General features: G+C 44.3%; 4 protein-coding genes across 4 annotated transcripts in view; 3 read left to right on the top strand and 1 right to left on the bottom strand.

The window, feature by feature from the left end:
- Positions 1-460, top strand: part of LOC106900957 (BPI fold-containing family C protein-like) — a 26087-nt gene extending 25627 nt beyond the window's left edge. Inside the window, 1 exon segment of the mRNA XM_014963277.1 lies at positions 383-460. Coding sequence (XP_014818763.1) covers positions 383-460 — 78 coding nt within the window.
- A 7184-nt stretch (positions 461-7644) lies between these two features.
- Positions 7645-18238, top strand: BPIFC (BPI fold containing family C). The gene is made up of 14 exons (XM_014963546.1): positions 7645-7750; positions 8138-8249; positions 8372-8500; positions 9579-9734; positions 10599-10662; positions 11519-11579; positions 12516-12607; positions 12722-12895; positions 13607-13660; positions 14186-14356; positions 14916-14983; positions 16462-16504; positions 17342-17405; positions 18150-18238. Exons 1-14 carry the CDS (start codon positions 7645-7647, stop codon positions 18236-18238), a joined length of 1383 nt encoding a protein of 460 aa, XP_014819032.1.
- A 4100-nt stretch (positions 18239-22338) lies between these two features.
- RTCB (RNA 2',3'-cyclic phosphate and 5'-OH ligase) lies at positions 22339-36194 on the top strand. The gene is made up of 12 exons (XM_014964285.1): positions 22339-22498; positions 22626-22704; positions 23404-23471; positions 25199-25298; positions 26575-26731; positions 27344-27500; positions 31112-31271; positions 31598-31773; positions 32372-32560; positions 33047-33157; positions 33861-33980; positions 35095-36194. Exons 1-12 carry the CDS (start codon positions 22406-22408, stop codon positions 35200-35202), a joined length of 1518 nt encoding a protein of 505 aa, XP_014819771.1. The 5' UTR covers positions 22339-22405; the 3' UTR covers positions 35203-36194.
- Positions 36195-57742: 21548 nt separating this feature from the next.
- On the bottom strand, positions 57743-58907 carry ASCL4 (achaete-scute family bHLH transcription factor 4). Its single transcript, XM_014963541.1, has one exon. It carries the CDS (start codon positions 58307-58309, stop codon positions 57743-57745), a length of 567 nt encoding a protein of 188 aa, XP_014819027.1. The 5' UTR covers positions 58310-58907.
- Positions 58908-65758: the final 6851 nt, after the last annotated feature.

Below are 65758 nucleotides of genomic sequence, written 5' to 3'. Positions count from 1 at the left end.
CACCCACCCCTAGCAGTTGTAAGTTATAAAGGGTCCATAGCCCTTTGGGGTTTGCCAGCACGGGGACAACACAAGGACAGTTCTGCTATCCCCAGCTGGGCTTAAGAGCGTTGAATGCTTGAGTCCTCACTGCTCTGATCGTTCTCTAGGAAGGCTGATAAGCAACCTGAGTGTCACGGTGTTACTCAGCCTTTTGGAGGGTGATATTAACTTACATCAGAGCCCATTCCTATCCTAAAGTTAATTAAAGTTCAGGAGGCATAAAACCACTCTTGTCTGCTGCCCTGCTGAGAGGCTTACCATAGGATCTCCTCCCAGAGTACTGACCCTGAATATATCTGTCCAAAATGTAAAGTAATTTTACATGTTCTTCTTTCCTCAGGGTCATCTGGTCATTTCCACTGATGTTCACTACGAACATGAGGAAGGGGGAGATGAGGACCTTGACAGTCACTCCTAATGACCTTTTACTTTTAAACAATAATAAAAGAAAAATGTAGTCTTCCTTCTGTTGGCTGTAGGGAGTAGATGCTATAACATTAGAAGCATGGCTTTTTGTCATTATTTTTAATGTTTTAGTAAAACCTCTTAATCACTTTTCACAAGCTGAATCTGTTTGGTTTTAGTTCAGTCAATGTAGCTGACTGTTACTGATGCTCTAGAAAACTTATTGCAGCCTGATAAGGAGTGACAGGTTCTTTTCAGTAGAGTTATAGACACTGTATTTTATTAATTTCAGGAACCAATTCTTGCATTATCCAAATTATCTCTATTAGTGTTAGCAAAACAATGTATGGAGTAAGACCTTATTCTTCATAAGAATTTCGCTTGTCCCTTTGTAACTGGACACCAAGAGTGGGAACAGGTTTATAAAATCCAACCAATTATCACGGAATTATAGAATCATATCATCTAGTCTGGACCCTGGCTAAAACAGGACTAATTAGATCAGATTGCTGAGTGTCTACTCAAGTCTTGAACCCCCCCAAGGACGGAGATTCCACAACCTCGCTGAGCAACCTGTTCCACTATTTAACTACCTTCAGAGTAATTTTTTTTTTCCTAATAGCTGATCAATATTTCCCATGTTCCAACTTGTTCTATTGCCTCTTGTCCTATCACCACACACTTCCAAGAAGAGTCTGGCTCCATTTTCTCTATATTCTCTGGTCAAAAAGTTGTCAACTTTTTGATCTTTTGACCTTTTGTAGACTAAAAGGTCTTTCAAGCCTCTCTTGTGCAAGCTGAATAGGCCTGATCTCTCAGACTCTCTTTGTAGGTCATGTTCTCCAGCTCCCTTGATGGCACCCGCTAGACTTGATCCAGGATGTCAATATCTTTCTTGTACTGGGGAGCTCAATCTGGACACACTACAAGAAAAGTGGACACTACAAGTGTCAAATAGAGGGGAAGGATCACTTACTTGGACCTGCAGACTTATGCAGACTTATGTTAAACTTCTTGTCCACTAGGACTCCCAGATCCTTCTCTGCAGAGCAGCTTTCTAAACAGCCAACAGCCTAAACTGCTGCGGGGAGTTATTCTCTCCCAGATGCAAGACTTCACACTCGCTCTTGTTAACTTTATGTGGTTACTGTCCTCTCACTTCTCCAGCTTGTCCAGGTTTCTCTGAATAGAAGGCCTGCCCTCCAGCACCTTGACTACTCCCCCCAATTTGGTGATGTTCACAAACTTGCTGAGAGTACACCCTGTCCCATCATCCAGGTGGAATTAAACAGTATTGGTCATGCTACTGATTCCTGTGGAACCTCCACTAGTTACTGATCAACAGCAGGACTTTTCTGATCACAGCTTCTGGCAGTCCAGCCAATTTCCTATCTACCTTTTCCAGCCCATATGTCATCAACTTGGTGATGAGACTAAGGGAGTCTGTGTCAAAAGCCTTGCTGAAATCAAGGTATAGAACATCCACTGCCCTCCCTTTGTCCACAGTACCAGTCAGCTCATCACAGAAAGCTATGTGGTTGGTCAGGAATGGTCTGCCCTTGGAAAATCCATGCTGCTTCTCCCAGTCACCTTATCTTTTATGCGCTTTGGAAATGGCTTCTAAGACATTTTGCTCCATAACCTTCTCAGGGACTGAGGTGAGACTGACTTCTCTAAATCATCCTCCTTGACCTTCTTGAAGACAGCTGTGATGTCTGCATTATTCCAGTCATGAGGAACCTCTCTCAAGTGCCATGACTCTTTGAAGGTGATAGACAGCAGCTTCACAGTTGGGTCAGCCAGGCAGAACCTTCAGCATCCTGCCTGGTCCCATGTTTTTGAGTATGTCCAAGTTGCTCTGTCATCCTCTGCTGTGGGTGCTGCCTCACTCCCACAGACTCAGCTAGGAGCTCAGCGACCTGGGAGGCCAGAGGACAAGGCTTGCTAGTAAAAATTGCCTTTTCTATGTCTCTTGCCACTAGTCCCCTGGCCTACTGAGCAATAAGCCCACATTCTCTTTAGCCTTCCTTGTGCTATCGATGTAGTAACAGAAACCTTTCCTGTTGTCTTTCACCTCCAAAACTAATTTCAGCTCCAACTGAACTTTGGCTTTCCTGACTTCATTCCTACATGTGCAAGCAGTAACTTTGTGTCCCTTCCAAGTAGTTGGTCGCAGTTTCCATCTTCTGTATGCTTCCTTTCTGTGTTTGAGTTCACTCAGGAGCTCCACGTTCATCCAGGCTGGCCTTCTGCCACAGTTGCACAACAGTCTGAACATTGTAATGGACTGTTCTTATGCTCTAAGGCAGTTGCCCTTGAAGATTAGCCAGCTCTTCTGGGCCTCTGCTCTCCAGGGCAATTTCCCACAGATCCTGCCAAGCAGGTCCCTGAAATCTGCTCATCTGAAGTCTATGGCTGTAATTCTGTTTTTTGTCTTTCTCACTCCCCACAGGATCTGAAACTGCACAGTCTCATGCTCACTGCAGCCAAAGCTACCCTTGGCCTTTACATCATCCAGCAGTTCTTCCTTGTTTGTGAGTAGCTGCAGCTCTTCAGGGGTATCAGTCTCCAAATAATTCTGTACCTCTCAGATTTGTAAAATGGAGCTGGAAACTTTATTTTGTACTATGTCAGTGTCATCAGAGACATTCAACCAGGAGATACTAAAAGTGTATGGGAAGGAAAACTAGTCTGCGATTGTCACACTACAGAAATTTCAGTTCCAGCTTGGGACAGAAATGTAGCTTGTGTTTGATTTTTAGCTGAATCAGTTTTTTTTTTATCTAGCTGGCTGCTACAATTTTTTACTGAAAAAAATCATCCTGAAACCAAACAGCAGTAAATCACAGAAGGGCTTCCAAGTCATTGTATTCTGTGGTACGTGAAGAGCGACTAGAAAAAGAATGGAAGAGGAGGAAGTCAAAAGAAATGGAGATTTTTAAATAGTTTGTTGACCCTCATTGGTAACACTTCAGGTGCTTTCTTCTGCCTATTTGAGGGAGAATTCATGAGATGAGAAAAAAAAGAGCTAAAGCTCTGGTGCCTATCTCTTCTCTCTTCCCATGGGACACATGCTCCAGGACTGACCAGCGAGTGCCGTGGCTCAATGGGCCTTTTCAAACCAGAGCCAGGGCTTAGCATGACACTGCCCCTTAAGCTCTAGTCTTCTGGCTGTTGCTCACAAACAAAGCAATTGTTTCTCCTAGGACTAAAGAGGGTGCTGTATATGCCAACAGTTCCCCTGTTTCATCCTATACTTTACCCACCGGTCAGTATACCATTTTTGATCTGGTATATTTTCCCCATTGACAGAACAGTGGAAATGATGCACATCCCTCAGTGTGCCACAGACTAGAGCGTGTGTTGAAAGGGGAGAACTGGGGGAGGCAGGGAAAGGGAACAACGAGAGCCAGAGGCGACAACTGGAATCATGCAAAATGGTCTGCAGAGATGCAGCAATAAGTGTTCACTGATTGCCATACTGATAAGCTCATTTGGTTTCTTGTATATTGGGTAAAAAGGATTGCAATCTATATCCCCTAGAGCATATAGACTGAAGCACATGCTTGGTGGCTCAACAGAGAATACTGAAACAAAACATTCCTTTTAGGGGCTCCTTGTAACACCTTGAAAGGTGAAAAGCTTGGGCGTAGAAACTATTTATAGCATATTTGAATGTGCTATCTGAATGTGTCTGCAAGCAGATATTTGGCTTTAACTGCTATATTCGTAGAAAGAAATGATGAAACTGTTCTGGAAGCCTTAGTCTGTCTTTGTTAACTTTTGCTGAAAGTTTTATCTAAACTGGGTGGTACTCCATTAGAAGAACCATAAAATGTTAACAGGATATGATGAGGGTAAGCTGAGAAGGTTTTCAGACAATTCAGTTGTTTGTAAATCTTGGAGATCTATATGGCTGGAAATAGTGGAGCTTTTCCCTTGCTTTGAAGGAGCTGCAGAAGTTGTGCAAAAAATTTACAGGAGAGTTTTGTGTAAGTGAGGTGTGATTTTCATTCATCCTCAGTTACCAGAGATATAAATAATTAAATTATTATGCATGTGACTCCCTTTGGTGAATGTTAAATCTATATCAAGCATGAGTATTTGTTGACTGACGAATGTTTCTACCTTTTTCTATTCATGGATTGCACAATGAAGTGACTCAGATTGTCCAGCTCTGAAGTGCTGGAAGCATTGAAGTGCTCCATGCCTGAGGGAATTTGCTTGCCATACATGCAAGCTAATTGATTAAATCACCTCTTTGACAAGCCATGTAGTACTGGTTAACTAAAGTACCGGTTAACTGGATAAGCAAGCAGAAGAAATGGAAAATATTGACTGCAATGACTTGATATTATTTATTTGCAATATATATATGCACACTATAGTGCATATATATACAATAATATAAATACTATATAATTTATAGTTTTCTGTATCCTGAGCAATTTCAGAAAAGATGGGCCTAGACAGTTGTTTTCCATCTGCTCTTCCTAGCAGTGGCACATTCATTCATTTCTTTCACAATACAGACCTGGCTATGAGCATCGATCCCGTGGAACTGCTGGAATAGAGTCTCCACAGGGGTCTCCTCTCAGGTCCATCTGAAAAGTCAGTGCCAAAACAGTATGCCACAAAGGCAGCGTGTCACCCTGAGCTCAGCACCCCGGCGCCTGAGCACCCCCACCCAACAGTTTACACTGCCCTTTGCATAGCCCCTAAATGAAATTAGAGTGATAGATTTAACCTGGGACACCCAAAATAGTTTGGGACATGATTACTAGAGAGGCCACTCCCTGTGTGATACCACTGAAGATGCCAGCAATTGGCTCTCTTCAAGCTCACAGCTCTTTCCTTTAAAAGACGTGGCTGCAGAGGGTTTTCTCTGCAGCATCCTCAGCCCTGTGGTCTGGTACAGCAAGGGTCTTCTCTTCGGCTCCAGAGGAGAGGTACGGTAACAAATGCATTGTAATTACTCTTTGCTGTAGAATGGCTTTGCTGGGAAGGGATAGATGTAGCTAAATCTGGTTAAATTTTGAGATTTTTAAGTTATGAGAACTATGCTTATGTCAAAAACACATTTCCTTCTAGTAGTTTGCTTTTGTTCCGCATGTGAAGCGTGTTTCTTTCGCCTCTCAATTTCCATCAGTTAAACCTGAAAAGAAAATATTAGATGTACTTAAAGGCAAAAGTGTTCTGTGGAATTACTTGACACTGTCTGTTACACAAAAATTAAGTGAATGTTATCTCATAATTTTGCAGTTTGTTTAAATTGTGGTCATGACATAATATTTTAGAGGTTTGAGATACTACTACCTCTGATGATGAAATGGCTAGTGAAAGAGGCAGCAACATCAAAATAAGTTTTCAGGTATTAGGGGAGAGGCAGTTGTCTGCTTATAGATGGTTTCATCCCAGCTCTGCAACAGCTCTGTGGTAACTAAAGAATTTTTTTACATAAACTTAATTGTAGAAAAGACACTCTCATGTATGTTCAGCTGTCCATAACACAGTGTAGGAGTAGGGAATAAGGAAAATCAACATAATGTGACCTGTTTGCTATTCTTGCTGTGAACCTCAGACACAGAGGGCTGTTCCCAGCTCTGGGGAACAAAAAAAAAAACAAAACTGGTACCTGATTTTGTCCAGTCTGGTTTTAAAATTATCCATCAGGGTAGCTTCTCCCACTCTCCTTGGGACACCCTGTTGGCAGCAACAGCTTCTGACTTTCACGCTTCATGCAGCCTGTGGTTCATACAGCATAGCTCCATCTCAATATAAACCCCGTCACAGAAGCCCCTGGGATGGGACTTTGCTTGACTCATTCACTACCCCTATGGTAAATCCTGTAGAGCCACCAAGGACTGCTGTGTGACGTGCATGAGAAAGTAGGGAGAGCCAAGTGATCATTCACTGCATAGCGGGTCAGTGGTGCCACCATACCTTTTCTTTATTGTGGGTTTCTGCGTGGGTTTGGGGGCTGTTTTTGTGGGGAATGTGGAGGGGAACATGCATGTTGTTGGTTTTTTTATGCTGTGAAGGAGAGTTGCAGGTCTCACTCACAGTATTACAGAAAAGCTGCCATTAGCAGAACTTATTGTCAGAAAGTAAATTGTCTCTGGTTATTGCCAAGTTATTTATTGGCATCATCCAGAAGATGAGTGTCTTTCAGAAGGCATATGTGTCTTTAAGAGTAGGTTCTCTATGTGAAGAATGACCAGGAGGTGCAGGGCTCCACCATTAATTGAATGATGACTCCACAACCATACAGTAACTGGTCACCATTGGCACATAATAAATTCAGCTTACCTACTTTAACCAACCTCAGCAATTTTTGTTGCGCCCAAACAAAGGAAAAAAGACATTAGCAATAATATGTAAATTATTAGTAAAGGCACTTATGTTGCCTTGATTAATTTGTTCTTATAAAATACTTTGAACACTGAAATCCCTATCTGTGAATGGAGAACCAGGCTATCATTCTCCACTGGCAAAAAATGTGATTTAATGAGAATGAAAAAAGCAAAAATAAACATGCATTTGACCATAAAGTTTGCAAGGAAAGAACTTAATGCATTTATCAACACGCAGACTAGGGGATATGAAAGTGTTGTCAGCTGGCACAAAATTATTTTCTTTTGTTGACTGTTGGGAGGGAACATAAAGGACTTCTCATAGTTGTGGCTAAGAACTTAATAAGTGGTTTCTAAAGTGGGGGTGTCTATGTCTATAACTGAATGAGCGGATCAGGTTTTCCAAAGTGCTAAGACCCAGTAAGGTCAGTTGAATCACCAGGATGCACTGAGAGTTCCATACATTTTGGGAAAAATAAGGTATTTATTTCACTAACTAGAGGGGAGAAAAAAAAAATAATTACAGCCTAAAAATTCAATGCTGCTTTCCTTTCGACAGGGTTTGTCCAGAAGGAGGTATCCCAAGTGCTTTCTCCACTCCCTATGACAGTGAATAGGCTGCCTTTTCTACCCTGAGGAACTCTATTTCTTTAACAGTCTGTGCAGAAGAGTTCCTCTCTTCTGCAGTTGCTGGGCTTTCCACTTTATCCATTCTGGAGGGAAATCTGGTGACAGAACAGCTCCCTCCAGGAGGGAGAAGGAAGTACATCCACCATGTGACATAGCACGGACTTCATTTATTATTATAAATATTTATTAACAGGTCCTGTAAAAAAGAGGGAAGATGGTGAAGATCTGCTGTTCTCTCCTCCTCTTAAGTTTGCTCAGTGGGCAACTCAGCGCCAACCCTGGACTCAAAGTGAGGATCACTCAGAAGGGGTTGGAATATGGTATGTATGATGTTTCCAGGAGCTGGTGTTGGTATTGCATTGAATCCTGGTATGACAGACGTCTTGGGAAGTAAGGGCAGTGGAAGGAAATGACCTGATCACAGGGTCTAAAGAAAAGTTAAGTTTAAGAGTATAATATAGCAGATAGATTAAGCTGCTTGACAGCATTGTACACCATAACAAGGTTCATTTGATTTCAGATACTGAATTTGCAAGTTTAACTCTTGCCATGAGTAGGAATGAGATCTGAAATAGGACTGCTGGGTCTCAAATGAGACACCCTCTTCCTTCTGACTCTGTGTCCGTCCCACCTCCTAAGCCAGAAGCATATAAATAAACTCCCAAGCAGTATCAAAGGCAACTGAACTGATCCCTGTTTTCCTGTAGCCAAGGAGGTTGGGCTGGAAATCCTGAAGCAGAATATGGAGAAGGAGCGTTTCCCTGATTTGAGTGGCTATGAGAAATATGGGCTTGGTAATGCCAAATACAATATCTCAAAGTAAGTATTCTCTCTAAGGGCAATTTGTATTTTAAATTTGAATCTTGTTTTGTGTTCACCTGACTCATGAAGTATAAACTTCTCCTTTTCTTTTTCTTCCCCTTATCTCTTTCATGCTCTAGCATACACGTCACTGCTGTTGAATTCCCCAGTGCTTCCATATCCCTCATACCTGGGACTGGGATAAAACTGGTGATTGGAAATGCTTCTCTAACAGTCAATATGAACTGGAACATAAGGACCTGGATGTTGTATGTACAGCCTCATGTGTCTTGGGATTTTTCTTGATGGAGAATATAAAGACAAAAATATAAAGTTTAGTTTTTCTTGTGACCCCTTCATGGCAAAGGTGGTGTCTAACGGCTAGTAACCCAGGAGTACAGACTGGCCTTTCTCAACATGTCTGGTGGTGGGAGACAGCCCCTGCCCATTCAGCCATGAGCACTGATAAAGAGCCCATGGCTGAGAAGCTCCTCTGTGAATAGTAAAGGGTTGATGCTGTAGCTGAACACTGCCATTGTCCAGCCTGCCAGCTAATGACACATTTAGAAAAACTGTAGTGTGGTGGATGACAGTTCAGCATAATAAACCCTCCCACTGCAGCTACACTGTTAGAAAACCTGTACTATGCCTCCAAGAGATATAGAGCAGAAGCTGAAGGAAAATGGACAAGCAGAAGGCAGTATCCTTAGAGCAGTCTCTGCACCTTCCTAGTCCCAGGCTGTTTCAGAGGAAAGAAATCCCTCCTCTTCCCCACATGACCTATATTGCTAAACTGACTGAATTACAGCAGTCTCAGGTCTGTACTTCTGGGCTTCTGCTGTCAGGGACAGGGGGGCTGGCTGCTGGCAAGGGGAGGGGACCCGGCTGCAAGGGGAGCTGAGGGCGATGGCAGGGCAGGAGGGGCAGTGCCCTCACTGGCGAGTGAGTACCCAAGACAGGCAAGCAGAGCAGGTGAGTGACAGTGACCAGGAACAGCCACCAGTCCAGATTGCTTTGCCTCAGACCTGCTTCTTCACTATGGACTCGCCTGATATATTCCAGTTTCCTCTGCAGGTCTGGTAACTGGAACAAAATACTTTACAGTAGTCAATTACCTACTTTCCTAAATCCATCACTTTGCAAAACTCCTAGCTGGAAGTCTGTGCAGAATACTTGATTCTTTGCAGACATATTAGAATCTGTTTTCATTATGAGCAATGAAATAAAAACGATTCAGATAAATAGCTTCATCTTCAGTGAATGAAAAAGCGTCCATTTAAGAATTGAGTCTTGAGCATTCATTAAAAATAGTTTTCTCAGTTAATTCTTTATTTTTACTTTATGCAGCAAAGACAGCGGAAGAAGCACCGTGTATATTTCAAAGGTGTTTGTTACTGCAATCTTTTCAACACCCCTGGATAATGCAGGCCATACATCAATATCACTTACCAGCTGCCGGACAACTTCTGGTGATATTGACATCAAGTTGAATGGGAAAAGTGGGTAAGTGGAAGAGATCTGTATACACTCTGGGAGAAGATAACTGTCATTGAATGGCACAAAGACAACTTCACAAAACAGGGCAGCTATTCTGGCATCTACGGGCACCACAAATGAGAATCAGTGTCCTAGACTAGTGTAAAAACAGCCAAATTTGACCATTGTTTTTGTATTTGTGCACACGGTCCCTTGAGTAGAGGATAAATCAGCAGTTCTGGTCAGATCAAACAACTCTTTGTGCTTCTTAAGCCCTCACTTCTTTCCAAATACTGCTCTAATCTTCAAGTCTAGGTAGAAGCTACACGCTGGTACTATGCTTTAAGTAGCCCTAGTCACAGTGCTATGTAAACTGAACAGAACCAGGCTGCTGTCTGTTGTGCCTGTGGTTACGACCCTGTGCAATATTATTTCATTGTTCTCATGTGCTCCTCTCACTCTCTGAATGCAACTCTTGTCGTCTGGTTTTAGGTTTGGTTTTATGTTTGTTTGCTTGTTTTCGGAACACAACTTCCACTTGTTTTGGAAGTTCCTAGTGCAGAGACTATTTATTTATTCTGTGTTTATACATACGTGATGGTGGTAACATGAAGACTTCCTTATACATAAAGATGAATCTACCCAGACTACTTGCTGAGATGCCTATCTCAATAAAGATGAATCTACCCAGACTACTTGCTGAGATGCCTAGTGGTGCAATTATCTCCTTTTAAATGGTGGCTCTCTGATAGTTCTGACATTTCAGAAACTCCCTTGTGTGCTAGAATATCACACTCAGAGGCCGTTATATTTATTTTCTCTGGAGATATCTTATTTCCTGTTACTGACTGTAGTATTTCACCCACAAATTGCTTTCTTCCTTTCCTCTAGTTTCCTGCGTAACTTCTTTATCAAGTATCTGAAGAAACCCATTCACAGGAGCTTGGTCACTAACGTAAGTCTTTCAAATTGTGTAGGGGAGGGGTTTAAGGAATATGACTTTCACATGTCAGTGCTGTGAACTTGGCAAAGGAAGAATTAGAAAAACAGTATAGTCCTGGTCTGATCAGCACAGTCACCATTTTGTCAGCCAGAAATGCTTCCAGATAATTAGAAAAACAGTATAGTCCTGGTCTGATCAGCACAGTCACCATTTTGTCAGCCAGAAATGCTTGCAGATAAAGTGCCAACTTCATGGCCAAGATTTTGCCTAGTCCACAGCTAGGTTCAAGCAAGGCAGCAGTAGGGCTAGAAAATGTAGTTATTTTCTCATGTAGAATAAGTCTCTGCCTACAGGCATCTTGGGATTTGGGCAATTTTTATACTCAGCAGACAAATCATAGAGAAGTTGTAGTACATCACCTGATAGTATGACATACTTAAACTTCATCATATCAAAGAGGTGTGTAGTTCTAATGACAACCTTCCCAGGGCCTCTGAGAGGAGATGGAGATTGAGATGGCTGTGATTCAGCCCACAGATCTCTCACATGGATCTCTCCTGTGAGACCAAAGTGAGATCTGTCTCCTCCTTGTGCAATTTAAGGCTGTGGTTTTGTCACCCCCATCAGGCTGCCTTTGGCAACTTCTCACTTTGTTGCCTAAAGCAGCTCTGACATAGGACATGCTTACCAACTGGACCAAGTTGGAACCTTGGGGAACCAGTTAGTTGAAGAAAAACTAATTTAGGTGTTTTGACAAACAAATTCTGCAATGTGTGTCACATAGGCAGACATATTTGCTAGCACCAAGGTGAGAGGTACTTACAGGTCCATGCTAATCAAGACATAACTTGAATGTGCTTTTATACAGTCATGTCCCAACATCAGATCTGGGATCCACTTGCTAGATGAAGACCTCCGATCACTGAATGGTGAGTCACTAGTGATATCTCTTCCTTCTGTCTTCTCCCTCCTGTTCAGTGAAATTCTGCAACTTCCTTAACAGCAGCTGGTCAGCAAAGCCTCCAGGAATAGTATCAGACCCTCTGATCCACCTGCTCCCTTGCTTACAGAACCATGGTTAAATAGAGAGTTGTACCTGGACAAGAAAATTATATTTCTGAGAAGAAAAGGACTTTGGAGCTATTTTCAACTTGCAAATGTGGCAGTGTGCACTTCTGTTGTCAGAAATGCCACTAAAGACACAAATGCCTCTAAAGGCCACAGCACTGACGCTAAGGCAATTTTCCCTTCCCTCTCATGCTCTGAGCCCTCCTGCACAAATAGCACTTTACAAGCTGAAGCCTGCTCTCCTAGCCTGCCTGGAAATTTAACTTTTACTTGCCTATTTATCAGACTTGCCAAAGGCAAAATGAAAAAGCTCCTTTGTATAAAAGCTTCTCATTTTAATGATTTTGGGTTAGATGTGTGGGCATTAAAGACACCAAAAGTGTTGGGCAGATACTGTGTGCACAAGTATGCAAGCAGATCAGGCACCCACCATTCTGGGAAAATATTTGCAAGTTAGAGGCACTCTGGATGCTCTCAGAACTGCTTGACAAGAAATCCCAATGCCTCCTTATGCCCTGAAGCACTGGTATGGCCACTTCCTTTTTTTAAGTTAGACCAAACTTCCACTATGAGAAAACATTAGACAAAGTAAAGAAGGTGATTTAAAGAAGATTCCAATAGAAACATCAAGCTTTATATCAGAATGCATGGTAAGGAGGTCCCTGGTTGTGTTTTCCCTACTCTTTGGGACAACTTGTGTTCCTTCAGGAACTAACTTAGAATTTTATGTATACATAAAATTCTTTCTGTGCTTTTTGTAATATTGGGTATTTTGCCTTATCTGCCACCCTTTACAGTCCCAATGCCGATTGATGATTTGGCCGAAGTAGACTATTCCTTAAATAGTTTGCCAGCAGTATTCCGACAGTTCATTGACCTGGACTTAAAGGTAATTGCCTGTAGTTCAATTTGCCAAGACTGGTGTGGGGTTTTTTTTGCCAAGACTGGTGTGGTCATATTTTGATTACAATTTATTTTTTTTTTCTCTGCCAATACCTTTCAGGGGATAGTCCATCCAGCTGGAAATTTTACTGGCTCTCCCTGTGTGGCAACTCCCTTTGCTATCCCAGACCAAAGTGACTCCATGCTCCACCTTGCCTTCTCTGAGCATTTCTTTCAGAGCTCCTCATTTGCTTACTACACTGCAGGGGCCTTCAACCTCACCATTGCAGAGGAGGTGAGTAGGACACAGAGGAATGGGGTCAGAGTTGCTCAGGTCATCCAAGATGGGCCTTTGACCCACCAGTAGTCAGTATGTGGCCATATAAAGCTGCTAATTGGCCTGCAAAGTCCTGAGACAGTAGATCATAAATAGCAGGGTATATTATGCTCTTTTATTTATACTCTATAAAGGTGCCTCAGGCCACAGCTGGAGTGCCAAGTTCCACTGAGCAAGGTACTAAACACTGCAAATTTGCTACAAAAACAGAAGGGTTTTGTAAACCTGAGGCATAGACTTTTCTGATGCAGACAAAGGATCTACTCTGGGGAATTTAGCAGCCTCAGTGGCTGTTTTCTGAGGAGTCTTCACGGACTGATAGTACTACAGGGGCCATGGAAGAAAAGCATATGTCAAAGCACAGTAGCTGTGGATTGGAAGCTAGCAGACTTGGCTAGCCTGTCTCCAGGAGGTTCAGTAAGTCCCAAAATCTATTAATTGCAGCCCAAACTACAGTGATATTAAGCATTTGCTTTCCCAGGAAGTATTTTGGTATATATTATTGGCAATCAGCTTTAAGTATACTTAGTCCCTTAAGAATATTTCTGAGAACAAAAGATACAGAATCAAAAAATCATTAAAATGATAGTAATAATGAATTTTATCAAAGCCAACCATGAAGGTCAAATCTGGTAAACTCCTTTTATCTCTTTTTGTTTTTTCCTCCAGACTTGCAGCTATTTTAATATAAGCACAGAGATATTTGGCAGTATCATCCCTGAGGTAAGTATCATTACTTCTACAAACTCTTAGGAAACCACCCAGTGTGGGTGTCAGACTGTGGGTGTGAGCTTGGTGAACCTACTCACCTTTCAGACAGTGGCCAGGCTGAGGCTCCTCTGAGGACAATCCAAGACAGGAACCTGTCTCATGAGATGGTTAATCTCAAAGTGAATGACTCCTGAGCTCTATTATTACGTGACTTAAACATGACATTCATGTTCTATTCCTTTACTGTGTTCACAAGCTAGTATTTAATTTCTCTTAAAGTGATATAGAAGAAATCGTATTCCTAGAGTGGAAAGAACTTTCCACTGCATTCCTGATGTGGCCAAGACTGTTTATCACCACAGAAAACTTCTACCTCCTGCTTGCTTGAAAGAGTCTCATGTTAACGGCTGTCCTTAACCTCCTCTTAAAGAACTACTTCAAAATGCTTTGAGAAAATGCAGTATTCTGATCTGTTCTACAAGAAAAACATTTTTCTGTCTCTTTTTTTTTTGTTGTTGTTGTCTTGGAACCTTACAGGTAGCCAAATATTCAGTTACACCCTACCCAGTGATGTTGAAGCTAATGGCTACTGAAATACCTGTCATCAGCTTAGAGCAGGATTCCTTCACAGTAGAGATTCAGGGCTCCATGGAGGTGTTTGCTGTTCTGCCAGACTCAACCACCCAGTTGTTGTTCACAATGAATGTAGTAAGTACAATAAACAACGTGACACTTAACTCAGGGTTAAATACGTTTGTTCCTTCCTTCTATTAAAACTGTACAAAAAAATAAAAAAAAATAATACCAGGTTTCTAGTACTTAACCATGCAAATTCCCCTTAGTCACAGGTGGTGCTTATGTGGCCCCACTTAACCTATAGGATATTTCTATGGCAAAGACCCTTTTCCTATAGATGGACAAAAGTCCAAACATATAGCAGCTCGGATTAACCAAAGTTTTGTTCCCTGGAATGACAGTTTTGCAGGTATATGTCATGTGTCTTAGGAAGTTGTTCATTTAACTGAAAATGTCCATGATTAGTGAAATCTCATTACCCACATTTCAACTCCTGCGAGTGCCATTCAGACAAGCAGACTGTTACTGTGTGCAGCCTTGCACGGGCCATGGGCTTAGGGAGAAAGCTGCATCTACATGAAACAGCTTCCCTAAGTAACTGGGAAGATGGTATTTTATGTATTTGTGACTAATTCAGAGCAAGGCTCCTGCGTTTTTATATCTGGTAACCCGTGGTTTCTTTCTTCTGCAGGCAGCCAACACCAGCATTGCTCTGAATATATTTGACCAGAAATTGGTGGGCTCACTATGTTTAAACAGGTAATTCACTCTGGGATGGAAAGGGTTTTCCAGCTGTTTGGAAGCATTAGCAATCCCAGCATTAGCAGTTTAGGCACATGATCAGATAACCATAATTTAATGAATGTGTTTCCCTGGTGAGTTCATTGGCATTAGATTCTCTGATTCTCTATGAGGCTGTACAAATACAAGCTTAGAGGAGTCAGGAAGCTTCTCTGGGACAACCACCACAGTCCCCAGGGGACTGTCCACCAGCTGTGGATTGCTGGAGGGCAGGAGTCTCATTGGAATTCTCTGCTGCACCTGACATCTACTCTCCCCTCTGAGCCAGCTAAATGAAGTGTGCAGGGCAATTACGATGACTGTGAATCATATGAGAACTCCCCTCATCACTTTCCAGCTGGCAAGATGCAACTACTTTCTAGCCCACCTGTGACACTAAAAAAGTGCAAAAGAGTCCGGGACACAGTAAAAAATCTGGACCCCTACAGTTCCTCTACGCCGATATTCTTATAGCAGAGATTCTTCGCCTAAGGCACTGCAACTCCCACTGGTCAGAAAGCTGATTTGGAAAGAAAAATCCAGTGTGCTGAGAGTTGGGATGCTGGTTCTGTGGAAACTCAGAAATCATGTTTTGAATACATTTGGATACTTGAATATGTACTAAATAAGTACTTGAACTTGGAAACAAAAACATTAGCAACACAGCCACCAGCAGCAGTACCATACCATGAACAGAATTTTTCTTCCCACCCCTGTAAGGCTCACATCAAAGCATCATGCAGATGTACCAAAATCCTTGCAAAATATCTGAGAGCCTGCAAGTCCCTGATGCTTAGCCCTGATAAAGTCAATTGTCAGTAGGATTTCCAAAATACAGCACAGAGGGAGAAGCGCACTCACACTGCTGGCTACAGGCCTTCTAGCTTACTCTTTTGCAATGCTCTAAGCAAGCCACATCTTTCTCTCTACAAGGCAGTATGCATTGTGTAAAATATAATGCTTCCAAAGTCTCTTTACAGATATTTCTTGAGGCCTGGAGCCCTACAGCAGTGACTGCACGTGACTAGAATAGAATCACAGAATTATACGGGGTTGGAAGGGGCCTCTGGAGATCATCTAGCCCACCCCCCCTGCCAACGCAGGTCCCCCCAGAGCAGGTTGCACAGGAACATGTCCTGGCGGGTTTTGAATGTCTCCAGAGACAGAGACTCCACCACCTCTCTGGGCAGCCTGTCCCAGGGCTCTGCCACCCTCAAAGTGAAAAAGTGCCTCCTCGTGCTTAGATGGAACTTCTTATGTTCAAGTTCTTATGCCCATTTCTTCCTGTCCTGTCACTGGGCACCACTGAAAAAAGACTGGTCCCATCCTCTTGACACCCACCCCTTAATTATTTATAGGTGTTGATCAGATCCCCCTTCAGCCTTCTCTTCTCCAGACTAAAAAGACCCACGTTTATTCTTTCTAGTGACTCATCTTGTTTCATTTCTTTCCCTCAGGCTCCAGTTCTCCCTAGCACACTCCAACGTTGGCTTTTTTGAGGTAAGTGGTTACTTTAAGCACATAGGAAATGCAAACCAGGAATATCAGTGTTATCAAGGCTAAAGAGTAAGCTGCTAAATTTTATTTGTATTTCTAAATCATTTGGCTTTGTTCCTGGATGGCTCTTTTCCTGTCTTCTGGCAGCCACCTCTTTGCCGCGGACTTAAAAGTATGTTATTTGGGGCAAGTTAGTGCTCTGAAAATGAAATATTGTGTAGATTCCCTGAGTGGTGTATTACATTTTGTCAGCAGCAGAGAGATCTCTCAAATCGTAGTGGTGAAACACCCAGCGCTCAAGGGAAGCGTGGCCGCACCAGAGGGAGCAGCGCTGCCTGAGCAATCACACACACAGCTGAGGCAGAGACAGGCCGTGTGGTGTGCTGGTGCTCATCACAGATGCTCAGAATTACAGCAGGGATTTGGAGCCAAACCACTAGTCTCAGATGCCTGAAACAGCGCAGTTGTGGCCTTGCAGGGGAAAACCCTGCCTCCACAGAGAGTCATTTAATTCTGAGTACAATCAATCAGTTCTGAGGAGCTGAGGAGAAAGGATTAAGACTGTTCTGGTGATAAATTACCTCAGAAATAAAGGAAACAGACTGCTTTAAATGAAAATGTTGTCCAAGGGAGATGAAAGCCATTTGCATTTTGCATCTCACTTCCTTTACATTGCTCCAAAGACTTAGGCTCCAAAGGTCATTTTAGGTTACGATTCTTTTGGGCCAAATGAGAGCTGAAAATTGAACAGGAGGCTACTAATTCCATCCAGGATTAGGGCACCACAGTTCTACCACTATCAGGAAGTGATGGCTAACTCAGTTTTCTTGTCTGTGGCAGATCTCACTTCTGGAGAACATCCTGTCTTACATTTTACAGACTGAAGTCATTCCATCAGCTAATGGTAAGGCTGTATTTCTAAGCAAAAAGCTTCCAGCAGAGTGGGTGATGCTATGAACCTCTGCTGAGTTTCTGCTTAAGTTTCCAGCTCCCATTAAGTGGAAAATGACCATCAGCCAGTAAGCAGTGGAAGGGGGAGATGGATTTGTGAGGGTACGAGTATCGCCTCTCATTAGCACTGTTCTGCAAAAAGGACTTGGAAACTCATAATTCACCTGCCCTCGCCTCACTCGAGGTGGCCCTGATGCATCCGGGAGATGCACACCTGCCTGAGGCCACTGTGTATGAATTGTATTCCTCTCTATTAGACCAGCACAGGCCTTTTAGCTCTCATAAACTTTATTTAAGGCCCTGGAGGGAGACGTAGATTTGTGCCAGCCCTCTGCACCGGGATGAACTTCACCTTCCTTAATGAATGGAGACAAATGAGGGTGGATTCTAATCATGCTAGAGCTGTATTAACAATAACCTGGGTCACTAGGGACAAATCACCGAGTACATAATGTGTTGAACATGAAATGCCTTGGTTTGGCTGCAACACGACACCAAGAGAAAAGCATCTGTAATTCTTTTTCCTCATTGGTAAATGAGCATCATATCTACCTGCTGAGGTTAATTGTTGCAATTGACCTAGAAATCTCTGGACAAACAGTTTTTGAAGGGCAGGTATTTATTATCTTTCCAGTGCATGCCAAAATCATTGTGTTTTGTCTCTTTTTTTTTTATTTTTTTTTTATTTTTTTTTAAGCTAAACTGTCAAAAGGATTCCCTCTTCCCAATCTGGCCAATGTTACCTTGACGAGACCTCACATTACACTTGTACAGGTAAGACTTTGACACTCCCATAAAAAGGTTATTCGCTCTGGGTTTAAACTGAGATCTGTAATTAGTGGTAAAATCCTATTAGAAACAAATTTATCTTTCTTTGAGAGGAAAAGCTAGAACTGCATTGAACACCTAACCACGAAGTGATCAAATGCACAGCTTGCTCAGCCTTTCAAGTTGCTATTGAGTGTGAAAACAGGTTTTCCTTTAACAATTCATTCAAGTTTGGCCAATCAAATCAAATCAGAGTTACCACTATCCATACACTCTTGCTGAATTAAACAGGAATAGTTGAAATATGAGAGTGAGGTGAATTCAGTTTTGTGCACCTAGCATGATTGCATTTTGTTAACAACTGATGATAATGGCTGAGGCCATTAGTGAGCTAAAGTAGTCAGTGAGCTCTCGGAAAATATTCTTTGCCCTCTGGTTGTTCTCCAAATCACACCGTGTTCTGTGCCTCTCACAACACGCTCTAGCCCTTAGTTTGAACACACAGAATTTTGCTACGGAATCAATCAGTACAAAGGCAGGGCTGACAAGTGAACTCCCAGAAAATGGGTAAGCCACTTAGATTTCTCCACTTATTTTCTCAGTGATTTTCAGCCCTGCAGAGACAGTCTCGAATCCTTGTTTGTAATTAAGCACCAAGCACAACTCAGGAAAGAAACACAAAGGGTGTTTTTTTTTTTAATCTTTCTTTGCATTCCACATACCAGGCAGCAGCCAGCTATGCAGTCCCTGCAAAATATAATTGCTTGGAAACTGCTTTCAGTGGCACTAGTTGCCAACGACTTTATAGGCTAATTATGAATGAAGAGCCCATTCCCTCACCTCACTTTCTCTAATCTCTCATCAGGAAACAGGAATGAGAGGGGACACAGGAGAATTGCTATACCCTATTTATATTCTCCACTTCCAGTCCCAGTCCATTGGCTATTCTTCCTATTTTGATAGATAAACATATTAGATTGTGATGGGCTGCTCTCTGCAGGTTCCTTGCTCTGTGTGCTCTGACAATGGGGAAAGCCCTAAGGGTAAATTTAGATTAGATGGCTAATTCTTAAATGGCTTAAATTAGGTAAAAATAACCCCACCTTGTGATGATTGCCTAATGGCCTCAAGGCTCCGATGAACTTTCCTGTGTTGGCTGTGTGACCTTAGATGGTGCAAAGAGAGAGCACCCAGGGAAAGGTGGGGCTTTTTTGCAAAGAATTTTCTGACCTTTAGCACCAGGATTGAGTTGAAATAAAATAAAAAATACCAGCAACAACAAAACCACAAGAGAAAAAAAACAACAAACAAAAACCAAACAAGAAAAAAAACCAACCTTTATTTTGTAATTCATATCATTTCAATGACTGTACTTCTCCCCACAGGGATACATGCTGATTTCTACTGATGTCCACTACAAACACTGAAGGAGAAGAGAGACCATTTGTTTACCATGAACTGCAAACCAATAATGTGACTCTGAAGGCTAAACACTGTCCAGCTCTGCTGAAATGTCAAGAGCCCAAGTTACACAAGGGCCATGTTGTCCTGGCTGGGAGTGAAGGGGAAAGGGGGGAGGTAAAGAAAGCTGGTGGAACGGTTAGGCTGTACTATGGATGAGAATCATATGACACATGCTTAACATTATTTATTCTGGAGTTAACTGGTGCAAAAATGTTTTTTAAGATTAATGCCTCTCTTGAAATACAGTCTTGTCTATACACTCCCAGAAAGGTGCTGCAGTCTCTCAAAAGAAGGAAAAGTACACTGTCAAAATGCTGCTTGGGCAGGCATACCTGCTACTTTTTCTACTGCAATGATCTTTAACTTCATTCTGAACATGAGACATTAAGAATGAAGTGAGCCCTCTACAGAACCACATCAGACTGAGAACTGTCTCAATTACAGTCGGAACTAAAATCTTTGCAGTGTCTTAACTAAAACTTTAACATAAATCTTAACAAAGATGCAGAAGCACTTCAGGAAGAAAGACAAAGTGGCGTTATTTCTGCCTTTGATAGTCCCTCTCCCCCTGTGACTCATCAGATCCTTGTGTCTGTCATGTCACCCCTTCAGCATTGCTTAGCCAAGTTAGATACCTTTAACTCTTTGAATGTTTCTGTGTAAGCCTTGCAAATCTAATCCTCTAATATCTTTGTCAGTGTTTCTCTGGATTGAAATAGTTACAGATTCTTTACTTCTTAATTCATTCTTATAAGTTGTCTTGCCCTCTTTCTTTCTCCCCCTTCTTTTTCAATACTTTATTAGCATGCAAATTTGAACACAGTTCTGCAGGGGGATACGCCTGCCCTACAGTGCTTGGCCAAAGCTGGCTCAGGCCTCCCAAACTACCACCAACAGAGAAGAAATAAAGGCTGGCACGCCACAGCCTGCTCTCTTCTGCTGCTTTTGTGAGCCTCAACCCCCGCCTGCAGCAAAGCCCCATCCACCTGGTGTGCTGCCCAGACCCTGGCCATCCCCACACCTCTCACTCCTCAACCAGGAGCCCTTTTCAAGCCAAGACTGAACAGCAAAAAGATGGCTTTTTTTTTTTTTTTAACTTATGCTGAGAAACACAATCGATGATGGGGTGCATACAGCTTTTGCCTGATTGTAGTTGAACAACCTCCATCCACCTGCAGCGCTGTGGTACCTAAATGCCCTGCAGGCCAAAAGTGCCTTTCCCCAAGGGGGATGGCAGGCAGGCAGAGGGCTTGCATTAGCCACTGGCACCTGAAAATCCACTTGTTCCTTCTGCAGAGACAGCCCAGAATCATAGAATCATATGGGGTTGGAAGGGACCTCTGGAGATCATCAAGTCCAACCCCCCCACCAGAATGGGTCTACCTAGAGCAGGTTGCATAGGATCTTGTCCAGGCGGGTTTTGAATGTCTCCAGAGAAGGAGACTCCACCACCTCTCTGGGCAGCCTGTTCTAGTGCTCTACCACTCTCACAGTAAAGAAGTTCCTCCTCGTGTTTAGGTGGAACTTCTTATACTCAAGTTTGTGCCCGTTTCCTCTTGTCCTGTCACTGGGCACCATTGAGAAAAGACCAGCCCCATCCTCCCGACTCCCTCCTTTTAAGTATTTATAAGCATTGATCAGATCCCCCCTCAGCCTTCTCTTCTCTAGACTAAAAAGACCCATGTTCCTCAGCCTCTCTTCATAAGAGAGATGCTCCAGGCCCTTAATCATCTTTGTGGCCCTTTGCTGTACCCTCTCCAGCAGTTCCCTGTCCTTGTTGAACCGGGGAGCCCAGAACTGAACACAGCACTCCAGATGGGGCATCCCCAGGGCAGAGTAGAGGGGCAGGATGACCTCCCTCGACCTGCTGGCCACACTCTTCTTGATGCACCCCAGGATGCCATTGGCCTTCTTGGTCACAAGGGCACATTGCTGGCTCATGGTCATCCTATTGTCCACAAGAACTCCCAGGTCTTTTTCCTCAGAGCTGCTCTCAGCAGGTCAGCCCCCAACCTGTACTGGTGCAGGGGGTTATTTCTCCCCAGGTGCAGCACCCTACACTTGCTCTTGTTAAATTTCATTAGGTTTCTCTTGGCCTCAGCAAACTTGCTGAGGGTACTTTCCATCCCTTCATCCAGGTTTGGACCCAGCACTGACCCCTGGGGAACACCACGTGTGACAGACTTCCAGCTGGGCTCCATGCCCCTAATCACAACCCTCTGGGTTCTGTCTGTTAGCCAGTTTTCAATCCACTGCACTGTCCATTCACCTAACCCACACTGCGGCATGTGGTGTGAGGGAGGAGGCTGCTGGGCATGAACCCCGGTTCCTTCACCCCAGCACGGCCTGGGCCTTGCGCTCCCCTCCAGGGCCTCTCCCCACGGGCACCGGGTGCTACCCGCTGCCACGGGCGATGGCTGTGCCCCATGGGGAACCGGGGACCAGCTGGGTGGCTCCACGCCGGCATCTCCGCCGGGCTGGAGCGCCCGCAGGCCTCATGGCGGCGCATCATGGCCGGCTGCGGCACGGCCTCTCCCGGCTACGGGCCTCCCCGCCGCGGCGGGGCGCTGGCCGCCGGCAGCTCCTCCCGCAGGAAGCGTGACCCTCGGCGGCCCCCGTCCGCACCGCGGCTGAGGTGGCGCCAGCTGACCCTCGGCGGCCGCCGTCAGTTCCTGCCGCCGAGCCGGGTGCTGGTGGCCGCGCTGAGGGGGAGCCGCCGCCATGAGCCGCAGCTACAACGATGAGCTGCAGTACCTGGACAAGATCGACAAGAACTGCTGGCGGATCAAGAAGGGCTTCGTGCCCAACATGCATGTGCGTGGGCGGGGGGGGGCTGGGGTCAACAGGGAGCCGTTGGGTGCTCGGGGTGGTGGGGCGGCTGGGCCCGGCCCGGTGCTGGCCGCAGCCCCCGGCCCGGCCTCCCTGACAGCTCTCCCCGCAGGTGGAAGGCGTTTTCTACGTGAACGACCCCCTGGAGAAGCTGATGTTCGAGGAGCTGCGCAACGCCTGTCGCGGCGGAGGTGCGTGCGGGGGCGGGAGGGGGTGAGCGGGGCTCGGCTCTCCCATACGGGACGGGGAAGGGTGAGCTTTCGGTCTTTATACTGTGGCCGTCTTCATGCCACGGCCTCGGAGGCATCGCTGGGTTCACACCACGCTGTCCGTGAGCCCTCGAGGGACCGGGGAGTAGCGGGGGCAGGCCCGGTGCGTGTCCCAGCTGGCGGGGCTGGGCAGGCAGCAAAGCGGGATGAGTTTTCTGGCCTTGCAGCCACTGCGGCCTGGTGAGCAGCGTGGGGGCCTCGCCCGCAGCTGTAACATGCCCTATGGGCACAGCCTGGCCCGGCTGTTCCGCAGCGTTCCCCGAGTGCCTGCTCTCAGCCTGTACTTTCGTGGGAGCTGTAACCCAGGCCTGTCCGTTCTGCGTGGGGCTGGAGCACACGGCTGGGTCCAGGTCTGGCCCCTGGGCTGGTGGTAACACATTCCTGTTGTTAGCATAGGTCATCAGTACTTGCACAGAAGAAGGATGACTTCAGCATCATAGTTCATTTAATAAAACTGCAGATCATGTGTAATGCTGAGCGCTTTATACCAGATGAGAATGCTGCTTGTTGGCTGAGTTCTGATTTGCCAGTGTTTTGAGCAACCTTTTCAGAAAGTGCTTCATTATGATTACCATGGTAAATTACCAGATTACTTACATATGTTTTTTCCCCCTTTTTCAGGTGCAGGTGGCTTTTTGCCTGCTATGAAACAGATTGGGAATGTGGCTGCATTACCTGGTATTGTTCATGTGAGTAACTCCTGTGAAGAATTGCTGGTTTTCTTTTCCTGTTTGCCAGTGGTTATTGCCATCTAAATGTGAGAAGGGATATGGACCAAAGTTGTAGGCTGTAAAACTAAGTTGTCAGAAAGGGAGCTATCCACTTAATTCATTGTCTGCCTTTTGATGTGAGGCTTTTTAGCATTACTTTATGCTGTTTTGGTTTGCGTGAGCCGCCTTTCCCTGATTACTCTATTGTCTGTTGTTTTTTGAGTTGCCTCTGCTAACTTGGAAGGTACGGAGAAGGGAGGAGAGAGCAGGAGGCAATATGGTTCTCTGTGTTATTGTTGCTGCTCTAGTGTTGGTAGTGAGCCTTCCCATGCACTCAACACTCCTTTTTCTTACCCTATGCAGTTTTGGAAGCGAGGCATCAAATACCATGATGCAGGAAGAAAAGAGTAGGCTGGGACACTTTTCAAGAACCTCTAAGTACAATGTGGAAATTATTTTTTTCATCATTAATATTGCATATATAAATAAGTAACAGATAATGGAATTGTTTTTTTTTTTAATTGTTGGTCTTAGTGACTTGGCAAGAATTGTGAATTTCTGGCTGCAGTAAAAGGCAGCCCATCATGCTGTTAAAATACTTGAGCAATCAACCAAAAAAGGAGTAAAGTAGAATAGTAGCAACCTGTCACAATGGGAAATTTGGCTGGTAGTTCATAAGAGAGATGTTCTGATCATCTCTGTATTCAAATCTTCACTACTTTTGTTTTCTTCAAACCAACAGATTTCTTGGTGATGGCAAGGGCAGGCAGAAGCAGTGCACAATCCCACTGAAAAATACTGTTATTTTTAATGTATGATAACAGTTTTACACTCATTAAAGAGTTCCGATTTCTGACCGTTTTCTGGGTGTTTGAGGATTGCATTTTTGGTTGTTTAAATAAATTGTAGAGTTCTAATCGTGGTGTCCTAGAATCTTGCTAGGCTAAAAATACCTTTAATTTGTGGAGTTGTATAGAAGCACATGCTTCCTCTCTTTAATTGGTACCAATATTAAAAGATTCTTTTAGAAATTAGAATGACACAGCTTCTATCCTATCAGGATATCATCCTAAAAGGATGACTTTTTCCTGCCTAGAGGGTGCAGTCTTTGGTCAGTGTTCGATGACACAGCTAAGAGGATAAAAAGCTGACTGTTGTATGATTCCATCCTGTAGCATTGAACTCTTCCCTTGCTACATTTATAGTATTTAAATATAGCAAGTGTCCCTAAATGGAACTTGATAAAGATGAATTCATCTTCATTCTCTTGTCGGAGCTTTACGCTACTCCTAGGCTGTTGCCTGTGTAAGTTTTGAATGCAAGGACTCTTGAGTCCAAGACAAAGTCAGGTTAGAATTCAGTTTGAGATCACAATTCCTACATTTAGGTGTTTCAGCTTCTTTTAAGTTTTCCTGAGGTCTGGTCAGTGGAGCCAAGGGAGCCACTTGGCTGACTAGCCACTGGGTTTTTGCTTCAGAGTGAGATCCACTGCTTTGACTGTCACTCCAGTAACTGTAGGAGTTTAAATACTTAACCTGAATCGGTGTGTGTACTCCCATCTTCATCTGAACGTCCATATTTTTTTTTTTTTGGTATATTTTTTTGTAAATGTGACAAACCACTGTCACAAAGCAAAGCGTAATCAAGGTGACGCTGCGCAGCACAGAGTTTCATAGAACTTTAAAACTTCCTTCATTCTCTTTCAGAGATCAATAGGCCTTCCAGATGTCCACTCTGGCTATGGGTTTGCCATTGGCAACATGGCTGCCTTTGATATGAATGATCCTGAAGCAGTGGTGTCACCAGGTGAGGATACTTTTGACTACCTTCACCTGCCCTGAGAAATAGCTGTGGAGGCATAAAAACGCTTTTTGATATGGCATGTCTTTATAGTACTTCATATGCAGAACAAAAGCAAAAAATATATTAATTATAGGGAGTTAAAAGGCGCTTAATGCTTGCACTCAGAATCTCTATTCTTTATGGAGCAGGTGGTTATACTGACAATATCTAAACAGTACAGAGAGAATTGCCCTTGTGTTTTAGGCTTGGGCGTGTGAAAGCCCTCCGTTTGGAAGGGAGAGCATAAGACTTTGAACTTGGGTTTGGCAGAGCTGATAAAATATTGACACTTGTCTTTGAGCAATGTTTGAAAATGTTTGAGACTGTTTTTATACTTCATTAAAATAAATATTATCTACACCTTAAAATATTTGCGTCTTTTTAATAAACACTTGATTCCACTGATGGAGTGGAAGGGCTTTTATGGTTGTACCTGTTACTCATGTTTCAGGTTTGCTGTTCCAGTGTTCCTGGTTGACTCAAAACAATATCTCTTGGTCTGGTACCCCCTCTATGGCACTAGTTAATACCAGAACCTTTGTTACTAAAGGTGACATGATTGGTCTTTCACACTAGGCCTTGCCCTGCAGTATTATTTATTTTCATTAAATACTAAGAGTTAAGCAAAACACTAAACACTGGAGTTTAATATTCTTTCTAAGTATTTATCACTTGTTATAAGTAGTTATTATTTATTCCAGTGTGGATTCAAAAAGGACTTTGTTTCAGGGACTTGCTTTCAAGAACATCTTGCATTAGGGAGCCATGCTAAGATCTGTCACTTTTCTGCTGACCTTAGGCAGAAGAACAGGACCATCCTCTCTACTTTCTGTGGACCGTGTATTTTATAGTTGAGTCCACTCCTCTGCACCTACTCAGTGCAGCAACTTTGTAAACACAGAGCTCTGTAGGTAATTGTACAGCTGTGCTTGAGACTGAAAAACAAGAGGTTTTTCAAAGAGTTTTCAAGGTTTTCTCTGCAAGACTATGTTTTTGACTGTCTTGAAATCTGAGGCTTCATGTAAATCTATTGAAATGAAGCTTAATGCAGTTCTGCTTTTTTTTTCCCCAGTATTGTGTCAGAGAGAAGGTGTAAGATCACAGCATTCATGTAAGATCACACACACAGCATTCAGATACTCCCCATCAGCAGGGACACTGATTTAAGATGAGTATTTAGCAAGTGCTCACCATCAGCACACTTTCTTCATTAACTCCATGGCTTTTTCTACACTTTTAGGTGGTGTCGGATTTGACATCAACTGTGGTGTCCGCTTACTGCGTACAAATTTGGATGAAAATGATGTGCAGCCTGTGAAGGAGCAGCTCGCCCAGGCTATGTTTGACCACATTCCTGTTGGTGTTGGCTCCAAAGGTGTCATCCCCATGAATGCCAAGTAAGAGAATGACTTTGTGCGCACATCACTAGGGGGGACACCTCTGGTGTTTATTTTCATTAGAGATTCATCAGTGGAAGACTTTAAGAAAGAAAAAGTAATTCTAAAGCTCTTTGCATTCTTTCTGCCTATGTGCTTCCCCAGGAGCGTAATCATCAGTGCACAAAAGTCAGCTGTTTCTTCCCCCACTTAAAACCCTGAAATAACTAAAAGTTCTTTAAAGGTTCTCATTGCTTCTGACACAAAACCTCCATGAATGTAAAGGTATTTTTTTGGAAGGGATGAGAGAGAGAATAAGATGTTCCCAACACAGCAAAGAGGAAAAAGTAATGACCTATTTAAAGTTAATATATTTGTGGAGCTCAATTTTCATTAAGTATTAAGAAGTTGGACTTCTTGTTAGGGGAGTTGAGGGCTGATCATAAAATCACAGAATAATTTAGGTTGGATGGCATCTCTTGAGGTCATCTCATCCAACTCCTTGCATGAAAGAAACCTAACTCTAAAGGTAGGTTTAACAGCGAAGTTCCATCAGGTTGCTCAGGGCCAACTTTAGTGGAGTTTCAGTATATCCAGGGGTAACTGCCTTATGGAGGTGTTTGATAATTACAGGGATTTGGAAGAAGCACTAGAGATGGGTGTGGACTGGTCTCTCCGGGAAGGCTATGCCTGGGCAGAGGACAAGGAGCACTGTGAGGAATATGGAAGAATGCTGCAGGCTGACCCCAACAAGGTCTCCTCAAGAGCAAAGAAGAGGGGCCTGCCTCAGGTAATGTTATGTTTCAGGGGGGCTGTGAGTGCTCCCATGGTTCAAATGTAAAGATTAGCAGTAGTTCTCTAATTTTGTGTCTTTTCTTGAAACACTGCCTGGCATTTCTGGGCAGGGGGAAAGGTGAGAGGGTGGGGCCATTCCTGAATAATTCTTGACAGAGCTGTAAAAGAGGGGAAACAACACTGGGCTGGGAACAAAACCCAAGGTCCCTGGGGCCAGCAGTTTTTCATCAGTTAACACCTGGTACTGGAATTCGTGTTTGGTGGCATTTCCCCATCCCGATGTAGTTTGGTTTTTAAGATGCAGGCAACTTACTGTGCAACTTTCCTCCTTGTTTGTTGAGAAAATTAATAGCAGGACAAGGAAGGATATCTTAATAAACAGAACTAGCTTATAACTTCGAATTGCTCTTGAAACCCAAGGTCCCTGGGGCCAGCAGTTTTTCATCAGTTAACACCTGGTACTGGAATTCGTGTTTGGTGGCATTTCCCCATCCCGATGTAGTTTGGTTTTTAAGATGCAGGCAACTTACTGTGCAACTTTCCTCCTTGTTTGTTGAGAAAATTAATAGCAGGATAAGATGCAGGCAACTTACTCTGCAACTTTTCTCCTTGTTGAGGAAATTAATAGCAGGGCAAGGAAGGATATCTTAATAAACAGAACTAGCTTATAACTTCAAATTGCTCTTGAGAGTTAGATTTTGTTTCTATACATATTATCTCATTGTTCTGAGTGGAACACTTTTGAGATGGCTATACTAATGCTATCGTGTGTAAAGATTTCTTTTATATGACTCCCTGAGTTTTATGAATTGTGCTGCAAGGTTATAGCGTTTTAACCTCAGAATAATCTTATGTCCTCAGTTTTCACATTCACCTTTTAAATAAGTGATCATCTGTTACAGAGTTGAAAAAGATTGGTCTCGAGAATTAAATATCTTGCTTTAATCTACTGAAAGGTTGTAAGTACCTAATTAATAGGATGTTGTAACTTCCTTATGGAGTTATAACCAAGTATAAGACTGTACGTCTGCCTTGCCTATTGGATTCAAAAAGGACTTTGTTTCAGGGACTTGCTTTCAAGAACATCTTGCATTAGGGAGCCATGCTAAGATCTGTCACTTTTCTGCTGACCTTAGGCAGAAGAACAGGACCATCCTCTCTACTTTCTGTGGACCGTGTATTTTATAGTTGAGTCCACTCCTCTGCACCTACTCACTGCAGCAACTTTGTAAACACAGAGCTCTGTAGGTAATTGTACAGCTGTGCTTGAGACTGAAAAACAAGAGGTTTTTCAAAGAGTTTTCAAGGTTTTCTCTGCAAGACTATGTTTTTGACTGTCTTGAAATCTGAGGCTTCATGTAAATCTATTGAAATGAAGCTTAATGCAGTTCTGCTTTTTTTTTCCCCAGTATTGTGTCAGAGAGAAGGTGTAAGATCACAGCATTCATGTAAGATCACACACACAGCATTCAGATACTCCCCATCAGCAGGGACACTGATTTAAGATGAGTATTTAGCAAGTGCTCACCATCAGCACACTTTCTTCATTAACTCCATGGCTTTTTCTACACTTTTAGGTGGTGTCGGATTTGACATCAACTGTGGTGTCCGCTTACTGCGTACAAATTTGGATGAAAATGATGTGCAGCCTGTGAAGGAGCAGCTCGCCCAGGCTATGTTTGACCACATTCCTGTTGGTGTTGGCTCCAAAGGTGTCATCCCCATGAATGCCAAGTAAGAGAATGACTTTGTGCGCACATCACTAGGGGGGACACCTCTGGTGTTTATTTTCATTAGAGATTCATCAGTGGAAGACTTTAAGAAAGAAAAAGTAATTCTAAAGCTCTTTGCATTCTTTCTGCCTATGTGCTTCCCCAGGAGCGTAATCATCAGTGCACAAAAGTCAGCTGTTTCTTCCCCCACTTAAAACCCTGAAATAACTAAAAGTTCTTTAAAGGTTCTCATTGCTTCTGACACAAAACCTCCATGAATGTAAAGGTATTTTTTTGGAAGGGATGAGAGAGAGAATAAGATGTTCCCAACACAGCAAAGAGGAAAAAGTAATGACCTATTTAAAGTTAATATATTTGTGGAGCTCAATTTTCATTAAGTGTTAAGAAGTTGGACTTCTTGTTAGGGGAGTTGAGGGCTGATCATAAAATCACAGAATAATTTAGGTTGGATGGCATCTCTTGAGGTCATCTCATCCAACTCCTTGCATGAAAGAAACCTAACTCTAAAGGTAGGTTTAACAGCGAAGTTCCATCAGGTTGCTCAGGGCCAACTTTAGTGGAGTTTCAGTATATCCAGGGATAACTGCCTTATGGAGGTGTTTGATAATTACAGGGATTTGGAAGAAGCACTAGAGATGGGTGTGGACTGGTCTCTCCGGGAAGGCTATGCCTGGGCAGAGGACAAGGAGCACTGTGAGGAATATGGAAGAATGCTGCAGGCTGACCCCAACAAGGTCTCCTCAAGAGCAAAGAAGAGGGGCCTGCCTCAGGTAATGTTATGTTTCAGGGTGGCTGTGAGTGCTCCCATGGTTCAAATGTAAAGATTAGCAGTAGTTCTCTAATTTTGTGTCTTGAAACACTGCCTGGCATTTCTGGGCAGGGGGAAAGGTGAGAGGGTGGGGCCATTCCTGAATAATTCTTGACAGAGCTGTAAAAGAGGGAAACAACACTGGGATGGAAACAATACCCAAGGTCCCTGGGGCCAGCAGTTTTTCATCAGTTAACAGCTGGTACTGGAATTCGTGTTTGGTGGCATTTCCCCATCCAGATGTAGTTTGGTTTTTAAGATGCAGGCAACTTACTCTGCAACTTTTCTCCTTGTTGAGGAAATTAATAGCAGGGCAAGGAAGGATATCTTAATAAACAGAACTAGCTTATAACTTCAAATTGCTCTTGAGAGTTAGATTTTGTTTCTATACATATTATCTCATTGTTCTGAGTGGAACACTTTTGAGATGGCTATACTAATGCTACCATGTGTAAAGATTTCTTTTATATGACTCCCTGAGTTTTATGAATTGTGCTGCAAGGTTATAGCGTTTTAACCTCAAAATAATCTTATGTCCTCAGTTTTCACATTCACCTTTCAAATAAGTGATCATCTGTTACAGAGTTGAAAAAGATTGGTCTCGAGAATTAAATATCTTGCTTTAATCTACTGAAAGGTTGTAAGTACCTAATTAACAGGATGTTGTAACTTCCTTATGGAGTTATAACCAAGTATAAGACTGTACGTCTGCCTTGCCTATAAAAATTGAAGATGAATTCTCAATACTTTGTACTCTTCCCATCTTTCAACTAGGCCTAAGTAAGTTGGCAAGAAGTGGCAGCAATATCCTAGTCTTTTTGTTTAATTGCAGTCTTGTTCCAACAATAAAAATAGGTATAAATCTGAACAAAGAGGACGGTGATGATGATGCTGTGTTCTGTTTCCTTTCATTTTATGTGGGGATTTATTTTTTTTTTCCTGGAAAAACTTCTCTAAAACCAAAACCTTGCTGTAGCAATTTGCCCTATTTCCCACATTCCCATAGCTCTCCCCTGTGCTCCCAGAGGCTGGGACACTGTCTGATGGGTGTGTTGTGATTGGCAGCTGGGGACCCTGGGAGCTGGCAATCATTACGCTGAGATCCAGGTCGTGGATGACATTTACAACGAATACGCCGCCAGGAAGATGGGCATCGACCACAAAGGGCAGGTGTGCGTGATGATCCACAGCGGCAGCAGAGGCCTGGGCCACCAGGTTGCCACAGGTATGACGTGACTGACGTAAGTACCTGAAGTGAAGCAAACTCATCAGCGTGGTCTTGTCGTTGATGGTAAACCCCAGCACCAAAGAGCAAATTTTACAGTATAATTGCTGAGTCTAACTCGGGGTTGCTTTGACAGGGGTTGTCTGTTTGCAAATAGTTGATGATATGCTGCCTCAGGTTTGCTTTTGCGTATGAGAAGAAGCTGTAGGTTTGACCATCGGACAGATGAGTTCAGTTTTAGAATATAAATTACAGACACCTAAATTGATCTCACAAACTGAAACAGAATTAAGAAGTCACATGGATTTCATGTCTTTATTTCCCAGATGCATTGGTGGCTATGGAAAAGGCTATGAAAAGAGACAAAATCATAGTGAACGATCGCCAGCTGGCGTGTGCCAGGATTGCCTCCGCAGAGGGACAGGATTACTTGAAGGGAATGGCAGCTGCTGGAAACTATGCATGGGTCAACCGCTCTTCTATGACTTTTCTAACAAGACAGGTAGGAGCAGAGTTGTTTCTGATGCAAATATTTTGGTACACATCTCCTGCTTTATCCCAGATACATGGAACACAGAGTAGCTGCAGTATTTAATGTCACTTTCATTTTTGTGCTTCTTAAACTGTGTTTGCCGGAGAGACTTGCACAAAGCTGCAGTCATGGCAATCCATCTGAAACCTCTCAACGTCAATGGATTATACTTGCAGAAGCCACTTAAGCAATATTTTTGAAAATGCCTTGACCTGGAAGAAGAGTATACAAGAAAACTGTTTTTACGCTGCTGAAACTATCTTGTAAGAGTTGCAAGAATTTGTCTAGTTGATGGACTGAATTCCAGCATTAAAGCTGCCAATGGGCAGATAAACAATCTAGGCAGTCCAATTCTGTCACACCTGGCACTGTTGTATTCAATTCCATTGTGGCTGAATTTGACTGAAGCTCCTTACCTGCCATGACAAGTGTTCAGGTCACTGACTTATCAGTAAGAAACACTTTCCAAGCAAATTTGTTCCTTTAAATTCCTAAAAAGATCATAAATCTTCCACATTACACACAGTAATCTTCTTCTATTTGACATCCTGATTTGCTCTCTTTTTAGGCCTTTGCCAAAGTCTTCAACACAACCCCAGATGACCTTGACATGCATGTTATCTATGACGTGTCTCACAACATTGCCAAAGTGGAGCAACATGTAGTGGATGGAAAGGAGCGGACTCTGCTGGTGCACAGAAAGGGATCAACCAGGGCCTTCCCTCCTCACCATCCTCTTATTGCTGTCGATTATCAAGTAAGTTTGGCTGTGGGAGAAGAAAATCAAAAGGGAATTCTGGATAAATCAGACAATTTTAGGGTTCCTAACAGAAATCATAATGCTCTGAGTTCCATTTTTTGAGTTAACGGCCCTGGAACCCTAGTGGGATGGCAATGTTCTGCTTGTCTGTGTGTTAGGTCTTTGGGACACTGAGTTCCCTCTTCTGCTCCATACCCACAATGGTTGGAAGATTATGAAGGGAAAGAATTGTTTCATATCCTGGGCAAGCTTCAGTGATTTGCCTTATCTCTCTGTTGGACACAAGTCTTTTGATCCTCTGTCTGCATCTTTCAGTGCAGTTAGTTCTCCAGAATCCTTGATACCAGGCACTAAAGCAAGCAGGGATGCTCTGAAGGAATGTGAACCTGACCTCTTTTTTTGGAGATACGGCTCCTCTCAGATTTTTATTAAGAATGAGGTTTTTAGTTTTTTCTGTTGTGAACTAATACTTTGTATCCACAGCTGACTGGACAGCCTGTTTTGATCGGCGGGACTATGGGCACCTGTAGCTATGTTCTTACTGGCACAGAGCAAGGCATGACTGAGACCTTCGGAACTACTTGCCATGGTGCTGTAAGTCAAAAAGTCATTTCAGGAAGGAATTGGAGGGGGACTGTCATCCAGAGAACAAGGTTGTTCAAGGGTCATCCAGTGTGATTCATCTCTTGGTCATAGAAGTAGAGAGTAGCCTTACCACAGTAATCCCAGCCCAGGAGGACTGCAGGCTAGAAGTCCTCTTTGTCCCTTACTGAGTAGTTTTGACGACTCCTACAGAAAATTTATGGGATGCTGCTTTATACAGGGCAAATGTTAGGATGAAGATGTGGAGAAAGAGCTCCTTTTACCAGATTTTGGTATCTCTGAGCTAACAAGAACGATTAACGGTGCTGAGACTTCCCACATAAAACTCCTCAGTAGTTAGAGGCTTATTTCTTCCCCTGTTATTTACAGTGTGGGACAGGATGGATTGAAGAACATAAATAGCTTCCAGAAAAACTTCAGCTCCTAAACACTGTCTGACAAATGGTTTGGATAAAAAGACACTTGCAGACTACTCTATACTAGTTATACACATGGAACTTTTCTAGCTATCGTACCAGATGTATGATTTTACGGAAACCCATCACTAAATTCATTTCCTATTTTGATTTACTGTGTTCTGTGCTCTCAGCCATTTGTTGTTTACTTCTAATGTAATAGTGTTTTTCGTTAATAAGAAAGAGTTCCTTTTTTCCGAACGGCTACAAAAAATAGAATTAACAAAACTGCTTTCTAGGGTCGTGCACTGTCTCGAGCCAAATCCCGGCGTAACTTGGACTTTCAGGATGTATTGGACAAGCTGGCTGACATGGGCATTGCCATCCGTGTTGCTTCTCCCAAACTGGTCATGGAAGAAGTGAGTTTAATACTTCATTATCTGAGATTGAAAAGGGAGTCTTGTTCCTTGGCTGAATGACCCTCCCGACTTGATTTTTTTGCGGTGCTAAATGATCCTCTGGTACTCTAAATGTGCAGCTTGTGCAATTTCCGATACAGCTGTCTGATTTTTTGGAGATAATGTGAAGTATTCCCTGTCCCTAAAATGCTGCTGAAAGGGGAGATGCCTGTGTTTTTCTCTCTTCTGCCTGGTGATAGGGATAATTACTATTGCCCCTGAGAAGTCTTGGTGTGAGCATCACAAAAGTAGTTATGTTTTATGGATTCTCTTCTTGAATTATGTTCTCCCAGCTCTGAACTTAACTTTACACTGCAGCTGTCATGTACACTATTAGCAGTGTATGGGAGGTCTGCCTCTTGATGATGAATTCCTGTATTTGCTCAAGAGAACTCTGCATGTGTAGAAAACTTGGATTGTGACTTCCAGTTCTTCTTTATTTATGTGATTTAATGTCTTTTCACCACCTCACTCACAGAAGTGTGTTAATCATTTGGAACTATGCTGTTATGTGTGTTGGTGTTGTACAAACACGTTGTTTGCATAAAAATCTCTATTTAAGAGCAGCTTCCTTGTCAGAATACTGGATCAGAATACTCCAAGTTCAATCCTGATTCCTGTCACTAAGGGGCAGTGAAGATAAATCTTAAAGGCTATCTGTAGGGAGGAAGTTGGAGTGACTTCCTCCCAGATATTGAGGCTTGACATTCTCGTATGCTGGTAGACTGGATTATCTGAGAATATAGGGAAAACTGAACCACAATAGCTAGTAGTGTATCTATTACACATTATTATCTATAGTGTGTAATAATATAATTATTAATAACGTGTAATAATATTGTCACATTTATCTGAAATACGGTGAAAGCTTAGTTGGAAAGCTAAGTGTCTTAAAGATTTCTTAGGTATGTAAGGTGGCCAGATTCTCGATATGTTTACCTACTATACTTTCAATTCATATTATTCTATTTTTGCGAAGAGAAGAGGGGATATCAAAAGCCTACATCTAACTTCCTGTGACTTTAAGTTGTTTATAGTTTTTTCTTTTAATTTTTTTCTCTCTTCCCCCCTCCAGGCACCGGAGTCTTACAAAAACGTGACAGATGTGGTTAACACCTGCCACGCAGCTGGCATCAGCAAGAAAGCCATTAAACTGAGACCTATTGCTGTTATAAAAGGCTAAGAACTGGCAAGCCAGCAGAAACGCACCAACATCTCCAGGCCTTACACGAAACTGACTAGAACCATCATCTTCCCACCCCTCTTGGACTCTGTAGGATGCTCAGATACCACATCGCTCTTCTGGAAACACAACAGTTGAAAATACTCATATTTTTAACCACTCCTAGGCATAATTAATGCCCCCTCCCTCCTCCTTGTTATATGATGTTCTTTTCTTGTGAAGAAAGGGCAAAGAACTAAGTAAGTTTTAGTTTTTATATGCGGTCCCTCCCCTATTTGCCTCATGATTCCACAGGCAGGACTTCAGACTTGCCTGAGTTGTCATTAATTGCTGTGCTGAAGACCACCTCCATCAGCGAAGACGGTGTATGAACCAGACCTGCTGTCTCCACACCTGGGTGCCTGGAGCTCTTTCTGCATATAGAAATACTCTGATAGGCAGGGTACAGAGCTTCTGGGCAGGGAGAGGTTGCTCTGTTTGCAGATACCTTTATACATAGTCTATATTGTTGCATGTTTTGTGGCAATTGGGTAAGAAGTATGGAGTTGGGAGCGGTCTCCCTCTTGGGTTGAGAGGGACTAGCTAGGCTTGAGGCACAGTCCTCCCTTCTCCCCCACCCTCTCCCATTTAACACAGCACCTGGTGTACTTGGCTCAGTACAAGGTGGTGTTCCACACTCTTCTGGAAACGCGAGTAGGGCTGAGTATGTTGCTTTGAAAGGTTTTGTTTGCCCAGTAAAAGTTGTGACTGAACAACTTACAGATGTGCTAATCCAATATTTTGCAAAGTCCTAAGTGTGGACAAGTTGGATTGGATAATATTTCTCCCTGAGTCCTGCAGCTCTGATTTAAGGAAGTCCAATTGCAGGGTCAGGCCCGGTGTGATGTGATTTCTGATGTTTCTTTCCCATTCATTAACCGAGACTGGAGGGGAAGCTGACCATCCCCACTGGATCATTTGGGGAATTATAAATAAAATGGGAAGATGGACACTGCGGTGTGTCTCTGTTGTGTTTGTTCTGTGCCTAAAATGTCTGTTATCCACTATTAATACATAATACGAGCTTGAAACCCACCACATCTTGTGATTTCAGCTCATAGATCTTGCAGGGGAAAAAAAAAAAAAAAAGATGTGCAGACGGCAGAAAATCTTGCAGGATACCAGGGAAGGGCGATGCAGTGCTATTTTTTCAATTTGGTTGTGGCATGAGTGTGTCTTTCTCGGGGCTGCTGGGTCCACCTCGGCGGGTGAGGGCTGGAGCTCGCCTGCAAGCCCCAACGCAGGCAGGAGAGGGCGGCAGGAGGGAAATAAAACCTCAAAGCGAGAGTGGAGCCCCACCGGGGACTCCTGTAAAAGGAGCAGGTCGTGATTGATGGACTCCAGTGCCTTTTGATGAATCATCCCTTTAAGTTTTAGGATCTTAGCCGAAACCTGTTGATCTCGGGACACATAATAGCGTTTTACTGTCTTAATCACTTTGTGCTTATTGCTTTCTTAAGTTCAAATATCGTATTTGCTGCAGGTGCAGAGGCAATACATGTAGTACTAGTCGCTGCTGTGAGACAGTTTCTTGTTTTCCCCTGCTTTCTCCAGTGGAATTGTTCCAGATTTCCATCTCTGAGAGCTGAGACAAACTTGCTGAATTTCAAACAAAAATCATTTCACTTAGAAATGTGAATTAGCCTCCAGTGACTGAAAGACAAATTGTCGGTCTCAAATCTTCTGTAGAAGTGCATGTTCCCTGCAGAAGTTTCTGTCTATAAATATTTCAGACTCTCTGATGTGGAATGCAAGGGAACCTTTAAAACATTCATATTTTAAAATAGAGAAGCATTTCTCAAACGCAGTTCTCCTTTCAACTTTTACCTACCACTGCTGTTAAGAGGCAAATTTCAGGTTTTTACAACAAGCAGAAATCATGCGTACCATGGAGGTGCTCTCATATGTGTGCCTTAAGTCTTCTGATCATCAGCCTTGGTGCATTAGCATTCAAGAATGCTAGAAGTGCTGTCAATTTTGGTTTCCTGTTGCAAAGCTACTACTACTTTTGGTTATATGTTGTGCTGTACAGAGGAGAGTGCTGGTTTCCTAACCACCTAAAAAAGTAAGAGTAAAAAATATAAGATGTCTCCCCGTTCTTTGTTTAAACCCGGATGGTTTTCTAATTCAAGTCTTTTTTCTCCAAGTAGAGCTGTCAACTAGCCTTTTTAAATTTGTGTTTTAAAAAATCGGTAGGTAGGGAAGGCACGCAGTATTAAAATTCCTCTGCTGAAATATAGGTGGATCTGCAGAAGCGTTTTGGCCACACCAAAAAGACAATGTGGTTATTGAACCATCTCTGCTTCTATGGAAGGTTACCGAGAACTCAGAAATGCCCGATAATGTATGGTGTGCTTCCCTCCTTTCCCCAGAAGACTGAAAAAGCTTTGGTGAATGACTGCTAGGGTCTTTTTTTCTTCTTTTTTTTTGTTTTTTTTTTTAAGATCTGCATCTTCCCCATACCCCTGGAGCTGTTGCTCACCTCTGTCCAACTGCAGGCACTCCTCTGTCCCCTGCCTAACTGCAGTAGATTTGGTCACCCGTACGATGACCAGCAGCAGGAGCTTTGCTGGCCTTGGGGCTTGCATGGGACATCTGCATTAAGCCTGCCTTCAGCCAGTGCGATAAAACCAGCCCTTGGATGCAGGCTTCTTTTTCAGTTAGAACACACAGCTCGCTGCATTTTTCTTACTCTCTGCCTGAGAACAAGATGTTTTAACTTGGACCTGCCAAAACAGAGCTACCGCCTCTGGTGAAGCAGAAGGCATCGTCTCTGGTGGTGGCTACCATGGCGCCTTCCTCCTGTCTGTGCTCAGGGGGCTTTGCTGCAGGGACGGGTGCTGTGCAGCTGCAGCCAGCGTGGCCCAGCGCTTCCTCTCCTGCCAGGAACCGGCTGCTCACCACGTGCTCGGGAGCTCCTGCAGGTGCTGTTGCCATCACCGTTAGCATAGCGTTAAACAGCAAACAGGAAAGCACTCTGGGTTTTTGGTGGTGGTGGATGACATTCAAAGAGAGCCCCCTAAATGCATCCCCAGCGCTGGGGAGTGCTGGTTGCCAGGGTGCAGTGTGTGGCAGAAGGGGCAGCCCTCGGCCCCTGGGGTGGGTGAGAACCCCCCGGGAAGGCCGTCCCTCCCATCAGTGTTCCAGACTGGTGGGATGACCCGTGCTTCATTTGCCGTAATGGGTGGCAGAGCTGGGGTGCAGCTGATGGCCTCCTCCTCTTTGACTTGCCTAAACTTTGGCTACTCCAGGGCTCCCAAACTCAGCTTCCCCCACGGGAAACCAGGACCCAGCCAAGGTACACGCTTGCCATGTTATCTGCGGGGGTGTGTTTGTGCACCCCACTCTTTGGGAGCCTGGTTTGCAGCCCAGTGTCTAACCTGTGTCGTGTTTATCACCATCCTAAGCCTCTTGGGAGTTTGTGGGGTTTTTTTTCCTCTGCCTCGATCTCTCCTCTCCCTGCTTTAAACACGGCTCCATGCACACCGCTTCCTCCTCCGCTGGTGGTCCCAGGCTGGTGTTCTGGCCCAGGAGGAACAAGTGATCTCTGACACATCTCTGGCGCAGGCACCCCCCCGGCCTCTCCTCCGCTCTCCTTTGTTCCTCTCAAACATAAACACACTTAACTGGCCTCTTCTCTTCTCCCTCCGCCCCCCCAGCCTTCAAAGCGATCAGACACAGCAATATCCCTCCTGCGGCATGTGCCAGCATGCTCCCCTGAGCGCAGAAGGAAGGCTTCAATTAACCACTGGGCCCTGCCTGTACCTGGCATTCGCTTTGCTCTCTTGAGCCCTGTCCCAGCGCCAGGGCTTTTCATCACCAGCCCCTCTGGTTTTCTGCCTGGAGAGGTGGCAGCGGGAGCTCTGCAGCTCCCCAGCCAGGGTGACACCCCGGTGCAGGTGCTTGGTCCCTTGCATGGTGGGAGGGAGGGGAGGATGGTAACCTCCTGGCACCCACAAAGCACCAGCAATTATGTGGTTTCTGGTGGGTTTTTTTTTTCTCGTTTTTTAATTGCAATATGTAACAGGAGGGTGGGAGTCATTCCCTGCAGCTGGGGGCAGTTCTGAGCAGTGTGTGAGCGGAGGGAGGCAGGAGCAGAGGGCACAGAAAAACCCCTGAGCTCCCTGGGCAGATGTGCAACTCGCCCTCCCCAGGCACCAACCAAGCAATGCCCGGCCTGAGCTGCTGCTTCTGCTGGCTTTTGGTGGCGCTGAGCACATCCCCATCCTACTGGACCCTCATTCCCAAAGCCCAGGAGACTCCTTCGGTTCATGTTGTATATAAAGTTCAAAAACCAAAATAATCACTAGTCTAAATTGCCGAGATTAGGACCAGAAAAGGGAAATGGAGTCATCTGCCAGCACTTAATCTAACATTTACTAGCTCAGCAGAAGACACACAGGGGGTGGGCTGCCCTCTCTTAGACACTGAGGCAGCTGGGGTTATTCAGCCTGGAGAAGAGGAGGCTGAGGGGAGACCTTATTGCTCTCTACAACTACCTGAAAGGAGGTTGTAGAGAGGTGGGGGTCGGTCTCTTCTCCCAAGTCACAGGTGACAGGACTAGAGGAAATGGCCTCGTTACACCAGGGTAGATTCAGGCTGGATATTAGGAAAAATTTTTTCACCAAAAGGGTTATCAGACATTGGAATGGACTGCCCATCCATGAGGCACTATCCCTGGAGATGTTCAAAAGATGCGTTGATGTAGTGCTGGGAGATATGGTTTAGTGATGGTGTAGCTTTTTGTTTGTTGTGTGGGTGTTTAGTTTTCTCAAAATTAGGTTGAAGGACGAGATGATCTTTAAGGGCCCTTCCAACCTAGAAGATTCTGTGATTCTGTGTTTGAGTCAGCCTTGTGATGGAGCCTGTTCCTAAAAGGACTACTCTTCTCCCCAACCCCTCACCCCAGCTGAGCTACAGCCTGCATCCTGCTTCCCACTTGGGCTCAGCTTTGCCCCGGAGGTAGTTGGAAGGGGGGAAGCGTTTTCCTCCTCTCTCTCCTCCCGTGGTGCCTGGGGAAACTGAGGCACCGACCCTTTTTTCTTCCCCTGTGCAAGCTGTGCGTCTTGTCGCAGAGCCATGCTCTTCCTTTCTCCCCTCTCAGCCCCAGCAAGCCAGCTTGGGGTGGGAGGTTGGGTAGATTGGGCTTTCTGCTCTTCCCTGTGAATCGCAAACCTGGGGAACCTGTTTCCCTGCTGTGTGTCAGGAGGGGAAGAAGAAATAAATGGGGAGGGGGCCCCTGCTGACGCCCAAGGGGAGGGAGGGATGAAAGTCCCACAGGGGAAGATGTGGGTCGGGTGTGTGTGCGATAAGGTCCCAGCCCTGATGCGTTAGAGCAGCAGCTTATTACCTGAGTCAATTAAGCAGTATGAGATTACCAAACCTGAACCCTTGTAGGGAAGAGCCGCCCAGGGAGAACAGCAGTCTGGCGGGCATTGTGAACATACACACTCGAGGACAAGACATTAGGGTTTTATGACAAAATTTAAGGGGGAAGGGAGGGAGGTGAAAAGCAATCATGTGCAGTACTTGGAATAAAGAAGGAGGATCTGGATCTCTGAGCCCTGCCTAGCCTGCACCCTACGAGGGATTGAGTAAAGCTTTCTATGTCAATGCAAGCACCCCAGTGTGCTTCTACCCCAAATTGTTGCTCTTCTCCCCCGAGGGCAGAGGGAAGACAAAACCTCCCTGAGTCCTGTGGGCAGCAGCATCCCTCTGTGTCAACCATCCAGGAACCCTTCAGGTTACAGCAGTTGGGTCTCTGGGTACAAACACCACACCTCGTTTCTGTTTCAGTCCTCAGATGGCAGGCTCCAAGATGTACTGCCAAAAATAATAAAATTCCATAACTTTTTATGACCCTTTTTGCAGTTGCAGGTAGAAGGAAAAGGTGGGTTTCCCAGCTGGAGGAATGCCTTGTCAATAAATCACCTGGTTACCCAGCTCCTGGCTTTTTAAAAATTGTAACCTGTTTGTGCTTTTAATCTTAAAAAAAAAAAAATAAAATTAAAAAAGCAAGCTGGTTGTTTTATTTTTGACTAATGCTTATTATTGTTGGGCTATAAATTTGTGACATTCACAGACAAGTTATCAAGTTTTAAAATCATAGGTAGGCCGATCAGTTCCTCTACTGTTCCCCTGCCAAATCCTTAACCACTTCTTGGATGAGGAAGAAAAAGTATCACTGTAAATTATTTTTTTCCTGGAGGGTATTTATGCTGTAGTTGTTGTTAAAGGGATTTTCTCCATTCACCTCTCATAGGAGGTTTTTTCTTTTTGTCAGGCAGATACAAAAAGGACTGTGAGAAGCACTTTCTTCTCCATTTGGATTTTTTTGAGTATTTTCTTCTCCATTTTGAGTATTTTGAGTATCTATCTGTGTACTTTGAGTCTGGCCCAGAAAGGACTTTGTCTGTCTCCCTCCTGACATAAGATGCTGCATGTCTGCAGGGCCAAAGCCCCTCCATGGTGGGGGCACTGAGCCCTGGGGTGGAGGGGAAACCTCTCCACCCATGGAAACCTCTTTGCCCAGCCCGGGATGTGGGGCAGGTGCAGGCAGAGCTGTGCAGACAGCGCTGGGTGCTCTCCTCCCCTGAGGGCCTGCAAAGCTGGTGGGCACCGTTGTAGCGCAGAAACCCCCTCAGGGAAGGTGTCTCAGGGAAAAGGGCTGCAGCACCTGTAGGGCAGCCAGCCAGGCCACAGAGGGGCAAGCAGGGAGGGAGAGAGACCCTTGCCCACAGTCGAGTGGTGTGCTGGGAGCTCTGCCCTGCTCTGGAGAGGGCTTGTCCCTCCTCTATCCCCCATCCCTCCCCTCCTCAGTCCCAGGGCTGCAGATGACCTGGGCAAGGCTTCTAAAAATCCCTGCAGATGACCTGGGCAAGGCTTCTAAAAATCCCGTTATTTCAGGAGACACGCAGGAATCTGGCTGCTCTTCCTGCCAGACCTCATGAGCTCTTCCATTAATGGTCAGTGGATGAGGCAGAAATTTTATCTTGATTGAGAAACATGAAGCCTTGTTTGTGAGACAAATACTCGTTTCCTCAGGCAGGAATTCAAACTATTTGATGATTATCAATAGTAGCCAAGAGCATCATTGCTGCCTCCTTTCCTCCCTGCTCCTCTGGCAGAAAGTGAATCCTCTGTCACCGACTGGTTCCTGGAGAGAAAAGTTTGGTGTAAGGCTGAGGCATTCAGGTGCATCTTCAGAAAGCAGCTTTCAGCACTCTGATCCACCACTGACTTGTGCAACCTGTAAAAATTCATTTCATCTCTCTGTCTTGATGGCCTATCTGCAAATGGGGATAAAAATCACTTCCTTTACTCTCACTTTTTATTGTTTTTTCCTGTTTAAATGCCAAGCTCTGATTCAGGGACCGTTTCCTTCTGCACCTGCGAGCGCTGCTGAGCATGGTGGTACCTCTGCAGAGCCTGGTCTTAGCTGTCCTGAGCTCAGCACCAGCCCTGCAGGCCCTGCGTGTCTGACTTCTCCTGCGGCTTCTGGCACTGTTGGAGGGATGGATTCATTCCTGTCACGATCTAAAATGAAAACAGAAGAGCTTGAAGCTGTTCAGAGTTTCAAGTAGTCACTGCAAAACTTAGAAAAGTTTTTTTTGTAGTCCTCTGGCTACAAAGCAGAGCCTCTGAGCCAGATCATCACCTTGAGTTCAATGCCAGTGAGGTGCCTGAATTCCACTGTGCTCTGAGGATACAGGACCTAGACTTGTGTGAAATGCTAAACATGCCACCTCACTTTTGCCATCTGCACATGTTCTTGTGCTAAGAGACAGAAGCTGGGAGTGTCAGGTTGCCCAAAGGGATGTTTGGATCTCACCATCTCCATCACAACAGAGGATGAAGACACAACCTCTTGTTCTTGGCATGCAAAACTCCACTGAGTGTCTCTGTCCAGGTGCAGCCTTGGCTTCTCTGCAAGAGGACAGGACAGTATGAGAGCAAGCTGAAGCTAGCAGAGAGGTGAGACGTGGACAAGAAGTGCAGGGAGGGCAGCCTGGGACACCAGAATTGCCCCCTGCAACCTGTGGCATGCCCCATGCAGTGCCCAGGATCTGACCAATTTGCTGAGGAAAGTCACTGTCACTCGAGTGCCCTGCTGAGCATTTAGGCTATGCTGCTGCTCAAAAAGCCACCCATGAGGCAAGGAGATCAGTGAGGAAGAAATGGGAGCTGATAAATGAGTTAGCCCTAATATTGATGCCCGCTGTAGAGGCAGGGAAGTCTAGGGATCTTCCCATCATACTTCTACAAGCCTGTCTCAGCAGAGACAGCGGGAGATTCAGGAAAAGGGGCTGGGCAAGTCCTGGAGGATTGAGTCCTGCTTTATCTGTACTCAAATGGTCCTGGGTGTGAACAAGTTAACAAAGTTTTTGGACATCTTCAGTTGTGCAGACAGCCAGCAAAGGCTCTTGGAGGACTTCTGACTGTCACAGTGTTAGGCCAGGACTATTCCTGCCTCCCTGACCTGCAAGGGTAATGTCTAGTGAGGAGGAGTGGTGGCTGGGTTGGATGCTGTGGTGTAAAACCATAATCTGATGCAAGAAAAAAACAGGCACTGTAAGAGAAAATACTCCGGTGGCAGCTTCTGGCTGGTTCCAGCTCCCTCTGCACAAAGGGATTAAAGCTGTGCACAAGGCAGCCTGAGGCAAAAAGGTTGCCACCAGTGGCCTAAACCAGCTCCCTCTGGTTACCCTCACAGTGACGTCAGTTTCCCAGGCAAGTTGGGGTGCCGTGGGGTGATTTTCCTCCAGCAGATTTTCTTTTTGCTGATAAAGCCTGTTTGATAAAACATAGCTGGACTTCACACCAAATTTGTCAGGGAAGGTGGGAAAGGAGGGTGGACCAGGGAAAGGGACAGTGTTTGGCTGATGTTTTCAGCAGGAAACATTTCAGCAGCACGTGTCAGCACATGGGGTTTCGTGCTGCTTTGCTTCATGAAGGACTTAAGAAACTCCAGGGATCAAATTAAAACACTGCACTTTGGGGAAGAAAACGTTTAAGGGAGGCCTTTGCTTCCAGCGGGAAAGTAAAACAAAAACAAAAGCCTTGTGGATCAGCCGGATATGATTTTCTTCTTCAGTGACTTGTGTTTGCCGGGGAAATGGGAAATTATTACTGTGCCCTGAGGAGTGAGAAGAGCCCCAAGGCCTCCCCAGCCCCAAGCCAGCCCCCGTGGCAGGGCAACAAGCCACCTCCTCCATCTCCACAGCACGCAGGGACTCTGGTGCCGGTGTCCCCTCAGCTCTGCCCTCCTCGCCTGTGTCCACCCGGGAAGGCCTGGCCTCCATGGCACCCCCGGGGATGAAAGGCTGGATTCAGTTTGTTTTGCGTTCACAGGGCCAGGCGGACCCGCCTCCCCCCTCCCCGACTTTGGTGACTCATCCGAAGAATTTTAATCTCCGTGGTCTGTCTGTAGTTGTAAAATATAATACCAATGGAGTTGGGCTTGTTTATCCCGAAGCCATGAAACTGTTGTCAGAAGAAATTGATACACACTACTGAGGGGGAAAAAAAGTGCTGCTGCTGGGGAGGATTTGACTCGAAGACGGCACTTCAAATGGAAATTTCCCTGTTTGAAGTGGATACGTTTTTCATCTCTCTGCCTTTCTTTTCTTTTGCGCTGCAGGAGTGGGGACTGGCAGGGTCTGTTTGTGGGAGGATTAGCTCCCCTTGTCAGCGGAAGGTTTCCACTGCTGGCCCCAAGGTCCCCTCGCTGCTCCAAGAAGCCCTGGAGAAAATGGTGGGGAGAAATGAAGGGCCTTGTGTGGCCCTGTTTGGGACGCACCCCAGCCCTTGCCCTCCCACCCCAGGCCTGTGAGCCAGGAGGCCTCCATGTCTGACCAGCGCTGGGCACGGGGGGATCTGCCCATGTAAAGCACCAAGCCTATCCTCGGCACCCCAGATCAAATCACAGAGCCTTCCCCTTCCTTCAAAGACATCTGAAGCCTAGAAGAGGCAGATCAAACATGTAAATTTGAACTGAGATTAATTATACATTTGCAACTGGAGGGGGGTTGCAGGGGGGGAAGCACCATTAAGGTTTGTCTGCATTAACTATGCCCGTGGGGGTGTTTCTTTGTCTTTGCATGTGATGATACTTCATGAGATACCAGGTCTGGTTCCACCAGATCTCTGGAAAAGCCTTAGAGGCTTCAGGAAACTCTGCGAATGCGTTTCAGCAGGAGGCAGACAAGGAGAAGGGAAGTGTCGGCACCGCTTCCTCGGAGGAGCGCTGGAGCAGCCTTTGTTGAGTGGCTGGAGGCTAGTTCTCAGCTCCCGGATTTCAAACAGGTATAATTATCACTTGGACAGGGTTCAGGACTCGGAGGGAGCTGCCAGATCTTTCATGAGGGGGTGAGTTTGTCCCACTGAATCTAAGATTAAAAAAAAAAGAGAGAAAAAGAGAGAGAGAGAAAGAAAAAGAGAGAGAGAGAAAGAAAGAGAAAGAGAGAGAAAAAGAGAGCAAGAAAGAGAGAAAGAGAGAAAGAGGCAGAAAGAAAAAGAGAGAGAGAGAAAGAAAGAGAAAGAGAGAGAAAAAGGAGAAAAAGAAGAGAGAAAGAGAGAAAGAGGCAGAGAAAGAGACAGAGAAAGAGAGAGAGAAAGACAGGAAGGAAGGAAGGAAGGAAGGAAGGAAATGATTTAACCATGTTGGTGTTGTCTCACATCCATAACATGTGAGGTAGAATATACTGCTAGTGCTTTCTGATAGCCTGGTTTATGCACGCTTTCCCTTTGGAGCATGTTTGTAATATTTTAATGTATTTAACCTGGCTGAAACAAAGAGTTCCAGGAAATTTCTTATTCTCCAAAGAGTTCCATCCCAAGGAGTCTCAGAAAAAAAACCACATTTGATCTTCCAGGGATCTCACTGACTGTCTAAATCTTTTGAGCTTTTTCACTGCCTTAGAAGCTGACTTTCCTTAAACCTCTCCAAGTAAATTCTAAGTCCAATGGATTTCCAGTCACACTTTTCATGGTGTGAATGCCTTAAGCCTTCAGATCTGCCAAGTCACTTCCCTAATCGTTGCGATCAAGTCACCGTCAATATTTGAGCTGTATTAAAAGTCAGGGCTAGCTGAAAAGAGGGTTTGCATTTTTCCCAAATGTTTTTGGGAAAAAAATAAAATCAAAACTGCCTCTGTTTTGCTGGCATGGTTTGATACAAATACACGTTTACAGTATTTTCAGCTGTATACTTTCAAACTGAAAATGACCTTCAGAATGATTTACAGAATAAACATTTTCTTATCTGTAAAAATTAGTTCAGGTATAAAATAAAATATATCATCCTGATGATTCCTGGACACAGGTTGCTGCTGCCATTGTCAGACCTGAATGACATGTTACACCAGATGTTGATACAAGATGCCCCTCTGCCCTGCCCCACGCTTCAAACCCCCGGTCCCCAAACTGGCACCTGCTATAGTAGGTGCTCTGTGGCATGTGCCCTACACATGCATGCCAGACTTGATTACTAAACTCTTACTTTATCTCTTGCAATTAGGAACAGTGTAGAAAATTCACCAGTGACTTTCTTAGAGGTGCTTTTCTTACCCCGTGCTTCAGCCATGGAAAGTCTGGCCAGAGACCCCACTTTAGACCTCCTTCTTGGGAAAAAAAAAATGCCCCTGAGACTGAATGTTCTCTTAGTGCCACCTTCCCAGTGGGCCCATGTGGGTAAAACCTTGCGATCCTTTCCCAGCACATCAACAGGCATCTCCTTTAACTCAATCTAAAGCCCTTTTCCCCAACTGTTCCTGTCCAGCTGCTCTCTGCAAATGCCTACTCCACACGATGCCACGCGGGTGGTGTTGCACTCACCTAATCTGCACTCTGTGTGACAATCTCCACCCGGCCACAGCTTCTGATACCCATCACTCCACATATGCAATAACTTTATTAGGTTTTGTGGTGATTACTAGCTGATGAAATGACCTAAACTGTGACCTTTTCACCAAAGATGCAAATGTGAAAATGTGCTCTTTAAGACCTCAGGAAAACTCCACTAAAGTCTGCAGAAAATAACCAATGCTAAAAAGTTTCCCGATAATAAATTTAAAAACATTTAAATGCAATATTTTTTTTCAATTGCAAAGACAAGATATTTCATTAATCTCTGAAAACACTGACCATCCCTACCGTGGAGTAATTCAGCCATTGTGTGGTGATGGCATTGCCGCTGTTTTTCTTGTCCTTTCGACACAAGCTCCCCCAACACATGTAGCTGCAACTTAGCACCCTTGTGAAACTGGCTTTTGGTAAAAACTGAACCAGCTGGTAACTGAATGAGATTCTCAGACAGGGTACTATAAACAACATTTAATAACCTTATGCTTTATGGGCTTGTTAACCTAAATGGAACTTTTGAAGCTTTCATAGCGCTGCAAAATGCAAAACTATGGAGCACGCTGCACATAAACAGAGGGAGATACCTCTGATTTGTACAGCATGTCACGCCGGCATCTTGTAGGCGCTCAGCTTTGATCTGTCCTAAGAGGCCCCTTGGGATATGCCACCACCACTTGCATGGAGCATCACCCCTCCGAACCCAGGGGTGCAGCATTACCCAGCCCTGTTGGGACCGTATTGCTGGGGCTGGGGTCCTGAGGGAGGCAATAGTGGATCTGGGCAGGGCTTTTCATGGCTTTTTGCCTGGGTTCAGCAATGGTTTGCATTAGTCAGCAGAAGGGTGCTGATGGCAAAGAGGATGCTGGTGCCATCACTGGCATGACAGACTGACAGAGAGATTTCTTTGTCCCTGCCATCCTTGCTATATCTGTAATCTATGAAAATGCAACAGAGTAGAGTAGATAGAGTGGAATAGAATGGAACAGAATGAAATAGAATGAGAGATGCAGGTGCCACCTCTGCAGAACCAGTGCTGGGTAACGTGCAGGGCAGATTTATTTATGAGTGCAGGGGACATGGGCACTTCCACTCACACAAGGGACAAGCAGCCCAGCGAGCTCATGGCAGTGCCACGGCTGCAACCAGCTCCGGGTAAAGTGGTACAGGGGCAGCTCAGTGATATTTTCCAGTGAGATGGGGCAGGATCTCCTGGTGTTCCCAGCACAGAGGCAAGAGGAGGGCCAAGCTGTTGTTGAAAAGGAATGAAAACCTGAGGCTGAAGTAATCTGGGTTTATTGCTTGGCTCCTGGCAGCAGGTGGGCTGAGCACTGTAATCATCCCCTCTAGAGCACAGCCTGCTCACAACTGCTCAGCACTTTGATAAGAAATACGCTTGGAGGTAATTTACAATGATGAACAAGAGAAGATGAATGTGAAGCGATGGTAAGCAGATAAATGCAGTGTGTCTCTGAGGTGCAGGCAAACAGATTCACCGTCATGCAAATGCTGTGGTCTTAGCTATTTTTGCACAATGGTTGGTGGTAAAATCATATTGCTTCTTCTTTTCTGATAGGGGTTGGGCTCTTTTTTTTAATTCAAATTTTGCTTACTAAGCAGCGCCCTGCCCACCTCCTACCCAGATGCTGCAAGGCATGTCCTTCTTCATCAAGGGTTGTGTTTAGTGTGATCAGAAGAAGGGATACAAAAATCAGGCTGCTGTATGAGGAAGACACAACATACACAGCCAGGACATGCCCCTATATCCTTGCCCCTAATAGCAATAGCCAGAGGCAGGGGCAGACAGGAGGGAGTAGAGGAAAATGATGGGGAGCAATGGAGAAGGGCAAAACATAAGAAAGTAGGCATTATCACTAGGATGTAAACCTATTGGCAACCTCTGAAAAGAACTAGCAGCAGGGAACAGCCCTTCCTATCGTCCTGAGCTTGGTGAATCTTTCCATCACGACCAAGCCTAAAGCTCTCTGATTCCTCTTTCTAACAGCTTTATTACCGTGTTGGATTGTCCGCGTTCACAGAGCCAGCGTTTTCCCTTTCCCCTGTGATGCCCAGCGCATTGTCCCCACGGTTTCCAGCAGCACTCCTGACTCGCAGAGTAGGGGACAGAGGAAGAGGAGGAGGTGGGAGGAAGAGCAGTGCCAGTGGGGCAACTACTCATTTCAGAGAGACACCTCCTGTGCTTGGCTTTTGTTTGTGTTCCATACTCCTCATCCCAGCTCTCATCATGGTGCTGGGCTTCTTTTACTCTCCCCACTATTCCGTTTTGCTCCTTCAGGGTTAAGGCCCACCCTGTAGTTCAGCCCCAGCCTGCCCCACCTCTCATTTCTGCCTCCTGACAGAGACAGAAAATGCAGCTGATTGTGGCCAAGCTTGTGAGGGATGCCTGAAGTGAGCAAACCCTCAAGAGGCATCATGGCACCCCTGGGCTAAAAATGCTATGCCAGTTCTCAGGTCGGGAGGTGTGCAGGAGCACTTCTCCCTACCAGTGGAGGGGGTTAAGTATACTGGGGGAAGGAGGAAAGCACTTCAAATGGTGGAAAACACCCATATGGGCTGGTGGTGGGGCCAGGGAGGGAGTCATGCCTCTCTTCAACCCTGTCTATGGCTCCAAGTCCTGGTCCATGAGAGCTGCTGCTTTGCTTGCTCTCATTAGCATTTCTGCTATGCAAAATCTCACAGCTTTTTTATACCTTCGCAGGGTTTGCCTGCAAATATATTATCTGTAAGTCTTTTTTTTTTCTTTTTTTTTTTTTTTCCCGGAATTAATCCTCCCCAAAGTAACAAGTGCTCTGTAGTATAATTGGTGAGGAGCTAGAAATGTATAGAGTGCACATAGATGGCTTTCCCTAAGCTTGCCTGAGGGCCTGAATGGTTGGGTTCGGGAAATGTCACAGCATTTCCATCAGGATTACACGATCACAGGTCATGGTGCTGGAGATATTCCTGAGAGATCTGAGCCCTTGCCTGCACACACATGTCCCTCCTGGGATACACTCTGAATTGGGGGGGGAGGTGACAGGGGTCTCCATTCTCATCTGGTAAATCCTTTCTGTTTTTTTTTTTTCTTTTTTTTTTTTTCTCCAGGAATTAATCCTCCCCAAAGGTGTCATATCTAATTTGTTCCTATTTCCCTTGTGTCAGCCATGCAGCTGATTTGATATCAAACAGTGTGCCACACTTCAAAACCACTTTCTTTTCTCCCTCCACTCTGCCATCCTTCCTCCTTTTCCCACACAGAAACACCGCAACACACACTCCTGTGTTTGTACATCTGACTTATTCAATTTATACCTTACACAGTTTCATTCATTAAGCACCAGTGAGCTTTAAAGTCTCTGTGTGTGGGGATGCAGACATCACCTCCGCGTAAGTGTTCCCTTGGGACAAACCCCTCTGCAGCTGAGCCTGGGACTTCTTCAGTGCTTCTTAAATTTAAAAAGCTACATCTACAGAGCAGCCTAATATAACATAATGCTGGCAGTAAAGCAAATACATAAAAAGACGTGAAAATTCCATTTATTTGTAACTACTTGTTCTCTTTGTGATCTCAGTGCAGATGGAAGAGATTGGTTAGGATTCAGTGCCGACAGCTGACAACCCTGGAACACAAAAATCTGCTATATATGCCCAGAACCATACTGCACCAAAATAAAATCATGGGGACAGGCAAAGTGCTTTGTGAGCAGCACAGCACATGCAGCTTGGCTTGGATTTGTGTTATACACTCCCAGGCTTCACTGCCCCTTACCTTCCCCACATTTTTAACCCTTCAGCTTCTCACAGTCCATTTCTTCAGCTTCCCCCTCCCAAATTCAGATCTCCCTCAAAATACTCGTATTTTCATCCTCTGGCCACAGTAGAACAGGCAAGAGGCAGCATGTTACACTAGCACAAAGCATGTGTGCCTGCTGATGGCTGGCTGGTGCCCATGGGCTGGCTGATCATCAAGCAGGCTAAACTCAAAAGAAAATTCAGTGTTAGCTTTCCCCTTTGTAAGGATTAATCTGGCATGTCTTTCTACTCCAGTGCCACCAGTGTTCATGGATCATGTAGGAATTTCATGTCTTTGAGACCTCTATCTCTAGTCATACCTGAAGTGAGCTGAGGGTTCTACAAAATTTTGAAGGGGGAATACTGGCAGAGAGATGTGTGGGCTCCTAAGGTGTTTTTTTTTTAGCCTGGCTAAAAAAACATCACCCATACCAATATATGTTTTTATTTTCTTGCACATGCGAAAACATAATCAATAGAAAATGAGGCCTACAACATAGACTTGACTCTTGGTGCTTCAGCAAATGCAGGATCATTCCCAAACGACAGTGAGTCCCACAGGTCTGGCTTCAAAGCTTTTGAAAAAGAGAGAGGGAACTCGGAGTGAAATACAGGCTTGCTGGCTGCTCCCCACCCCTGTAACCCACAGTTTTGGGGGTACTGGCCCCTTCAGATATAACTAAAGACAGTGGTGGTAATGAATCAGAGTCTTCAGCCACCAGCTGGGTGTTTTGATCATGACAAATGCCCTTGGTTTACATGAATACACTAAGGTGGCTAAAGAGCAGGCGAACTGCCTCTTTTCTGTGTCTGCCCCAGGTGTTGTAGCCTCCAGCAGTTGAGTGGCACAGGAATCTGACCTAGCGTGAAGCACTGTAGCTCACCACCCAGAGCCATAAGCTTTCAGCTGGGCTCCTCACCTCTGCCCAACCCTTACTTTGGGGAAAAAAAAATAAATAAAAAAAGAGAGAAATTTGATTTGCATTTTGAGACTCTCTTCCCATGGGGGTTGGCTTAAAATCAGTTGAAGGTTCAGAAGCTTTTGGAGACGTCCCACATGCAGAGCTTTTGGACGTCCCACGTGCAGAGCTTTTGGACGTCCCACATGCAGAGCATAGTCTAAGCTTTGTTTCCATTGGAAAACAGACAAAAAACTGCTAATGGGCTTTGCCTTGGATTTGCAAGGTGTGAGGCTGCATGAGGGTCCTGGTGTCCCCAGGAAAAGCACAGTGGCAGAGTTCTGCTCCAGGGCTGGGTCATGGGTACCCCGGCCATTCCAGCTTGTACTCGTGCAGCTACTGTGTTTCTTAGGGAAGAATGGTTTTTGTGTAACCCGTGGCAAAAAAGGGAAACCAATTAAATCAACCTTTGCTTGTGCTTTTCCTCTGAAGTGTATCCAGTAAACCCAGCCTCTGTAGATACTCGTACTATCCATTCCTGAGTTGGGTTTAGTTGTTGTTCACTCCATTTTCCAACTCAGTTTGCAATTGGACACAGGTATTTTCTTCCAAGGCTGTACCTCACTGCCAGGCTAAGCTCTGAATCTTCATTCTCACCCTCAGGCCAGGCCTGGTAGAGACAACTACCCACCCCCTTCATGTTCTCAAGGAGCTGCTGTGGTGCTTGTACCCTGCCTGCACGCTGCATGCTCAGGCCATGGAGGGACAAGTTCTAACCAGGACAATAGCCAAGCATGGGTATGACACCAGGTGACTTTCGCACAGGGCTTTATCCAGTGAGAAAAGCTCATTTGACTTTAGTGACAGACTTGCTCCTTTGAAGCCCTTGTAAGCTCCGCTGTGTTTTCCCAGGCCTGCTTTTTGACTTGGCTTCTCAAATGAGAAATTTTTTAGTGATACAAGAGGTCAAAGCTACTTGACCCCACTCTTAGAATCTCTACTTGAATCCCACTCTTAGAGAGCGGTAGTTCCCATCTCACCCCCTATCTCCTTCCCAGAGTGAATCAACAGCCCTTCTCCCACGCTGCCATCATCTGCCTCTCCAGAACCCCACTGCCACCCAAGCACAGCTCTATGTGGGGTCTCTGACCCACCAACTAGCTGTGCCTGCTATGCTGATCAGACCTCAGGGTCAGAGGAATGATCTCACAATGTGGATATGAGTGGGTAGGAGAAAGGACACTCTGAGGACAAAAAAAAAGGTGGCCCTTTGCCTCCTGAAAAGCACTACCAGTCTTTTTCAGAGCACACCGAATGAGCTTGTTGGTTCCTGTTGAGTTTCCATGGTCTTGGATCAGGGTAGCTGATTCATACCATTTTCAGCCAGCTCTGGGACATCTGAGCTGTGTCACCTTGTCAGACTGCTGTGAATTCCAAACAAATATTCTTGGCAGTCTGTGCTCATTTCATCAGCATCCTAGACTGATCCCTCTCTGTATTTGACCCAGAATTGACTGTATGGAAATCCACTCATCTATGGAGATAGATATCTACCTTTAGCTACAACTTCAGTCCTCTAGTTTGCTCTTCCAGCAAGGGCAACTTGGAGAACTTTTCCATTGCCCTGTCAGTGGGCATATTCACAGCGAGGTAGAAAAAGATGTGTAAAAATAATGTAAGAAATACATGAGTGAGCATTTATAGCACACTTCTACCTACAAGCACACCTTCAGGCTGATAGAAACCATTGCTCATCTTGTGTTTACAGGGCTTCCAGATCCACAGCTGGACAGCCTTGTGTAAGAGCTAAGTATAGCTGCAATCTTATAGCTTTTCGTCTGGAACTAATTTACCTCTTACTCTGTAGCCATTTATCTATACACTGAGAGTTACTAGTATTGAGCACCCACTGAAGTTATATTTGCTAAGACTCTGTTTTGGAGAAACTTACTAAGACCTTGCTCAGCTATAGTGATTGACCTCAGCTAACTTCAGCAGGGCTGTCCTGTTGGTACCACTTGAGAGTCTCTCTTCAAAATGTTTTGGATTTTGTTTTGCCTTCTTGCCAAGTATACTGGTGACAAATGTTTTCAAAGATTCTTTGTGTTTTTGTGGACGTTCCCTGTTCATTTATTGCAGTGAGATAAATTTGTCCTGATTGCTTTACTCTCTGAACATGACTTTTCTATAGTGCCTTCTGTTTTTCTTTGGCCATGTTATTGACACTGGGTAATACAACATGAAAGGAGTGTGGATGGGCTTTTACAAAGAAATCAGCTAAATAGCTATTAGAGGATTAAAAGCAATCCTATGGCCCGGATTACACATCTTTAAAATGCTGATAATATCAAGCAGCAAATGGATTTGTAATTTAATGGCAGAAGAGGGAAGACTTCAGATGTGTGGTTTTTTTCACATTTGATAGAAAGATTAAAGTGTCTGCATTTGGTGTGCAGGGGTTTGATAAAGCTGTAGCACAGTTGCCTAGGGATATCAGTATCCGCCTTTCTTGTAAATAGTAATTGTGCCATGTGGAGACAATCCTTCTGGTCAACATTTTTATTAAAACTTTAATACTCAGGGTGACAAGTTGGATCATTGTCTGCTTTCAAAGTCTGATAATGATACACTTTAGAAGCTTTGAAGAAAACCTTTGTCTAGACAGAAACAGCTTAAGAAAGTTTTTGAAATGTAGCATTCACTTGAAACCTTTGTTGATGCCCATAGGAAGCACTGATCCATATTTGGGAAATCTTGAGTTGTTTTCTACTTCCTTGTGCTAAAAGTGTGCAAGAGGTTTGCATGACAACAGAAATGTGAGAAATAAAAATGTACAACTTTCCTAAGGAGAGTAGTTCAACTTGTAACAGATTTTTCCTACAGGAAAAAAAACTTCCTTTTCATCCAGAAATTTGTTTTCCTTTAAAATTAAATTAAGCTACATGTGACATTCTGGCTTTTGCATCTTCAGCATTGAGATTGGGTTGGGAGGTATTTTAAGGACATCTCCAGAGCTGTTAAAGAAGTATAATCTAAAAAAAAAGCAGCTACATTTTTATTGAAATGTAGACTTTTAACCAGCCTCCTTGACTTGAGGCCCAGATATTATTTCACAAAATCCAGATTTGGTTCTGACTGCAGAGTATTAAGGATATGCAACAAATAACCCAGTCCCATCAGGATGTGTGGCAGGTCACCCTGTGTCTCTCACTCAGGAAGAGACACCCTACAGCGGTGACAGCCAAGCACAGGACTAGGAGCTGGTGATCTCGGCTTGGTTAGACTCCTGTTGAGGAACATCCCACGAGATGAAGCTGAAAGGGGGCAGAGCCACAACTTAGTCCACTTCTCTGGACAGCCTAACTAGCTGATCATGGAGAAGGTGGCCTGTTGCATCATCTCTCTGGGGTTTGGAAATCAGAGGATTATGGCTTTTCTATATATCTCTGTGATAACCATCTGACCAAAAAATCTATTTTATTCCTGCCCAGAAAGTAGCAGTCACTCTGGTCATTTTTATTTTTAGTGGCCCAGTTTGATTTGGCTATTTATTGTGATTATGTATATTAACTGCCTTTCCTCTTCAGAGTGTTTCACAAACAACTATATGTTTCACAGAATTTGTCTCAGGTACTCTGAGGAAGTGTATGTTTTTCATAGATAACAAAGATTTAATCTCTGCTTTGAGGGAGAAATGCAATTCAGGCTTACTGACAGAGTTACCAGCAGCACTGCTGTATTTCCAGAAATCTCAAAACTGAGGCAGAAAGAGAGAGGTTGAGTCTCTTGTCAGAGACTGCAAGGGGAAGGAAAAAAGCCAAAAAATAATGGATCCAAATCAGACATTCAGACTGTTACCTTGCCCTTCTCCCTTTTCTTTGATAACAAATATAAACATTTATGCATTCAAAAATGAGTGCTTTCAGCTCTGCATCCACAGACAGAACTGTCCAGGTAACTAGATCTCTGCTTTTTGGGTCTGGGAAACAGACTCTGCAAAAGTAACAGCCCTTAGAAAAACAAAATAGTCATTAGAAAAGGGAGTTGGCTACCACATAAAGAATAACGAATGAAGCCTGTGACTGCCACTGACATTTGTGACAGTGCAGCTTCAGTACGGTCAGGCTGAGTGAGTAATTTGCAGCAAGTTGCTTAGACAACTCATTTAGGCTTTTTCCATTTCTGAACTGTGTGTGGTTTGCCTAAATGTGTTTGTTCTTTTAAGGTTATTAGCTGTAAATTAAGAAAAAATAATTGGGCTCAGAGCTCCAGCAATACCTGGACCCAAACTTGGACTGCAGGTACTTGACAGCAGGCACCCAGTAGCTGAAAGTGTACAAATGTTCAAAGCAGTTTGCTAGAAAACAGCAGACTATTTTTATAGCAAATAATTTTGATTAGACACCCACAGCACAAATCTGCTCCTTATTTAGATTTAAAAATCTAGATAAAAAATGTAGTTTCATGTTTACTTCCTTTCCATTTTCTTCTATCTTTCTTGAGAATTCATTATTCCTGCAAACAGTGCTGTCCCATTCGTTACCAATTAAAAGTGAAAAAGCCCACAGCCAGGATTAATTCCATTTTTTATTTAAATGAAATTTATGGACACGTTTTGAGGTATTTGATCAGTGTTTGTTCTTATTTATACACAAGTATTTTTTCAGGTGTTCGGTCAGCATGACATGAAGGAAAGACAAAAAGATACAAAACGATTTCACCAATGTGAGGCCAAAAAAGCAAAGGTTTGAAAGGTCTGTGGAAAGTGCATGGGTAAGAAGGAATTTACCCCATATTCAGAATGGGATTTAAGCACATAGCTAAATGTTATTTAAATCTGGCCTTGGAGAAAGGAAGATTTTAGAGCAATTTGGAGACAAATTCTTATTTTAAATAGACATAGTCCACATTAAAGTTATTCCATAGATTTTGATATTAATTTTTAAACGTGTATTCTTTGAAAAAAGTAATACAATATTCTTAAAAAAAAAAAAGGAGAAATACCTACATTTTCATGCAGATGTAAACTGATATATTTAATGTCACCCTTTCTGTCCACACCAGTAACTAATCACTACAGGAACATATTTCTAATCATATAATCTGCTAAAAAGACACAATCAAGACAATTTTATCCACAAACTCAATTTTCAGAAAAGAACAAAAAAGGCTGGTAACATTTTTTTCAGTATCACAAGTGGAGCTTTCCTTTTGAAGGTGCAGTTTCACAGAACTCTTCCTAGCATTGATAAGAAAGAAATTGTCAGATTTTCTTTTCCTGAAAATTATCCTTCGAATAACCACCAAATAGTCAGTGTCCAATGTATGAGTTGCTTCTTTCACTTTAGAAGATGCTGTAAAAGAAATTCATTCCCAAATACAGCCTTGTTTATATTTTCAAAATTGTCTTTTCAGAAATAGAAGTATTTCTGTGAGTTTTCTAAAAGTTTTAGGGAAAGACATTTTACCTAAATCTTACCTTTCCCAGTCCAAGTGTTTGCAACCCAGTGCATCTCAGGTTAGCAGTCAGATGAAACAGACAATAAAACTTACAGGAGGACGCAGGAGAAAGGGGAGGAGGATTTCCTGAAATGGATTTATCTGGTTTTGCTGTCTCATTGAGTGAAAGACAAAAGAAAATAGGTGAACTGAACAAAAGCTGAATAAAAAGTAGAATGCAAACGTTGCTTCAGTTTTAACCATCCAAAGGAAGTTTAGTAACACAGCTGAAGCAACCTGAGAGATACCTGTTTGCTTTACAAATCCCTTTAGGTTTTGTATAGACAACATTTAAAGTTCTTTGACAGTTTGAAAATACCTTTTTTTTTTTTCTTTTTCCTAGCTGTTTTTCCTTTTCCTGGTATTCATTTTCATCTGTAGAAAAATCCCCAGGGTTTTAGATTTGGTTTTCAGCCAAAGGTGAAGCTTTCTGTCTCCAGAGAGAGCATTACCTAACTGCCCGTCTCCTCGAATTCACTGTAGGGGGATGAAGCTGAAGAGGTTTTGGACTCTCCATCGCTGTTGCACTCCCGCAGGGGACCGGGACTGGGAGCTTCCGGGAGCTCCTTGGCAGAGAGCGTTTCCTTACTGTTAGCCCCTAAGGGGTGGCAGTCCAGCAAGCTCTGCAGGTGTTTGATGTAGCTTATTGCAGCTCTCAGGGTCTCCACTTTGCTGAGGCGCTTGTCAGCAAATTCCTTGGGCAGGTGCTCTCTCAGGCGCGTGTAGCCCTCGTTCACGCAGCGCACCCGCTGCCTTTCCCTCTCATTCCTCTTTCGGATGAAGGCAGGCTCAAAGGAATAGTCATAGACGCCCACGTAGCCAGGGAAGGGGATGTAGGAGATGCGACCTGCGTGCCCGCCGTAGGCTTGCTCCCAATAAGACGGGTCCAGATGGAAGGGAACCCCAAAGGGCTCTCTCAGGGGGACCCCGTGAGGATGCACATGGCCATTAGCCAAGGACACAGCTCCTGGAAATGCAATCCTGTTGAACAGTCTGTCATCATCTTTATTGCTGTCCATGCTTCTTTTTTTTTCTTCTCACCGGTGAGATGTCAGTTCCGAATTTGGCTTCCAAATCTTCTATCAGTCCAAGCAAGGGGGAAACATTTGTATAGGTACTCTGCCCCACAGGCTGCAGTTTCCTCCTGCAGTGTATAAAAACTCAGATCTCAAAGCGTTGCTAACGACTCATGAGGTCCACTCTGTGCCTGGAAATCAGCTCTAAGCCTTGTTGTTTTTATAGATGTAAGATGTTAGCTAATTTACAGACAGGTTTTGAGGACCATCACTCCACACTTTAAACCCTTCTTTTCCTCTGATCTTCATATTTCAAAAGATAATAAGAGGGTTCCTGTGTATTCCTTTTCTCCCCGCTTGAAATTATGACCATAAGAGTTAATGCCAAACATAAATAATCTTCCAGGCTCTAAACATGTATTGTAATCCACGATATCGTTTGATATAATTGTCTCCAAAAGATGGGTAATTTGCAAAGTTTACAGGGATCTTCAAAGTTTTGGCAGAACTCCTCCCTTTCAGGAACCAAGGATCTTCTGTCATCTGAAAACTACCCAAAGGCTTTTCACCATGAAATCCAAAAGACAACTGCAAGCTTTGTTGTTTCGGCTGCTCTGGTCTAACTGAAACAGCTCACAAGCAGTTTGCAAAACTTATATGGCATGTCTCTAGCTTTCTGGGGAAGCTGAGAAATCTTCAAAGGAAAGAGTGCTCTCTTGTGGTTGCAAGTCATGTCAGATCAAGAATGCATACGTGCAAGCATAAGACGAAAACTGCTTTCTTCACCCAACGAGAGGCTTTTTCAAGAAGTGTGAGTTTCACAAATTGAACAGGAGCATTTTCAAAAAATCTTCAGCACTTTGAGTATTTCTGCTCACAGGAGTGTTCTGGTCATCAGTATGAGCACCTGCCTCAGACAAACAAATACAAAGGTGGTGCCCTGATTGCCCCCTGTGTACCTATTACTAGATGTTTACATAGATATTGGCTTACCTGATGGACCCTACACACTGCTTTAATTGGGGAGCTGCAAATCCCTCTTGACTGTGCCAGATCTGTGCTTCATCCACCAGTTTGCCTGCAGCTTGTCAAGGAGCAGAGACACAAAACAAGGACTTTCAGCAGTAACAAGGGTGTAATATCCTTATCCGTGGCTTTCCTCTAAGGTATCCTGTCATGTTAAGACCTTCTTCTGTGGCAACTGGAGGGTCTTTGACTTTTCCCACGTTGTTGTTCAAGAGCTCCATAGTTACAATTTTTTTCTGAAAACACATCTTCACAGTTAACTGAATTTCCTTTCTTTGCCACCGTCAGTTTGGGGAGTTGAACGTTTGGTCTGGGAGAGCTGTGGGAAGGACGTGAAAAGGAACAGGCGTGTAGGCTCTCTTAAAACTGTTCTTTTGCTCAAAGTGAAAGTTTCCGCCCTGTTCAGTCTTTCATGCGAAACTGCCTCAGAAGCATGAGTAACTGAAACAACATCCTCCACTCCGAGAAACGCATCTATGGCTCTGCTGAGTCAGAAACCAGCAGCAATGATGTCAGTGTGCATTTTCAAGTCAGCTTTTGTATCTTTGCTGGCCTATTCTGCAGCTTCAAAAAACAGCAGTAATCTTCAAAGTATGATGAACGTACAGGCAGACGGATCCAGACAGACATGAGCGAGAACAATCCTGGGTTCTGATTCATGCCAGGGGCACAATCAGCACCAAAATGGCTCAAAAGCCAGAGCAACTATCCATCTACTTTCGCCTCTGTCACTAACATTGCCTAGCAATAGCTGGTGTTTGAAGCTGAAGGTTTTGTAGCATTACCTAAGAGCTAACCAATGCATTTCACAAGGGCTTGAGATCTCTTCCAGTCACAATTAAATGTCTTTCTAAAATATGTGCTATAGCTCAGAGGGAAGGTATGGGTGTGAGGCAAGAATTACTGGGGAATGCCCCATGGTATGTACAACTCCTTTCAGATTAAATAATCAAAAGAGCCTTTCTGCCTTCCAAAAAAATGTTTGGGAACCGTTGAAAAGTATGGACTTTTCAATATCACTTGCACTATAAACTTTGTTTTCCAGTAGAAGCATTTTCAGCAATGAATGCTTAGATGAAAATAGCTCATTCACTGTAGCACTAAGGTAGGCCAGGACTTAAAGTTTTCTTAAACCAAAGAGGATCTTGGCCTCTAAGCAAATACCTGAAGTAGGAAAAGGACATTTGATTTGTGTCATCATTAGATTCAAAAACCTGTTCTCTGGCAGTATTCCTGTAAGGAAGTGGAAGCATGTCTCTCAGGAGTCTCAGGTGCCAGATTGTTTCACAGCTCTTCATGACCTTGACAGAAGTCTAGCCATGTTCAAAAGGCAGGGTTATGTTTCAGTTCTGTCCTGCAAATGCACTATTCCCTGCCACCAGACCTTTTCTGTGTTTACTGTAAATGCAGGTCACTGGCACTTCCCAGAGTGTCAGAAGTGCACCTGTGCTAAACAGACACCTGCTCTTCCTACAGAAAAACCCACGTTGTTAATCCTTTAGGGAAATACATGAAGAAAAATAACAGGTGAATGTTATTTGTTAATCCAAATGACTGAAGCTGATCTCATATCAAATAGACTCTGCAGTCTGATTTAGTTTGTGTGCAAGAGAAATAAGAAAATATGCCACAGGCTTTTGTTGAACATCATACCTTGTTGACAATCTAACATCACTTGCTTGGAAAGGGATTTGCCCCTGGGCAGGGAGCCAGCCCAAGGCCAATGCACCATACGTCTTTGCTGAAGGTCCCTGTTGAGAGCATGAGAAGGAGTAAAGCAATGTAACATTCCCATACAATGTGTCCTCCACACGCTTTGTGTGACCTCCACACAAAGCAGGCCCTTCCCAACCTGTCTGCACACACAGACTTCGTGAAAGCAGCAGGACTAGCCCACCAAGGGGTAAGGCTAATTTTAATTTTAAGATTAGGTTAAGACTATGTGGATAATGTCCCTCTTCTAAGAAAAGCTTTTGATCTTTTTTTCTTACACTGTTTCTCCAATTAACTCCTCTTCACACCTTTGCCCGGATGATGCTTTGACTCCAGAATGCAATATCCTCCATGCTGATATGAAGCAGATGGCCTGGTTTGCTTTCCAGGTGGTACAAATCAGGTGTTATTCGCTGCTCTACAATGACGGAAAAGTCCTGCTTCAAAACTGTGACAAGAGGATATTCAGGCTCTCAGATTCTGGAAGTTGTGCTGTTCTTATTTATATTGTATGTTTTGCTTTGTTGTTGGTTTGGGATTTTTTTAAATACAAAGTTTAAGTGGGGATGCTGGGACATTCCTTCCCACCTGTGGCATTCAAACAGGTTCCCTTCTCTCCTTCCTTTTACTTCACTATACGCATTTAATTACCCAACCAAAACTTACAGAAAGTATTTCTGACATTCCTAAAAATAAACCATTGAGGCATCTTCCTTCCAGATATAACTTAGTTGTGGTTTTAATTGCATATACCCTAACACAATATCTACAAGAATGTAATCTTTGTGCTGAAGAACCCTCAACTTGTTCACACTCCCACAAGAATCATGAATAACGCTACTGACATTACAGTGATTGCTTTGAATTACTTTGAAATACTCAAAGCAACAGATTCTCCTTGACACTGTGTCCCTCTACATCTGAAATGAAAGTTGTCAGTGGATATATTGTAATAAAAACACAAGAGTCAGCTGAACACATGCAAGTCTACCTGTTTCCCAGCAGATGATGTCACAACTATTTTATCTGTGAACACATTACTGAGAAGGAGGAAGAAGAAAATATATCAGGAGTTTAAAAAGAAACCCTCACAACATTATGCATTTGTTATATTTTACTGTGGGGTAATTATTCTAAATTCTAGTATTTATTATACATATTGTAGTTTGTCTGGGCTGCTGCAATTTATTAACAGATATAAAACTGTGAAATTAACAGTTTCTTATCTCAACTGCATACCACAGAATTACAGTAATAACTGCAATTTAGATTGAGATTCAGGAATATGAGATTGAGTAGTTTTGTGCCTCTCTAATACTGTTTTATCCCTTAACATGGGCCATCTCTCTCCAGCTCTCTAGCTAGAAGTGAGAGCTGCGCCTAACTCACCCAGGTTTCATACTGTGACTGTCACCAAAATACAGGGCTGCAAAGTGATGGCAAGTCAATAAAAGGCAGTGAGAAATTTGGATTTTTGATGTTAAAAGAGTTGGCTTCAACCATTGCTTTCTGTGTAATCTTCATTCAGTGTAATTCTGCTCAGTCTGAGGAAGAACCCGAGGGCAGGTTTGCCATAGCAGAAGAGAACTGATTGTATGGAGATGTGGGCATGGTCCAGCAGGGACTTCTGCTCATGCTACAGAGGATGACAACGAAGCTGGTGAGGGGTCTGGAGAATAAGTCTTGTGAGGGGAGGCTGAGGGGGCTGGGGTTGTTCAGCCTGGAGAAAAGGAGACTGAGGGGAGACCTTACCGCTCTCTACCTGAAAGGAGGGTGTAGAGAGGCAGACGTCAGTCTCTTCTCCCGAGTCACAGGTGATAGGACAAGAGGAAATGGTCTCAAGTTGTGCCAGGGGAGGCTTAGGTTGGGTATTAGGAAAGATTTTCACACCGAAAGGGCTATTAAGCATTGGAATGGGCTTCCCAGGGAAGCGGTTGAGGCACCATCCCTGGAGGCATTCAAAAGATGGGTTGACGTAGTGCTTAGAGACATGGTTTAGTGGTGGGTTTTTATCAGAGTTAGGTTGATGGTTGGACTAGATGATCTGAAAGGTCCCTTCCAACCTAGACAATTCTATGACTCTATCCTTACTGCATCTCTTTCCCCTGTGGTTTCACAGGCCTCCCTGATCTTCCAGTAAGTCTCCAGGATTCAAAGACGACTTGAAAAATAGCTGTGCAATTTGTTCCTCACGCAGCAAGCACTGCTATAAATGTCAATAAACTAAGCTTTCAGGGGACATAGTGCAGTTGTCTTATCAAAACACTTCACATATAATAAAAGTGTTTGGTATATAAAAAAAAAAATTTTTCCTTGCAGAAGAAACAGTTCTCAAATGTGTTTTATCACAATACCTTGGGCGTGCAGAGTACATCTCTGTAGACACAGATTAATTTCTCATTCACTGACACTTTGTATTATCACTGGCTTCCTTTGATACTCATGCTTTAAACTGGTAGTTAAGATATCACTCGTTCAAGGGAGTAAAGTGACTATAAAAAAGCTGGAATCTCAGAGGACTTTTGTTTGACAGAAGGGAAAAACACTCTTATCTGCGTATGACTACATCCAATCTGGCTCATAGGCTCAAAGTATTACTTTCAGCTCAGATAGTTGAAATAGCGTGAGGATTTCAGCGCCAGGGCAGTTCTGCGGTAGAATTACACTATCATAATTGGCAGTAAGACAAGCTGAGGGCTTGGGATAACCTAGCATTTTCAGGACAGAACTGAGAGTCTAATATATAGAATATACTCACTAATTAGTGAGTATAATTGTGAAGTTGTAAGGGTGACAACTGAAAATGGAAGGTCTACAGTCACCTCCGCTGTATTAGGGAATGCAATGTGAAGAGACAGACTTTTGGGCTTGTAATGGTACGTTGGAGTTTCTAAGAAAGATGTGAAGTATTAGCACCAACCATGTGAACATGTGGTACTACAGACATAAAAATGAAGCACAGATAACCCCCCCCTCACATGCTTAGCACTCCCTAACAAACCTGAGGACCTGATGAGTTCATTCTTAACTTGATGAAATAATGGGTAAGGATTATCTGGCTTAGTGAAGAACAGGAGAGGTTGTGGGGTGTGTGGTAAACTAAATGAGGTCCTTCTTTTGGTCACGAATGACAAAGACCTGGATTTACTTTGCCTAAATGTAGTCCTCTAGAAGTTGTATATTTAGACTAAACTAATTCTGCAGGTGCCATTTACAGGCCATAGGCACAAACATTCTACTCACACATCTTAGACACCTACCTCAGAGTGGGATGAAGGGCTCTCTGCAGCAGCTTATTCTCCTTCAGCTACAGGGAGCTTGGAGAACTAACATATGCAAGGTGTCTAACTTTCTGACAGCTAAAGCCCAATGAGGAGAGCCTGTTTCCACCCCTAGAAGAACCAATAGGTTTGTACTGAACTGGAATGACCCTACCCTTCCAGATCTTACATTTAGGCTTTTTAGATCAAAAGCTAGCAGGCAGAAAAATACCTTAAGTTTCCTCCTGTGCAGACATCTTGTCAAGGGATGTCTCATTTAATGAGGCATCGTTTAAGTGTCAGGCATGATCAAATTACAAAAACACATTATGGTGTTTCAAGAAACAGCTGTTCACCCCGGCACTTAAGGAACTTGTAGATTGATTTGAGCAGCGTATGTGATGAGTATCCATGTGCCACAGGCAAAAGCAAGCTACAAACCTTCTTGTGCACATCAAGAGGTTCCTTTGCAATGCAGCCCTAGCCGGAATTGTACACTGTACATTGATGTGCTGGACCATGTTCAGAGAAGGGCAATGAAACTGGTGAAGGGTCTAGAGAACAAGCCCTGTATGAGGAGCACCTGAGGGAACTGGGGCTGTTTAGTCTGCAGAAAAGGAGGCTGAGAGGAGATCTTATAGCTCTCTAAAACTACCTGAAAGGTGGTCATAGAGAGGTAGGGGTTGGTCTCCCAAGTCACAGGCGATAGGATAAGAGAAAGTGGCCTCAAGTTGTGCCAGGGGAGGCTTAGGTTGGGTATTAGGAAAAATTTCTTCACTGAAAGGGTTGTCAAGCATTGGAACAGGCTGCCCATGAAAGTGGTTGAGTCACCATCCCTGGAGGCATTTAAAAGATGTGTAGGTGCTTACAGACATGGTTTAGTGGTAACTTGGCAGTGTCAGGTGAACGGCTGGACTTGGTGATCTTAAAGGTCTCTTCCAACCAAACCGACCCTGTGATTCTTGTGATGAATCACAAGAAGCTGAAGAGCAGCTGATGTCCAGAAGGCAGTGCAGGAGGACCATCAGGCCCTTCGGAGACAGGTAGCACATGAAACCACGGGCTGCACGGTGAGGGCTCTCGGTCAGACGGGGATGACACCTCACGGCCGGAGAGCACCCAACGAGACGCTTCCCCGAGAAGGCAGACCCGGGCTCCCGGGCGGGGGTGGCGGCGAAAGGGGCTGAAAGGCCACCGCGGGCACGGTGGCTGCTGCCGAGCCCCGCGGCGCCAGGCGGGGAGCTGGCAGGGGCAGCGGCGGCCGGGAAGCCGCCCCGGCAGGCAGGCAGGCAGGCAGGCAGGCAGGCAGGCGGCCGCCCGGAGGTCGGGGATGGCCCGGCCTGACACGGCACCGGGAGGGTCCCACCGGCACCCCCGGGCGGGCCCCTCCGCGCCGCCATGGCGGAGAGGGCCGGGCCCGGAGCCGGGCCCTGTCACGGAGCCGGCAGGCGGG

The sequence above is a fragment of the Calidris pugnax genome, unplaced genomic scaffold (assembly GCF_001431845.1).
Source record: "Calidris pugnax isolate Ruff unplaced genomic scaffold, ASM143184v1 scaffold44, whole genome shotgun sequence".
Lineage (NCBI taxonomy): Eukaryota > Metazoa > Chordata > Aves > Charadriiformes > Scolopacidae > Calidris > Calidris pugnax.
Note: the sequence above shows the minus strand (reverse complement) of the source record. Positions and strands in the feature narration are given on the sequence as shown.

Coding starts and splice junctions, on each gene's coding strand:
- BPIFC (XM_014963546.1), top strand. CDS start 7,645: ATGGTGAAGATCTGCTGTTCTCTCCTCCTCTTAAGTTTGCTCAGTGGG. Junction 13,661..14,185: donor TTGGCAGTATCATCCCTGAG/GTAAGTATCATT, acceptor GGAACCTTACAG/GTAGCCAAATATTCAGTTAC. Junction 16,505..17,341: donor CCAACGTTGGCTTTTTTGAG/GTAAGTGGTTAC, acceptor TGTCTGTGGCAG/ATCTCACTTCTGGAGAACAT.
- RTCB (XM_014964285.1), top strand. CDS start 22,406: ATGAGCCGCAGCTACAACGATGAGCTGCAGTACCTGGACAAGATCGAC. Junction 27,501..31,111: donor AGAAGAGGGGCCTGCCTCAG/GTAATGTTATGT, acceptor TGTGATTGGCAG/CTGGGGACCCTGGGAGCTGG. Junction 33,981..35,094: donor CCAAACTGGTCATGGAAGAA/GTGAGTTTAATA, acceptor TCCCCCCTCCAG/GCACCGGAGTCTTACAAAAA.
- ASCL4 (XM_014963541.1), bottom strand. CDS start 58,309: ATGGACAGCAATAAAGATGATGACAGACTGTTCAACAGGATTGCATTT.